The following is a 72,089-nucleotide window of genomic DNA, read 5'->3' as shown; positions in this document are numbered from 1 at the left end:
AGATGTAGGAATAAAGTAAGAATGTGAGAGAAAGTACAGGAGATTTGCAGAGAAGCAAGTAAACGTACAGTGGAGGAAAAGGTGTCTGCACAATTACCAAATGTTATTATTGAGTAGAGGAAAAGTGGAGATTTAAAGGGGAAGAAATTGAATATTAAAGTAAACTGTATTAGAAGACAGATGACAGGCTAGGCAAGAACTAAAATAGGAAAAAATTATTTATTAGAAATAATCTGAAATTGGCACAGAATACAATAAGCCAGTGTTTCCCAAACTCCCAAAGCGCCCTAGAGTATCAGCATTGTTTTCACGGCGCACCTAATGGGCCCTATACATCTGCAATGAATTGTCGCAATCCAGCAATGCTGCAACCCGGCATCACAGGATCACAAAAATCCAACATGTTGGATTTCAGTGATTTGACAATCGCGATAAAAAAATTATCATAATCTTCAAACCGGGGACATTTAACATGCGATCCGGCGACGAATCGCAGAACATCGATGGTGGGCGATCGGAAATTTCTGATCGCTCCCCTGCATCGTGGCGATCTGTCGCAGATGTATGGGCACCTTAAGCCAAAAGTTTATTGAGAAATTCAGAATTTTCATCTAGTAAAGTAGTAATATGAAGTAAATTGTGCTTAGCTGTCATCCTTAGGGTCAGTTATGTAGTGGGGGACAGGTTTGTGCTTCTTTTTGTGCACATATATTTTACATTACATTGACCATAAATAATTTTATTTGGTGCTGGACCACCAACCTGAGGCACCCCTGCTAGTGTCCCAATGTACTCTTGGGTGCCACGGTGCACAGTTTGGGAACCACTGCAGTAAGCTATGAGGTGTTTGTGAAACCAGAGAGCCAGCAAAAATAGTACTAAGTAAAGTGTTCAGTTTTTATAGTGAGTAAACAGAGGCCACGGTTGAATGTCCAGGTTATTTGCTTGTGATGAAGAGATTGTCAACTTACATTTCGTGATTATACTTTTTCCCAATGTTCTTGTTTTAGAATGATTTGAAGTTAGAGAGTTCTCCTTCTGTTTAACTTCGGTTCAATGCCGTTATAATGCTGAATTTGGTTAGAAATGTAAAGTACACTTTTAAAATGATGCACCTATAAATGTTATGCACCAGCAGCCAAAGGCTTGTAGCCTAAAATGTAACTTAAATAGTGATTGCTGGCATGTGTATGCAATGATTACAATCAACCCCCAATACCCTCCCACTAATATGGCTAGCAATACATTTTCTAACACAAACAAACAAGGAATACCACAAAAGCTAATAAGAATGTCTAGTTATCTATAAACTGTGCAAATAGTTAAAAATTAGATATTCTGCAGCAATGATGGAGTTTAGATTACCTAATATATAATACACTGTGCGAATAGTTAAAAATTAGATATTCTGCAGCAATGAAGGAGTTTAGATTACCTGCTGATGAAGAAGAAGAAAAAAGGTGTCAATTCACAGTCAATATCATCTCAAGATACCATCTAATTATGCCGGTATAACGCCGAATTTGGTTAGAAATGTAAAGTGCACTTTTAAAATTATGCACTTATAAATGTTATGCACCAGCAGCCAAAGGCTTGCAGCCTAAAAGGACTGTAGCGTCATGTTAACAAATTATTGGCAAATAAAAACCATGGTAATTAATAAAATATGGTAAAATTATGTGACAATTAAAAATCACACATATAAAATGAGCAATGCTGATTTTTATTTCTTTATATAGCAAGGCAAATATCGCTTATGCGTATTTTTGATTGTCATACTTCTTAGCTGTTCTTTTACAAATCATTATCTCTAGTTCAAAATCTCCCTGGAAGAAAAACAAGTATGGCTGCCAGACACATGGGACTTTATTTAGGAAGCAGTGGCTTTTGTAAGCCATTGTTTCCAGGCGAGTTGCAGATCAAAATTTAAAATGGCACCCACAGTCAATGTAAAGGACGCAGGTGCCGTTTAAAATTTTCACCTGCAACCCGTTAGGAAGCAGCAGCTTACAAAGCGTGGAATGAGAAGCACATATGTGTTGGCACTGTGGGAACAGTGCGTAGCATGCAATAAGAAGCATGGATGTGTTGGCTTGGCATGCAACGAGGGGAACGGATGTGTTTGCGCTGTTGGAACAGCGCGTAGCGTACAATGAGGGGCACGGATGTGTTGGCGCTGTGGGAATAGCGCATAGCCTGCAATGTGAGGCACGGATGTGTTGGCACTGTGGGAACAGCGCATAGCCTGCAATGTGAGGCACGGGTGTGTTGGCACTGTGGGAACAGTGCATAGCCTGCAATGTGAGGCACGGATGTGTTGGCACTGTGGGAACAGCGCATAGCCTGCAATGCGAGGCATGGATGTGTTGGCGCTGTGGAAACAGTGGAGCACATACACTACAATAACCCTGGTGCTGGAAACAGACAGCAGTGTAGCAGAGTACACACACAGCAGATACATTAAAACAGGTCGATCTGCGTACTCCGTTGCAGTTGCGATCCGTAATGAGTCAGGCCCTCTGTCTGGAAACACCGCGGATAGAAATGCGGTTAAAGACGTACTGCTGTCGAGGAAACCGAACACCGAAGATTAAACAACACTGGAAAAAACTATACTGGAGCAGGAGCACCTTTGCAGAACACAATTGACACTCAGGCACTGGAAGATTGCACTGAGCAGGTTCTTAGGGGTTTTTAAAAATGCTGTTGTTGCCCATAGCAACCAATCATATTCTAGCTATTATCTTCTAGAAGGTGCTAGATAAATGATAAGTAGTTGGTGGGCTTGCCGGGGGCGTGGCTGCCAGACGGAGGCGTTCCCATGGGAACGCCTACCGTCTGGGTCCGGCCCCACTGACATCACTAGTGATGTCAGTGGGAGTGATTTTGGCTCTGATAGAGCCGAAATCACTCCAGGGCTTGCGGTCACCGAGACCCTACCGCAGGGTCTCATTGGTCTCATTGCAAGCCCGATGGTCGCGATGGTCTTGACCATCACGACCATCATCATGGACGCTCGCATAAGCTGTGGGTGGTAACCCACAGCTATGCGAGCATCCAAGAGGCCGCTCCAATGTTAGGTATGAGGGCCCCGATTCAGAGCGAGCGTTCTGGTCAGAGCGTCCGGCTCTGAATCAGGGGCACTATGGGCCTGATTCAGACCCACTCGCGAGCGGCTGTCCGCTCGCAAGTGGGTCGATGGTCTGCACTGAGCATGCGCACGACGGAGGGAGCTCCGTCGTGCGCATGCGCCAGACACGACGAGCGAAGGACTTTCCTTCGCTCGTTGTGTCCGATCAAAGGGGGCGTGCTGTCAATGTTGATTGACAGCACGCCCCCCTTTGGTGGGCGTGCCGGGGGCGTGCCTCCCTGACGGGGGCGTTCCCACGGGAACGCCTCCCGTCAGAAGCCGGCCCACTGACATCACTAGTGATGTCAGTGGGAGTGATTTTGGCTCTGATAGAGCCAAAATCACTCCGGAGCTTGCGGTTGAAAACCTCAACCGCAGGCTCCGGCTCGCAAATTCGATGGTCGCGATGGTCACGACCATCGCGGCCATCAAAATGCACGCTCGTATAGCCTGTGGGTGGTGACCCACAGCTATACGAGCGTCCAGGAGGACGCTCCATGAAAATGGAGCCCGGCCCTCATTCAGAGCGTGCGCTCTGCTCAGAGCGTACGGCTCTGAATGAGGGCCTATGTGCGGTGTAATGTGAATAAGATTGTGCACTGTGACTCCTTGGGCCGTAGCCCACTTTGTAAACAAGTATTGTGACTCTGCTGCCCGTACCCCACTGGGTGGGTGCACTACATTTCATTTCTGCCACTGCTGTGTGGCAATGTGTCATAGATGTACTTTATACTGTGGTGTCTGTGTCGTTGTGCCGCTGCTTTGTCGCTTAGTAACCAGTCAGCTCACTGCAGCCTTTGGCCAATAATGTTGAAAACAATATTATAAGCTGTGAGGTGGTCTAAATTGACTGGAAATGAATGTTATTTAGGTTAATAATACTCTAGGAAGACAAAAAAGACCAATTTATGTGATTTTAGCTTTTTTTGTCAATTTTTGTAAAAAAATCCAAATCCAAATCCAAAGCCAGTCACCGCAGTTTGGCAAATCCAAATCCAAATCCAGACGACGAATTAGAACCAAATCCAAATCCGGGAAAAATGTTCCGGCGCACATCCATAGTACAAATATGCAGCTGCTGTCGCAGATCATTTGATAATTGGCCATCTAAGTAGCCCTATATTCATGCAGAATAGCCACCTGAACATAGGCGCCAGATCCACTCTATCTGCATACGGGATGGCAGGCGCAGTCTACGACACGCCCCGAAAACAGCCAGGACACACCTGCAATTTTTGCTGCCACTCCCCGTTACCTCCCCCATATGGACCCTAACTGTCAATCACTTTGCGAAGTAATGATCCTGCGAGCGGCATCGCAAAGGTACCTTGCCGCGTTAATTGCTCAACTACATACATGTCGGCCTATCGTACATCTCTGTATCAGGTCCATGGGTGTGGCCTAAAAGATAGAGAGTTAAAAGGTCGACAATGTTTAGATAGACACCAGATGTTAAACAGGCAATAGGTCGACAGGGACAAAATGACGACACACTAAAGGTCGACATAAAAGAATGTAGACAAGTACAAATGGTTGATAGGGTCAAATGGTCGCCACAAAAAAATGTTCGACGCACAAATGGTCATCACATTTTGTTTTCCAACCCTAATCTTCACCCTAACCCTCTGCCCTGGGCCTAACCCTAACCCTCCATTAAGTGCCTAACCCTCCCTCCTGGTGCCTAACCCTAACCGTCGGGGTGAGAGCCTAATCCTAACCCTCCAGTAAGTGCATAATCCTAACTCTAATCCTAAATAAATAAATAAAAGTGTGTCGACCTTTTGACCTTGTCAACCATTTGGACCTGTCGAACTTCTTCAATGTCGACCTTTTGACTGTCTAACATCTGGGGGTATATTTACTAAAGTGAGAGTTTTTAGAAGTGGAGCTGTTGCCCACAGCAAACTATCATAATCTACTTAACATTAGCACCGTCTAGAAGATAATAGCTAGAATCTGATTGGTTGCTATGGGCAACATCTCCACTTCTAAAAACTCTGCATATCTATAGTCCGGATACCCAGGCCCACAGTTAAGGTGCATACACAAGGTCAGATTTGTCAAATGTGTCAGATGAAAGATTGAACGATTTGATGAACGATTTGATGAACGATTTGAACGATTTGAACTACGAACTATTTTTGACTGCATTAAAATGAATGGAATCGTCCAAATCTGACGGCAAACACATTAGATGTCAGATATCGTTATCTGACCATCGGAAACATGCATCGTTCATTGGGCCTGATTCAGACCCACTCGCAAGCGGCTGTCCGCTCGCAAGTGGGTCGATGTTGTGCACTGCGCATGCGCACGACGGCGGGAGCTCCGTTGTGCACATGCGCCAGACGCGACGAGCGAAGGACTTTCCTTCGCTCGTTGTGTCTGATTAAAGGGGGCGTGCTGTCGATGTTGATTGACAGTACGCCCCCTTTGGTGGGCGTACCGGGGGCGTGCCTCCCTGACGGGGGCGTTCCCAAGGGAACGCCTACCGTCAGAAGCCGGCCCACTGACATCACTAGTGATGTCAGTGGGAGTGATTTTGGCTCTGATAGAGCCAAAATCACTCCGGGCCTTGCGGTTCAAAAACTCAACCGCAGGCTCCGGCTCGCAGTCGCGATGGTCGCGATGGTCAAGACCATCGCGGCCATCAAACTGCACGCTCATATAGGCTGTGGGAGGTGACCCACAGCTATACGAGCGTCCAGGAGGACGCTCCATAATTATGGAGGGCGGCCCTCATTCAGAGCGTGCGCTCTGCTCAGAGCGTACGGCTCTGAATGAGGGCCATTGTTCAAACATGTCAGATATGTCAGATTTTCCTTGAGATATGAACGATTGAACAATTTTTTAAATAGTTATCGTTCAGATCTGAAGGAAAATCTGACCGTCTGTATGCACCATTACTCGCTGTCTTTACTTCCAACTCAGAAACAAGACCAATAAATACAGATAAATACAATTTAACATATCAATGATACATTTAGAAAATGTATATAGATTTTAGTAGACTGTAATACAGTGGATCTGCCAGAGGATGCTCTGTATAAATGCAAGACAATACAAATATGGAAGAGTGGATGGATGGCCTGATTCGGGGTTGTACATGGTTAGCAGGACGCCGCAGCAACGCTACATACTCTAATGCAGCAGGAGGCATCTGGTGTAAATAGACACCTCCAGTATGCTTGTGTGATCCGCAGCTGCGTCCGAGGATTCAGCCATCGGATCACTTGCGAGACCAATTGCAGACCCTGGCCTCGGTACTCCCAGAAAACAGGGGCGACATGCCTCCATTTTCAGGAATGCTGGCGACACCCGCCCCCAAACGGCCACAGCCTGTCAATGAGTCTGCAGCTTAGGAGGAACTGTGAGAGATTTTAAGCCCTGAATACATTGGCGGATTGGGAATTTAAAGTGGCCCTGGAAAATTCCCCTAAAGTGGCCCTATGAAGGCGCGCGCTGAAAAAGGGGGCGTAGTTTTGCGATAAGGGGTGTGGCTTTGTGTTTGCGAGCCATTCTTCCCCTATTTTGTCATTCTGGGGGCATGCCCACTGCACTGGGAGCTGATGGGCATGCCCCCAGTCCCTCTCTCCAGTGAAAAAACAGAGCGAGCATGTGATTGTATGATGATTGCTCTGCAATGGGGAACCTCTGAAGAAACTGATCCTTTCTGGACAGGCAGCACCTTAAGTCGGTATTCACTACTAGGGGGGCTAAAGGTGCACGTGCACCGGAATGCAAGGGGTGAAAAAGGGCTGACCCACGGTGGCTGCAGATTCAGAAAACGGCCATCCAAAAATGGCAGGCGCCAAGGAGGAGACAGATGCTAGAGGTCCTTACTGGACCTCTAGTGTCTGTCTCCTCCTTGGCGGCGGCCATTTTTGGATTGCCATTTCATACCTCCCAACATGATCTTCTCCAGGAGGGACACAATGCTCTGGTCCTGGACTTCCTTGGTAATTTATGATTGGTGGAGGCTCCAGAGGTGGGGCTGCAGTACAGCCCAAAATTCAAATAGGGGGGTCACACCAACTGCCAGTGAGTCCCAGCCAGTGATGTTTGGCAGCGTGTGAAATGACAGTTGGTGTGATTCCCCTATTTGATTTTTGAACTGTGCTGCAGCCCCGCCTCTTACCAGGGAAGACCAGGACCAGAGCATTGTGGACCTCATTCAGAGTGGGTCGTTGCGGCCGCACGGTCGTAGGGGAAAGGGGCCGGATATGCAAATTAAGTGATCACAAGTTGCGGTCCTAAGATGAGATCGTTAGCTGAACGACCGAGGGTAAGAAGCGGCCGTAAGACTAAATCACGCCCCCTTCTCGTTCACCACACACGTCAACTCCTGGGATATAAGGATTAATCGCGAGCATCGGGAACCATCGGAACTGGTCGTAGAGCTTAAGGTTGACCATACCCTCTCTTAAGCACTACGATCAGGTCAGTGTACAAACCACCCATGTCACGTGTGCCATGACACTACTTTGTTAATTATGCACTCCCATTAAACGCCGTTTGCATAATTAGGCACGCCTGCGTTCGGATCTCCACTCCCCCGTTTTCAAGCACCTTCCCCTGTTACCACCCACAAACGCCTCATTCTGTCACTCAAACTACCGACCTGGCTGTGTTCAAGGAGAGAAATTTCTGATCATAGCAGCTAGTTTGCGCACGCGCATTGCGAACTTCATGCATGCGCAGTTTAGCGAACATCGGTGGCGTACGACCGTGCGGCCGCAACGACCGACTCTGTATGAGGTCCTGTGTCCCTCGTGGAGAGGGTCATGTTGGGAGGTATGCCAGTTTCAGCAGATTCCATGCGGACTAGCCGTCCGCATGGACTCTGCTGAAAACGGCCATCCAAAAATGTCCGCCGCCAAGGAGGAGACAGACACTAGAGGTCCTACTGGATCTCTATTGTCTGTTAGGCAAGCGCAAGTGCCAGGAGAAGATGCTGAAAGCTGCATCTTCTCCCGTGAAACCCCCTAGCAATGAGCATGAAACCCCCTGGCAACGAGCATAAACCCCATGGCAACGAGCATGTAACCCCCTGGCAACAAGCATGTAACCCCATGGCAACAAGCATGTAACCCCCTGGCAACAAGCATAAACCCCATAGCAACAAGCATGAAACCCTCCTGGCAATGAGCATGAGATGCCCTGGCAACGAGCATGTAACCCCCTGGCAACGAGCATAAACCTATCATTCCCGCTAGGCTGTTTTAGCGGGGCGCGGCACCCTGCCCTCCTTCTGGAGGGCAAAAAGCACCCTGCCCTCCAGAAGGAGGGCAAAAAGCGCCCTGCCCTCACAGCCTGCGGGTGCCGTCTTCACCCGCGGGACCCAGTGTCCCACGGGTGGAGAAATGTGCGGTGACCGGTCACCGCCGGAGAATAGACGCCGGGACGCATGCGCCCGGCATCTATTCTCCCTCTCTGCAGCGCTTGGGGGCTGCCCGGCGTGTCCGTAAGTGCCGGGCATGCCCCCAAGTATGACGAAAAGGGGACGCGTCTTATAGACATGCCCCCTTTTCATGACCACGTCCCCTTTTCGGACGCGCGCGCCTATGGCGCACGCGCTAGGTTGCCCTCTCTAGCCCGGCGCCCTGCCTACCGCCGGAGCTAGAGTGAACACTATAAACCCCATAGCAACGAGCATGAAACCCCCTGGCAATTAGCATGAAACCCCTTAGCAACGAGCATGTAACCCCCTGGCAACAAGCATAAACCCCATAGCAACAAGCATGAAACCCTCCTGGGTCCTGGCAATGAGCATGAAAACCCCTGGCAACGAGCATAAACCCCATAGCAACGAGCATGAAACCCCCTTGCAACGAGCATAAACCCCATGGCAATGAGCATAAACCCCATAGCAACGAGCATGAAACCCCTGGCAATTAGCATGAAACCCCCTGGCAACGAGCATGTAACCCCCTGGCAACAAGCATAAACCCCATAGCAACAAGAATGAAACCCTCCTGGCAATGAGCATGAAACCCCTTGGCAATGAGCATGTAACCCCCTGGCAACGAGCATAAACCCCATGGCAACGAGCATGTAACCCCATGGCAACGAGCATGTAACCCCATGGCAACGAGCATAAACCCCCTGACAATGAGCAGGTAGTTTTAAAGTAATTAGAGGCCTTAATTTGGGGCATAAAATGGTGTCGGGCAAATATGTAAGTGGCACTTTGGTAATAGGCATTACAGTGTGTGGCATAATGTAAGTCACTATACCAGGGACTTTTGACTAGTGCACCGTTATGGAGGAGCAAGGACAAAATCCAGGTACGGGAAGGGAGGGGTGCAAAATTGCTGCCTTGCACCGGGTGACAGATATCCTAGTTTCGGCCCTGACTACTCATGCAGGAGATCACATGGTCTGGAAGCCGCCTGTTTATGTTGCAATAAAGCCAATGTCATCAATATGTAGTGGCTATAAAGTCAGTGTTCAGTTAAGTGTAACCCTCCCTTTATGGGTTAAATAAAAGTGCCTCCACCCAAGCTAAATTGTAATGTAATACTCTCGAGTAGGCTAGCTTGGGTAAGCCTAGACAGGCCAAAGATCAATAATATGTTTCTAAATTTGTGGTGTAATACTGTGGTGAATGGTATAACACAACATATTACAGTTCTTACATATACCCAAGTTAAACACCTTCCTTTTCTGCTCTCCTCAGGCTCAGATGGTGCCGGATTTCTTCTTAATACCTTCAGGTAAGTAAACTCACATATAGATTGAAATAATTTTCTTTAGTTTTATATTAGATAGTTTGCATTCGTTTACATAGCATTACACATAAAGGCTCAGGGCCTGATTCAGAGCCGGACGCTCTGACCAGAGCGCTCGCTCTGAATCAGGGCCCTCCTACCTAATATTGGAGCGGCCTCTTGGACGCTCGCATAGCTGTGGGTTACCACCCACAGCTTATGCGAGCGTCCATGATGATGGTCACGATGGTCAAGACCATCGCGACCATCGGGCTTGCGACGAGACCCTGCGTTAGGGTCTCGGTGACCGCAAGCCCAGGAGTGATTTTGGCTCTATCAGAGTCAAAATCACTCCCACTGACATCACTAGTGATGTCAGTGGGGCCGGACCCAGACGGTAGGCGTTCCCATGGGAACGCCTCCGTCTGGGCAGCCATGCCCCCGGCACACCCACCAAAGGGGGCGTGCTGTCACTCATCATCGACAGCACCCCCCCTTTGGTGCGAGACCCTGAGCGACGGCTTCCCCGTCGCTCGCCGGGTCTCGCGCATGCGCACGACGGAGCAGCCTCCATCGTGCGCATGCGCATTTGGGTACCATCGACCCGCTTGCGAGCATCCTTCGCTCGCGAGCGGGTCTGAATGAGACCCTCAGTTCACAATAAACAATTCTTTACATGCATATACTATACACTCAATATTAACGGAACTTAGTAATTGATATCACAATCCTAACTATCTATTATATTTGTAGCTTCTCCGAAGGTATTGCAGTATGTCTTAAAAATCCAAGTCCTTTGTAACTTAAAATGTTTTTATTTTCTATGGTATCTGGAGTCCCGTAACATGAATTAACCTTCTTGTTGTACGCGGTAAAAAGGAATTATCTCTTTAGATCTGCTTATTTTCCTATTGTCCCTTTATAATAATGTTACTCTTGTGGCTCCTTTGGTAATAATTATAGGGATTATCCTTGTTGATTGTAACTGTATTCCTCTATTAAACAAGTACTCAGATGTCATGGATATCCTCTAGGCCAGTGCTCCTCACTCAAAGTCTAAGCTCATACACTCATTACTTTTAATATTCCTTTTGAGTTATACTTTTTAGTATAATAATGAAGATCACAAAACAGAAGCCAGAGAAAAGACTTGTGTGTTCTAATATATTTACTAAAATTCCCCAGGTACTAGCTATTGCTACATTAGATACTTTCGATACTTTGTGTCATCTGCATTTAACACAAAGGCCCGTATTCAATTTGAGGCGAAAAGTGCCGATGCTTTTTCGCCGTTGACATCATTTTCGCCTGTTTTGCTTTTACCCTGTATTCAATTTGAAAGACTTTTCGCCTAGGCGGAAAGTCAATGCAATGTACTAGGCGAAAAAGTTTCGCCTATGAATAGCAGGCGGAAAAAAGTGCAGAATTGGGGTTTTGGGGTGCAACGCTGCGGGAACCCCCCGTGCAGCCTTCAGACAGTCCCCAAAAGGTAAACTGTGTCAAAAAATATAAAAAAAACACTTAAGGACACCCCAAAAAACGACTTTGAAAAAGGGGGCGAAAAAAAAAATGTTGGGGTACAAAGTTAAACACTAGCGAACTTGACTCTGGGGGGGGTCCCTAAGTATGCCCCATGTGGTTTTTTCATTGTAGGGGCTTGCTGCAGGTGGATTTTTCATGATTTTTTTCAACTTCACTTTAGCAACTTTTAAATATGCTGACCCCCATTTTCAAGTACCCCAAATTTGCTGGGATAAGTTATTTTCTGGAAAAAAATACTCCTGAATACTATTCTGCACCACATATAAAAAAACGCTATTTAGCAGCTATTGAGCCCATTTAAAAACACCAAATCCCTTCAGCAAGCCAAATCGGGGGTAACCATAGCTAACCCCCATGTCAGAGCATCATTTGGGGGGTGTCAGGCTGATTTCCCCAAATCTGACAGGACTTTCCGACTGTTCAAGTTTCGCCGAGTCCCATTTTCACCTACTTTCAAATTGAATACGGGGTAAAGCGGGCACGCGCGCGATACTTCTCCGCCTACAAAGCAGGCGAAAAGTCCGGGCCGCGGAGAAGTATCGTGGCTCGGCTCAAATTGAATACGTCTCAAAGTATCTTCTCCACTTGAACACGGCTGTTACAGTAATATAATTTCCACTTCCCCAAACAATTACTGTGCTGCAGATTCCTTTTAAAGAGTTTTATAGAATACGGCTGCATTTCATATCAGCAACTTATGTAAACAGCTTTCAGTCAGCCTGCTAACGCTGCCGTCCTCTTTTTTCTTTCTTTTGAAGAATTCCTCTTGTGCACTCCCCCAACTCCTAACTATGTTTATCTCTTTTAGGGGGTCTATTTACTAAGCAGTGTTAGGAGACAGAGTGAAAAGTGATAAGGTGCCAGCCAATCAGCTCCCAACTGTCATCTCACAGGATGTGTTTGAAAAATGACAGTTGGGAGCTGATTGGCTGGTACCTTATCACTTTCTTATCACTTTTCACTCTGTCTCCTAACACTGCTTAGTAAATAGACCCCTTAAAGTGAATTACTGAACGGATAGTTAACTATTCCTATGTGCCTCCGCTTTCTTATACGTGTGGCTATAATAGCAAAGCGGGTAATGTGTCCTTGGATATTACTAGCTGTGGAGGCGTTTATGGGGAGTGTGATGATTTAACTTCATTTACTCACAGCTGGACAACACGTCCCAGTGATTCTGCTGCCGCTGCTGCCTTCACCCTGGCTGTTGGAAGGAGAGCTGTTCAGCGCAGCCCCCTCCTAATCAGGAACAGCAGGTTGCACTCTGACGTCAGCTGCTCGGGCTGACAGCTCGGACTCTGCCGGCACAGCCGTTCTCCCTGCTGCTCACTGCCTCCGTCCAGCCGGGTACCGCCTATTGCCGCTTAGGCTGACACAGACTGGCTGCATACCTCCCAACATGACCCTCTCCAGGAGGGACACAATGCTCTGGTCCTGGACTTCCCTGGTAATTTATGATTGGTGGCGGCTCCAGAGGTGGGGTTACAGTACAGTCCAAAATTCAAATAGGGGAGTCGCACCAACTGCCAGTGAGTCCCAGCCAGTGATGTTTGGCAGGGTGTGAAATGACAGTTGGTGTGACTCCCCTATTTGACTTTTGGAATGTGCTGCAGCCCCACCTCTTACCAGGGAAGTCCAGGACCAGAGGATTGTGTCCCTCCAGGAGAGGGTCATGTTGGGAGGTATGTGGCTGCCCAGACTGCCGCTCAGCTCGGATCCCGAACCATCTCACACGGGCTCCGCCTCCAGAGAATCCCGGCTGCCGATCACACTCTGCTAAGCAGGGGTGTATCTAGGGTTCTGAGAGCCCCTGGCAAAGTAAGCGACTGGTGCCCCCCCCCATATATATAACACACATATACACTGTACACACACATATATATGTATATATGTATATATTACACATATATATATAACACACATATATATATATATATATATATATATATATATATATATGCTCTATTTATAAGTTGGTTACTGTATTGTAATGTAATGTTCTGTGGGGGTCATTTAGACCCGCTCGCGAGCGAAGGACGCTCGCAAGCGGGTCGATGTTGGGCGAATGCGCATGCGCACGGCGGAGGGAGCTTCGTCGTGCGCATTCGCGAGACCCGGCGAGCGACGAGGAATACGTCACTCGGGGGCTCGAACCAAAGGGGGCGTGCTGTCGATGGTGACTGACAGCACGCCCCCTTTGGTGGGCGTGGCTGCCAGACGGAGGCGTTCCATGGGAACGCCTACCGTCTGAGTCTGGCCCCACTGACATCAGTAATGATAGAGCCAAAATCACTCCTGGCCTTGCGGCAGCGAGACCCTACCGCAGGGTCTCGTCGCAAGCCCGATGGTCACGATGGTAGCACCACACTCGCTCGCATAAGCTGTGGGTGGTAACCCACAGCTATGCGAGCGTCCAAAAGGCCGCTCCACATTTAAATAGGACGGCCCTGATTCAGAGCGAGCGCTCTGGTCAGAGCGTTCAGCTCTGAATCAGGCCCAGTGTACCCTTTACTGTATGTACGGCGCTGCGGACCTCTTGTGGCGTCCTATAAATAAAATGTCAAAGCCCCGACATCAAGCAGAGAGGAGGAGGTAAGAGGATGAGGAAAGAGTGGGAGGGTGAGGGAGGGAGTGGCGGAACTAGAGAGTGGTGGGCCCAGGTGCAAGAATATGCTTTGGGTCCCCCTATGCAGTGCCCCCAGTTGTAATCCCAACTATGCAGTGCCCCCAGTAGTAGTCCCCCCTATACAGTGACCCCAGGAGTGGCCAGCCCCCCCATACAGTCCCCCCAGTAGCGGCCACCCTATACAGTGGCCATAGTAGTGCCCCCAGTAGCTCATATGCTGTGCCAGTGCCCCCATAGTAGCGCCCCCCATACGCTGTGCCAGTGCCCCCATAGTAGCGCCCCCCCATACGCTGTGCCAGTGACCCCATAGTAGCGCCCCCCATATGCTGTGTCAGTGCCCCCAGTAGCTCATATGCTGTGCCAGTGCCCTCATAGTAGCGCCCCCATGCTGTGCCAGTGCCCCCTTACACAAACAAACAAAAAAACACACAACTTACCTGATCCCCGCTCCTGCCGACGACCGCCGCTGTGCGGCCGCACCTCCTGGCCCACTCTCGCTCTGCACTATGGGATGGGAGAAACGTCATGATGTGACGTCTCTCCCATCACCCGCTGCAGAGGGAGCCGGAAGACGGAGCTCATCAGTGAGCTCCAGCCGGCTCCCTCCGGCTGGATGACGCAGCAGCCAATGAGAGTCTGTCTGACTCTCATTGGCTGCTATAACAAACACACAGCCGCCTCTGGCAGCTGTGTGTTTCTAAACTGTGTAGGGCAGACTGCTCTCACTGCGGTCTGCCCTACACTTGTGGGGCCTGGGAGACTGGCAGCAGGTGCAGGGGTGGCTATGGGCCCCTGCACCACAGCAGGCCCCGGTTGCACCGCCGTTAGATCCGCCCCTGGGAGGGAGGATGGGCGTGCAGGAGCCACCCTCACCCTCCTCCTGTACTTTGGCCGGACCGCCTCCCCCTGCTCTATTATGGCCCGCCCCGCAGCCACCGCTGTACCCGGAAGTGCCAACTCAGGGCCGGTGAAAATGTTATATATATAAAAAAACAAAATGTGCAGCCAGCAGCCCCCTGAGCGGTCGGCCCACCGGGAAAGTTCCCGTTGAAGTCTATGGCCAATCCGCCTTTGCCTGTATATCCTAACCCAATGCTCCAGGCTGACTGTTTCTCCCCTCTGTCACTCCTGTGTCTACCGCTCCCCTTTAGACTGTAAGCTCTCATGAGCAGGGCCCTCATTATGTGCTTTTCCTTCCCTTACTTATACCATTGTCTCCTCCACACTGTCTGCAACGAACCAAACCTTTGGGATTGACCGCCCCGCTGCTTATTTGGGTATTATGACTCCTGATGTAGCAATGTTTATAAACATTGTCCATGTTAAAGTCACCTTGTTCTTGTTGTGTTCGTTTTGTTCATGTACTTTGTAATGTGCTGCAGAGCCCTTATGTTGCCATAAAAAGGATAACATCAAGAAATCAATTAACAGAACAAGGTCAACTGTCAGTGTATAAATAAGCATAAATGTTTAGATATTTGATTCTCTAGACAGCAAGAGAAAATCTCTAACTAGTATTGTAACTTGAGAATGTTCTTTGAGCTATTGGGAAATGCTCTACAAATACTGAGTGGCATTTGTGCATATATAGGGGATTACCAATATGATATATTCAAAGGTGGGACAGTGTTATTGTTCATCTCACTTGTGAATTGTCCACTTTTTATTGAATGTACGTTTTTATATGATCAATAAGGGCTCTATTTACTACAATCCGCATTTGTAATGCAGATTGTAGTGTGATACTATCGACTGAATTCGCATTGCTAATTCAGGCAATATCACAGGGAGTTACTACAAATCCCTTGCAGGGACAGAGCTTGCGATAAGTGGAAATCGCCGTGTACGCCGATCCGTGCGACCCCCTGCCCGCTTCATGCAGAGCGAGGAGGTCTCCGCTGCGGCCGCGCCAGTTGTTGCTGCTGGAACAGTGGTGGCTGGGGAGCTGAGTCAGCGCCGGTTCCCGGCCGTCGCTGCTGCTTCCCCCCGCTGTCAGTCGCGTGCAGGCGCACGCCACGTCAGTCACACGCGGGTGTGCTCTCCCACACCCTTCATTGCCCAGGGCCGCAGGAAAGCGGTGGAGGTCCCGCCGAGGCTATAGGGCACTGTCCAGGGTGCCTAGGACCTGTAGCTTCACAGGGGGCCTTCCTGTTCCTCGCTCACTGTCATGTTGGACGCGCATCTGCTTCCGGAAATAGTAGGGGCAGTTCAAGGGGTGGCATTTACTGCGTACGAGCCGGTTCTGTTTCAAGTGGCGTTTTCAGTGGCATTTCACAGGGCTTTGCGAGTATCAGAGCTGGTGGCATCTGCCAAATGGGTTGATGCCACCATGCTCCACTCGGATGTCCTTGTGGGTGAGAGGTCTGTTCTTTGTAGGTTACGCCGGTTGAAGACCGACCAAGCTGGTAAAGGTGGGTGGATCTCATTGGGTCTGTCTAGGGACGAACGGACCTGCCCTGTGGCGCTAGCTACGCATTGCGCTTTATTGCGGCCAGATGTTCCTGGTTCATGGCTCATGCATATGGACAGGGCTCCGCTTACAAAGTACCAGTTTGGTCAGTTTTTTGAAGCAGTATATGTCAGGTTTAGGCCTCTCGCCTCAGGACTTTGGAATGCACTCTTTTAAGATCGGTGCTGCAACTTCAGCGGCAGCTGCGGGTTTCTCTGCGTCGGAAATTAAGGCCCTGGGACGATGGAAATTGGATAACTATAAAAGTTATATTAGGCCAAGTCGTTAAAGGGCACTTGTTTAAAGTCATGTTGCAGTATGTAATTGTTATGTTTATGGTCATGTTCATAGTCCACTGTGCGCAGGGGTGTATCTTGGGGTCCGAGCGCCCCTGGCAAACTAAGGGACTGGCGTCCCCCTCCAATGACTGCTTCTACTTGAAAAAATAAAATAACACACACTGGGGGTAGTTTAATTCAGACACCTGTAGAAATAGGGGAATATTTTTTTTTATTTCTCTTTTTAATATATATATATCTTTTACAGAACTTACTCTATTACAAAACACTATCAAGTTATCTGCCAAATCTACATCTCAGTGTCTTTATTTATTTTAGTAGGGGCAAGTGGTTTGCACACATGACACACCTCATCCGATAGAAGGTTGTCGAAGCTGGTTTAGTGGCTGAGACAGAATCAGTGTAAAATTAGCTTGGAGCGATGCCATCTTGCGAATGGCAACCAGACTCCATCTTAAAAATAAGAATCTGCAAGACGCCATATTGCGACCAGCGCCATTTTAAGTTACAACTCACGAGCTAAGTACAGATGGCAATGTTTTCGATTATCTTTTTTAGAAGCCATGACAGGCTCATTCTGGGGACAACCTTGCATAGAGAAATACCAAAACAAGTAGAAAAACAGCCTCCTGAGAAAAGTAAATAGAATAGACAATACACCAGGAACTGTGGGTGTTTTTCATGTAAAGGGAGAGACCCCACATGTGGACAGGTGTAGCTGTGGCAATTGTAATATGGCCCAGACACTTGAATTTGACTGAATGAACAATGGTAAGAAATCTGCTCTTTTAAACTCACTATCAGACAGTTTGGCACCAGCACACAGCTGGGGCTCTCCACCCTGTTTGAGAGTGAATCTCATTACTAATAAAACATTGCATTGCAATTTAAAAATGATTGATATGTATGTGTGTATATATATATATATATATATATATATATCAAATCCATCATAAAAAGAATCACATGCATAAACACCGCACATCACGCACCGTTGCGCTGTTAACATGACGCACATTAGCGAATGCACAATATCCTGCATGCGAACACGGTTTATTAGCTGCATGCGTGCACATATGCCCCAAATCAGATAAACCTAACTAGCGTCTTTTCCCAAACCCCTACTACTTACATAATTCACACTCACATAAAAGGTTCCATAGCTTTAAAGTATAAGATCCAAGTTTTATTCATTATTACAAATGCTGTGAAATAAAAGTTATTTTGGTATCTAAGGTTTTATACGTGATAAGTAAGCCGTGTTTGGTATTATACTGATCTACACTTTCTCAACAGCTTTCCGGTATCATCGGTGTGAAGATCGCAACATGCATTCTCAACTTATGGACCGTAGAGATATAAAGCACCAAAATGTATTTTGTGAAGCTAACAGCTTAGATTTGCATGCAGGGGGAATAGAGGAGACAATAGGCTGTCGGAGGCTGACCTGTGTCCATTTGAATCAACCTGTTAAATATCCTGTAACAGATGCACCCGCACTGGGAACCAATGGGATCAGCAACAAACCTCTCTATTGTGTTGTCTGTTTCTGTAAGGGAATAAATGTGTGTGTTGTGACCCCAGTCTGGAGTCTTCTTGCTGATTGCTGATTGACGGAGGTTTCTTGCTGATGCCGGTATCTGGCCCAGAGCGCGTGCGTATGTATAACTGTATCTTGGGTCTGTGTAATTTCGTTGCGCTAAATTGTACTTAGATCACAGCGTGTAACTGACTGTACTTTACTTGAATAATACTTTGTGCTTTGGAAACACATGTTCAAGGTCTAAAGTTTTTATTTTACTGTATGACTGCGTACGCAAATAGCGTCAATTGTAGAGGTTTATAGGCAGGTTTTAGAAGGTTTAGGTAGGAGCGTATAGAGGTTCAAATTCAGTATCCTTAAGGTTTAAAGGGATGACCATCAGTGGATGAAACCATTGATGGTTCACAGCCTATAATTTCATACCATCGATTGCTACCATCAATGGTTAACCTAACGATGGCCATCCCTACACTTGAGTGACTAGTTGGAGAGCCTTGGAAAGCAATGAGGATAATGTGCCTGTGAAGGATCTGACAGGAACAAGGGTCTATCTGAAGTGTGGTGTAGGGGTGGCCTTTGACCATCGTTGTTTAGAAACCATTAATGGTGTGATAGGGATCCTCAATGATGACACCAGCCTACTATGTTTATGGTCAAGCCATCAATGACTTACCATTGATAGTTTTACACCATCAGAGGGAGAAACCATCTGTGGAAACTTAGGAGCTCATTCAGAGCCACTCGCGAGCGGACAGCACTTGCAAGCGGCCTGATGTTTGTCCACTGCGCATGCGCCGCGTCTGGCGTGCGCATGCATGAGCCATGCTGAGCGACTGATGTCCAGTCGCTACGGGGCTCTCAACAAGACTGGGCGGCTATCGATGGTGAGTGGACAGCTCGCCCCGTTTTGTGGGCAGGTAGGGGGGGTGGCTGGACAAACGCAGTTGTTCCCTTAGGAACACCTGGCATTTGTTGGGAGGCCTTACTCACATCATTACTGATGTCAGTAGTGGACTTCCTGCTCTATTAGAGCAGGAAGTCCACTCGGCCTTACGGCAGCTAGACCCTACCCCAGGGTTCCGTCTCAAGACCGATGGTCGCGATTATCGCTATGGTCTCCTGGCCACTCGCAAGCTTTGCGAGCGGCTGGAGAAAAAAAAAACGCCCACAGACCCAGTGAGCTGCCAGCGGCAGTGAGCGGGTCTGAATCAGGGCCTTAGGTTTAATTTGTGAAGATACACGCTGTCTGTTTTTTTTAATCAGTCAACAAATGGAGCATTTTTTCAGCAAATTGAAAGCTCCAATATCTGTGCTACACATTATGCTAATTTTTATTAGAAGTTACCGATTTATGGCCACACCACACAGATTATGCATATGTCCGCCAACAAGGAAGATGACGTAGTCACAGTAAATTTGGAATATGGGCAGATTATCGGGAATAGAAACATAATGCTTGATAGTGGGAGACTGAGGCTGAGATTTCCTCAGGGTTGCTGACATTTGGCTCCTTCCTTCCGGGAGGAAGCTGTCGGGCAACCACACGGGGGCGTGTCGCAGCAAAATGGGGTCATGGCCGGGAGAGCAATACGTCATTGGGGACGGGGCATAGGGCGTAACAGCGCGATCCCCTCATCGTGGCCCCGCCCCTTCTTCACAATGCCGTGATTAATGGCATTGTGAGGCAGGGGGTGGGGCTACAATGATGAGATTCAGCGCGAATCACATCAAAGCCTTCCCCCCTCTTCCGCTGCCGGGGTTTATACATCTGGCTTGCTGGGGCCAGCTGGCTTGCCTGCCTTTCCGGGGGGCTGGGAGCGGCACCCGATTTTCGGGAGGCTCCCGGCCGAATCGGGAGGGTAGGCAAGTATGGATTTCCTGTCTTGGCCGACCAATTGGATAATCAAATGCGTTTGTGTATTTTTTTTTTTAACCGTTTTATCAGTGAAACTCTCGTATGGTATGTACCCAGCTTAAGAAACATCAGTATAACGTCCCTCGGGGGTTTTGTATGTCCTGCTCTGAGATGTCATACTCTGTGCAATATTTCAACTTCTGATTCTTGATCCGTCGTTGTAGGGACGATGGAAATTGGATAACTATAAAAGTTACATTAGGCCAAGTCGTTAAAGGGCACTTGTTTAAAGTCATGTTGCAGTATGTAATTGTTATGTTTATGGTCATGTTCATAGTCCACTGTGCGCAGGGGTGTATCTTGGGGTCCGAGCGCCCCTGGCAAACTAAGGGACTGGCGTCCCCCTCCAATGACTGCTTCTACTTGAAAAAATAAAATAACACACACTGGGGGTAGTTTAATTCAGACACCTGTAGAAATAGGGGAATATTTTTTTTTATTTCTCTTTTTAATATATATATATATCTTTTACAGAACTTACTCTATTGCAAAACACTATTTACTAATGCCAAAAAACACAGGAAAAGCTTGAAAACACAGCATCAAAAACAAACATGCATTATGGGTAAAATAATGTACATATATTCAAATTGGACTGTCAACACTGCAATATGCTTTTTTAACTCTGCCATATAATTCACAGGTAAAACAGCCCACATGGGTCCATTGCAATCTCACACACAATAATAAAAACAGTCCATAAGGACCATGTCTTAATTCTGACACCTAAGTATCCACAACCTATAAAGATCATGGTCAACTCCCCATACTGATGAAAACAAATTTATTAGTACTTAAGCTGGCCACACATCTAAAGATTATCTGTCCAACCAGCCAACTTGTTGATTGGTTGGAATAAAAATGTGGTAAGGATGAAAGCAAATGACAATCAGCAATTTGCTCCAAAAGGCCAGAAAATGGACAAAAACTGGTGTTTGAACAAATTGTTTAGATCAAACATTTAACAAACTTGTCTGACGACCATTTTCATTTGTTTTCTGGCATTTAGGAGCAAATTGCTGATCAACAGTTACTCCCATCCGTTACTAGATTTTCATTCCAACAAGTTGGATGTAAGTTGGTCTAGTGTGTGGCCAGCTTTACACTGGGGGTAGTTCAACTTACACGCCTGTAGAAATAGGGAGACAATATTTATATATATATATATATATATATATATATATATAAATATATATATATACTTTTTTTATATATATATATATATATATATATATATTTATATTTTTTCAGTTATAACACTTACTACATGCAAGCACTGTTTATTAATTTCTATAAAAAAGAAAAGAGGGCATCAATAACAAACAAGGTGCATTGTGGGCAAGATAATTTGCATATATGTAAATTACCTTGCGAATAGAGCATTGTGGTTGATGTGGTGCTTGCACTCTTTTCCTGCAAGGTTGACATATGGGAATTAGTGAGTGGTGATTGGTATGTGGTGGGTATTGTGGGAGAAGAGATATATTAGAAAAAATGTTTTAAAAACAAATTAGTCTCTCTAATTTTAAATGTTTCTGATATAAAGGGACATATAAGAAGCCTGATACACATTAGCAATCAATAGAGGACACTGATAAGAGCAGAGGAGACAGAAGGAGCCCAATGATCATTTACTAATGATAGCTGTCTGCAAGACACTACGCAGAACAAACAGGAGACCAGTAATCATTTGCTAATGATGTTGGGTGACAACAGCACCCTTTGTCGGCTGGCGCCCCTGGCAAGGGCCATCCAGGCCAATAGGAAGATACGCCCCTGACTGTGTGATTTTGTTATGTCTTGTCTGTTACCCTTGTCCATGATACTTGGGATTAGCTACTCGCCATTGCTGGCAATGGGAGTCTTGAGGGATTTTACAGTTTTTGCCTGAACTGACGGACTAATTTGGCTATTTTCAATCAATTAATTCGGTCATAGTTTATCCCTCAGCAGGTTTTTATTTTACCTCTTGCCGAGTTCGCCTGTTTTGTTCCCAATTACCCCCAACCTATTCTTTCCCTTTGTGTATTTTTGTATGTCTTAGCCACTTCAATTAGTGAAGTTGGCAACCAATAGTACATTTTTCTTTTTGGCAGATACTCACTAATTTAATATCAGATCCTCACTAATTCACCATAAATTTTATTGTTTTTGTGACATTCATAGCCTATTTAGGAGGCATTGCGAGTCAATATAATCAATGATTTGCGAGGGTGCTGTCGGCCTGGCCCTCGTGTAAACTCATTTGGTCTTTCATTGTACCTCGCCAAGTTTGGCGTGGGGTTAGGAATTTTCCTACTATAGACGAGGCTTGGTAAAAACTTAATTTTGCAGTAGCTAAATTTGTGGTGGCCTATGATGGCCATGTCATTCCCCATAAGGGTATTCAATTTCTTTTCAGTTAGCTGTATAGGGCTGACGGGGTCCATTTAACAGAGGAGGGTTTGTCATTGTTTGTTGAGGATCTATTTAGGGAGTTGGTGGTTATTGGGGTAGTCCTTTGTATGGTGGTGGTGCGGCGGTTCTATAAGCAGAACCTTGCTGTGGCGAGTAAGAATGGCAGGTCACCAGTCCGGGTGCAATTATTTAGTTGAGGTGTGCTCCCCTCGTTGACTGGTAGTTGAATGTACCAACCTAATGGGGGGCAGTATCATCACCCAAACGGGTGGGTAGTCAAGTTGGAGGGCGAGCGTTACCTTTTGTTGAGTATATGGTTTATATTGTTATGTTTATGCACTCTGGGTGATCTACGCCTGCCATGCTTGTTGTTGTTTGTGTGTGGGCATTGCAGATTTGGCTGATTTCTGACCGTCCTTTTTTTGCTACCATACATCCTTAAATAGATAATAAATAATTATTGCTCCAATAAATCACCATCAAGTTATCTGCCAAATCTACATTTCAGTGTCTTTATTTATTTTAGTAGGGGCAAGTGGTTTGCACACATGACACACCTCATCCGATAGAAGGTTGTCGAAGCTGGTTTAGTGGCTGAGACAGAATCAGTGTAAAATTAGCTTGGAGCGATGCCATCTTGCGAATGGCAACCAGACTCCATCTTAAAAATAAGAATCTGCAAGATGCCATATTGCGACCAGCGCCATTTTAAGTTACAACTCACGAGCTAAGTACAGATGGCAATGTTTTCGATTATCTTTTTTAGAAGCCATGACAGGCTCATTCTGGGGACAACCTTGCATAGAGAAATACCAAAACAAGTAGAAAAACAGCCTCCTGAGAAAAGTAAATAGAATAGACAATACACCAGGAACTGTGGGTGTTTTTCATGTAAAGGGAGAGACCCCACATGTGGACAGGTGTAGCTGTGGCAATTGTAATATGGCCCAGACACTTGAATTTGACTGAATGAACAATGGTAAGAAATCTGCTCTTTTAAACTCACTATCAGACAGTTTGGCACCAGCACACAGCTGGGGCTCTCCACCCTGTTTGAGAGTGAATCTCATTACTAATAAAACATTGCATTGCAATTTAAAAATGATTGATATGTATGTGTGTGTATATATATATATATATATATATATATATATCAAATCCATCATAAAAAGAATCACATGCATAAACACCGCACATCACGCACCGTTGCGCTGTTAACATGACGCACATTAGCGAATGCACAATATCCTGCATGCGAACACGGTTTATTAGCTGCATGCGTGCACATATGCCCCAAATCAGATAAACCTAACTAGCGTCTTTTCCCAAACCCCTACTACTTACATAATTCACACTCACATAAAAGGTTCCATAGCTTTAAAGTATAAGATCCAAGTTTTATTCATTATTACAAATGCTGTGAAATAAAAGTTATTTTGGTATCTAAGGTTTTATACGTGATAAGTAAGCCGTGTTTGGTATTATACTGATCTACACTTTCTCAACAGCTTTCCGGTATCATCGGTGTGAAGATCGCAACATGCATTCTCAACTTATGGACCGTAGAGATATAAAGCACCAAAATGTATTTTGTGAAGCTAACAGCTTAGATTTGCATGCAGGGGGAATAGAGGAGACAATAGGCTGTCGGAGGCTGACCTGTGTCCATTTGAATCAACCTGTTAAATATCCTGTAACAGATGCACCCGCACTGGGAACCAATGGGATCAGCAACAAACCTCTCTATTGTGTTGTCTGTTTCTGTAAGGGAATAAATGTGTGTATTGTGACCCCAGTCTGGAGTCTTCTTGCTGATTGCTGATTGACGGAGGTTTCTTGCTGATGCCGGTATCTGGCCCAGAGCGCGTGCGTATGTATAACTGTATCTTGGGTCTGTGTAATTTCGTTGCGCTAAATTGTACTTAGATCACAGCGTGTAACTGACTGTACTTTACTTGAATAATACTTTGTGCTTTGGAAACACATGTTCAAGGTCTAAAGTCTTTATTTTACTGTATGACTGCGTACGCAAATAGCGTCAATTGTAGAGGTTTATAGGCAGGTTTTAGAAGGTTTAGGTAGGAGCGTATAGAGGTTCAAATTCAGTATCCTTAAGGTTTAAAGGGATGACCATCAGTGGATGAAACCATTGATGGTTCACAGCCTATAATTTCATACCATCGATTGCTACCATCAATGGTTAACCTAACGATGGCCATCCCTACACTTGAGTGACTAGTTGGAGAGCCTTGGAAAGCATTGAGGAGAATGTGCCTGTGAAGGATCTGACAGGAACAAGGGTCTATCTGAAGTGTGGTGTAGGGGTGGCCTTTGACCATCGTTGTTTAGAAACCATTAATGGTGTGATAGGGATCCTCAATGATGACACCAGCCTACTATGTTTATGGTCAAGCCATCAATGACTTACCATTGATAGTTTTACACCATCAGAGGGAGAAACCATCTGTGGAAACTTAGGAGCTCATTCAGAGCCACTCGCGAGCGGACAGCACTTGCAAGCGGCCTGATGTTTGTCCACTGCGCATGCGCCGCGTCTGGCGTGCGCATGCACGAGCCATGCTGAGCGACTGATGTCCAGTCGCTACGGGGCTCTCAACAAGACTGGGCGGCTATCGATGGTGAGTGGACAGCTCGCCCCGTTTTGTGGGCAGGTAGGGGGGGTGGCTGGACAAACGCAGTTGTTCCCTTAGGAACACCTGGCATTTGTTGGGAGGCCTTACTCACATCATTACTGATGTCAGTAGTGGACTTCCTGCTCTATTAGAGCAGGAAGTCCACTCGGCCTTACGGCAGCTAGACCCTACCCCAGGGTTCCGTCTCAAGACCGATGGTCGCGATTATCGCTATGGTCTCCTGGCCACTCGCAAGCTTTGCGAGCGGCTGGAGAAAAAAAAAACGCCCACAGACCCAGTGAGCTGCCAGCGGCAGTGAGTGGGTCTGAATCAGGGCCTTAGGTTTAATTTGTGAAGATACACGCTGTCTGTTTTTTTTAATCAGTCAACAAATGGAGCATTTTTTCAGCAAATTGAAAGCTCCAATATCTGTGCTACACATTATGCTAATTTTTATTAGAAGTTACCGATTCATGGCCACACCACACAGATTATGCATATGTCCGCCAACAAGGAAGATGACGTAGTCACAGTAAATTTGGAATATGGGCAGATTATCGGGAATACAAACATAATGCTTGATAGTGGGAGACTGAGGCTGAGATTTCCTCAGGGTTGCTGACATTTGGCTCCTTCCTTCCGGGAGGAAGCTGTCGGGCAACCACACGGGGGCGTGTCGCAGCAAAATGGGGTCATGGCCGGGAGAGCAATACGTCATTGGGGACGGGGCATAGGGCGTAACAGCGTGATCCCCTCATCGTGGCCCCGCCCCTTCTTCACAATGCCGTGATTAATGGCATTGTGAGGCAGGGGGTGGGGCTACAATGATGCGATTCAGCGCGAATCACATCAAAGCCTTCCCCCCTCTTCCGCTGCCGGGGTTTATACATCTGGCTTGCTGGGGCCAGCTGGCTTGCCTGCCTTTCCGGGGGGCTGGGAGCGGCACCCGATTTTCGGGAGGCTCCCGGCCGAATCGGGAGGGTAGGCAAGTATGGATTTCCTGTCTTGGCCGACCAATTGGATAATCAAATGCGTTTGTGTATTTTTTTTTTTAACCGTTTTATCAGTGAAACTCTCGTATGGTATGTACCCAGCTTAAGAAACATCAGTATAACGTCCCTCGGGGGTTTTGTATGTCCTGCTCTGAGATGTCATACTCTGTGCAATATTTCAACTTCTGATTCTTGATCCGTCGTTGTAGGGACTATGGTTTGGAAAAGTCTGGTCCGATACCATTCCAGGTTACTAGGTTTTACAGACTCTGGTACATTACGTATCACGGGGTTATTTCTGCTCTCGTGGTTCTCTAGATCCCGTTTTGACCTTTAAAACCCACAATTTTTTTTTGCACAGATCTTCTAGCTCGTGTGATGTTTCTTTCTGGATTTTGAGGCAAGGGTCCGGTTTAGTCTCAGAGTCTGAGGTGCTTTTGAATAAGTCAAATCTTAAGTCGGCAAATTCTTTTTGGATTTCTGCTGTAACGTTTTTTTTAACTTCTGCCGTGAAAGCTCATAGGGTCGCTTTGTGTAGAAGGAGAATTGGTTGCTCTAACCTCTGGTTTAGGGGTGACTTGTGGGTGATGATGCTACAGAAGCATCTTGTTGATCTTGGAGCATAAAGTATCAGGTAACTTCTGAGGCTCCTTTAAATTTCAATGTTCTTTTCTGCATGATGAGTTATTTAGGGTTCACAATTGCTGAACATCGGTTAAAGATCTAAGTGGGCAGAATTAAGACGGAGTGCATTTTATATGCAAGAAGTAAAATCAAACAACCGAGCCAGTATGTCGGACTACGGGCTATAGAGGGTTAAGGTTTTGTTACTAGGCAGTTATGGAGGATGGGGAGAGTTGGGTCAGCCTATGGGAAGGATGCTGGGGGGTGGGGTTTCAGGGACATGTTGAATCGTGCAACTGAACATTTAGTACATTCCTGCCTATAACCTCTAAGATTCACCTGCCTAGAACCTCTAAGACAAAACCTGCCTATACCTCCTAAAACCATAAGGTGTCGCTAATTAGCGCTGTGTTTTAAATATACCATTAATAAGACTCTAAGACAGTGAAATAGCGGTCCAACGCGCTAAAGATTATTATTCAGGTAAAAGTACAGATGTTACCACGCTATGATCTAACAATGAGCGCAAACTAAATTGTACAAACATTTAAAGACTCAAACCAGCCTCTAACAGCCTGATTGTGTCCACTTTCCCGCTGCATAATAAATCTAGTCTAAACTATGGCATACAACATTTCAAGAAGTTATTCTCTCTATCATTCATATTTCATAGCCGCATGTTCTGATCTCCTCACCGATGCCACCGGAACGCTGTGGGAAAAGAGTAGATCAGTACGGCACCAATCACGGTCCATTTGCCATTTACTAAACCATAGTTACAGAAAACATTCATTTCTTCATATGCTGACATTGCGATTAAACCAAATAATAATCATTCCTTTCGTGCTGCGGGACCATTGCTTTTAAATGTGTATGCGGGGAGAAATGACATTAAATTGTGTTGTGCGTTTGAGGGTCTGTGGGGCACTTAGCGACCAGCACTAAGTTGGAAAGGCTTCTGTGTATGTGTGTGAGCATGCCAGTATGGGTTTGGGAAAGATCACTAAAAAGCTGGCTGTGCGTCTAAATAGCTATTTTGCGTTGTCCTATGTTTAACATGAAGTGCAGGGAAAACACCACTAATTTGCTACTTTTTGCTACATCGCGTATGTGTTAATGTGAATGCAGGGGAAAACACCACTACTTTGCTACTGCTCAAATATGTTTGTGGTGATTTTAATGTGTTGCAAAGTTATTTTATGTCTGTTAAACACCGTCGGTAGGTGTTTGGGGAAGATTGTGAAAAAGCTGTTCGTGCTACTTTTTAGCAACTTTGCGTTGTGAGTAGCAAAATTGCTACTTTTAGCAACTTTGCACTGTGGATTGTGTACTATGTATTTTTGACAAAATGGTGCTTGTGTAAGCTTTCTTTTCTAAAATGGAGTCTTGCTGCCATTCACAAGATGGTGTCTTGAGGCCAGTCGCAAAATGGCGTCGTCGCGATTAAATTTTAAACTGAACTTGTCTCAGCCAATTATTCAGCCTCGACAGTCCACCCTTTGATAGCAAACAACATGCTATCACAATCTGCTATTAGGATTTAATTTAGGCTTACATTTATATATTATTTAGTGTTACTATGGGATGGCACAAGGTGATTCTTAATCCATCAATAATGTGTCTCTGGGTGGGGACATAAAACTACTATTATACGCACACCGCGGATCTTGGGAGATCATGTGACAGGTGTGGGAATGCACCAGTCTTATAACAGCAGTCTTGAAGGGGAATTTGAGACTTTACATTTTCTGGGTGTTCTATAAATAACATTTCAATAATATCCTCTATGCATGTCTAAATATTACACATTTAAATTATGGTACTTCCTAGCTCAGGGTTGTAATGCAGTTCTGTATCTACCTCGGTATACATATTATCATTTCTAACCACCATCACAGTTTCATTCCTTCATTTCACTCTGTTTTACATTTTCCACACTTCAACACAATAGGAACACACCGGACGCATATGCCAATTACTATGATGACAATCAGTATAAGGATCAAGAATTTGCCTATGCTGGCGATCACTTCCTGGACCCATTCCCCTAGACCCGAGAACCATTTCACTGGGTTCAGCCATGACACCCATCCTTCTATCTTTTCCCCTACTTCAGCCACTGAAGCGTTATGGTTCTTGCGAAATTCCCACTTTAGCTGCAGAATTTCATCCATCTTCCGGTCTATCACCTCCTTAGGGTCGCTGGTATCATTGGTGACATAGGTGCAACATTTTACTCCAAATTGAGTGGCCAATGTAATGCAATACCCTCCAGTAACAGCTGTTAAATAATTCAACACTAGCCTGTGTTGCACCAGTTCTTTCTTGTACGCTTGCAATTCTCTCCCTGTGTACCTGAATGTGTCATCGTACATCTCGGTGATATTATCTATTAATTTAGCAAGTTCTTGGATATATCTAAAATTTAATGTACCCCTCGCAATTCTGGTGGGAAACTTGGAAGCCAGTTGTCTCACTGATTAACTGAGCGGCTTTATGCATATCACCAGGTATCATATTTCTCTTGCCTCTGTGTTCATATTGAGTGTGAAGATATGGTGACGGTGTGTTTTTATGTATACTCAGCATTTCAACATGTGTGAGGGTCATAACTTCTGGGACTACTCTTCCCAGGTAACACAAACCATCGGAACTCGGGGAGAGCCATTTATACGCTTTTCTTCCACATATAAAATATACATTATCAGGGAGAACATAAGGAATGGTATGCATCATTATCATTAAACACATTTCTCTTGCAAACAATCCTATCTCAGGCTCTTCCATCTGGTATATGCAAGTTTCTGGTTGTATTATTTTAGCACAATAACCATCTGGTACTTTACCAATCATTTCTTTGGTGGAACTCAATGTATACCGGTACCTAAAATATTTCCCACTTGATTTAATTGAGTGTAGCAGATCATAGTTTATGGACTCATTATCAGCTCTTTGTGAGAAGGTCATCGTCTGATTATTCCCCGTCACTTCCCAACCTCCGGGTTTATTGGGGTTGGTTATGTTCAAACACAAAAGTGATCTATCTACTTGATATTGATAGAGTTTGAAATGAGGTGGTTTGGATGAGAGGAATTTTCCATCCAATGTTTTCCCTTTTTGCAATTCTAAAATTTCCGTGATATTCAGCGGAAATGGCACCAACCCTACATTATTCTGTCCCTGTGGCACATGTGAACACACCCAGCAATCGGTTTGATTTAACACTTTGCCTACCATGCTGTGATAATCCTCTAAAGGATACCCTTCCCAGTATGGATTATATTTTGGTTGGCACCGTTGGATACAGTTCTCATCAACTAGGGACCCACAAAGCTCACAAATACAGGAATCCTCAGACGATAACCCTCCACACCTTCCCCGAGTATCCGGAATGATAGCTCTTTTAACAATAACAGTACTAAGATTGGAAAGACACTCCCCTGATTGGCATTGCACTCCTCCTGTCTGTTTACAGTTAAAGCATGTTCGTGTTTCGGGTGAAGACATGTGGTGTTGTGAGGTTTGCGCAGAGGGTAAAGGTGGTGGATATGGGTAAGGATAGGGAGGGTAAGGGTATTGTGGGGGATAAGAAGTTGGTGGATAGCCTGGGACCTGTGGTTGCATCGGGTTAGTGGGATAGAGTTGCGTTTGTTGTTGAGTGTGGTTAGTGAGAGTGGGTGTGTGTGCAAGTGCAAGCGTGTCTGTTGGCTGTGATGTTACCGTCATTCCCTCCAGAGCTTGTATACTGACAGCCATCAGTTTCTCGCTCTGGGCTTCTCTCTTTTTGGAGATGTTCTTATCATGTTCAATGGCGGTTTCTATGAGGGTATCTATTGTAAGTCCCCGCCAGCCAGGCTGTGAGGTCTGTACCCGAGTTTTCAAACTCTCTTTCAGACCATCCACAAGTACTGTGACTATCATTCCCCGGTGGTGAGTGCTATCTTTAATATCCTCTATCCCAGTGTACTGGGTGATAGCCTGCAGAGCCCGATCGCAGTAATCTTCTGCAGTCTCTCTCTTTCTGTTTAATTGTGAAAATTTTGTTCCAGTTAACTACTACTGGAAAATATATACCCAATTGAGTTACTATGCGGGAAATGTTACCTTGGTTTACTTGATCTGTTAAGGGGACGTCACCATCCAATACACAATCCGTGATAAATTTTGTCATGTTGGTATTGCGTGGCAGACAGACCCTTAACACCACATGCCAATCTTTATTAGTGGGCTCATGTGAACTACCCAAATTTCTCAAAAATCTTTGACATTTGGCTAATTCCTTTTTGGGATCGGGGAAATCATTTATGATGGAATTTAGTTCTGCTCTTGTCCAAGGACAATGCATTACTACTTCCCTCATGGGCACTATACCGTTTGCGTCTGCATTTCCATTTGGAACAGTTATTGTCCGAATGGGATGCAGACCGGTAGCGCTGCTACCTTTGACCTGGTTACCTGGCTGGGGGTTTAATCTGCTGCTGCTACGTATGGTATTAACAACTTCCTCTATGGGTGCAGAGTGTGTTATCACTTCCCTTGCTGTTACCGATGGAGATGGCGGCACAACCCGTGATTGTGGTGATGCAGCATCTATCATTTGCACAGCATGGGAAATGGCAGACATTACAATAGGCTCATCATCCACATCATAAACATTTTCTTTAAGGTTGCTTAAGAGAGGGTACAATTTGTTTGTTACATTTTTATGGGGTTTTTTTTCATTGACTGCACCTACACCCCCATCCGCATAGGGTGGTGGTGGTGCGCGTGAACCATCTGTACTACCTTCTGCGACGCTACCTTGCAGTGCGTGCGCGCTATCAAGCAATGCGTCTGTGGGCTATTGCAAGCAGGTGTCGCGGGTACCTCCTTCAGCCACATTTCCCCCTCGTGCTGCCACAGTTTTAAACATTCAAAATATTAAATCTTTTTCTCTCGGGATCGCATCAAACTGATGTGATCCCGGACATTATCTAACACATTTTTATCAAAACTACCAATTCTGGGAAACGGTCTGACACTCTTCCTCGTCATATTAAACCATAGATCACAATACCTTATTGCATAAGTACCATATTTGGTGTGCATGATACGACGGGCAGATCCGATCCGCGCCTCCATTAGCAGCACATCATTGCCTAACATTTCTACTGTTTGCATGGCTCCCATTCTGGGACAACTCGTACGCTTTCCAATAAAAATTTAAACCGGTGAAAGACAATCAAGATACTTTCACTTACCTGCGGAAGATTTAAGTCGGCGGCGCCCACACACCTGGATAAGATTTAGTAAGGCAACTTCCACACCTGGATAAGATTTGAAAAAGGCAACTTCCACACCCGGATAAGATTTAGTAAGGCAACTTCCAAGCCTATGAGAGTTTATATGTCGGCCACTCTCACGCACCTCTATACAACAAAAGACAACATGTACACCTGCTACTGTGTATAGAACGGTAAAGCTGCTTACCGAGCGACTAGGCTAACCCTTGCACCTAGCCCTTAAGGCTCATACGATACCCTTAACTTTGTTCAACAAATATTCACTGTTACACACTTTTTTCCTGCGCAGAAAAATACACGTTTAACCCAGATATTGGTAATAGAAAAAAAAATGTAAACCTCAATGGATTTGTTCAAACACGTGGCAGCACAACCGGAAGTACGTGTACACAATTGTGCGACTAGTCGCATACACAGTGATGCGACTAGACCCACGTGTTATTACCTTAACGCTATTATGCTACTCCCTCTAAACTTTTATCAATGAGAGAAAATAACTTTTCTCTCCTTGTCCCTGGATTCTGATCAGCGCTTCCTCTACACAATAACCGGCAGTATGCTGTCAGCAACACTGTGGTAATGAAAGACTAATGCGTCTCTCAAAAGGCGCCTCCACCCTTTTGCTGAGAGGGAACTGACCGAGTGTTACCGTGTATCAGATAACGTGATAAACCTACGAGCCCCCAACTGTTGAATCGTGCAACTGAACCTTTAGTACATTCCTGCCTATAAACCTCTAAGATTCACCTGCCTAGAACCTCTAAGACAAAACCTGCCTATACCTCCTAAAACCATAAGGTGTCGCTAATTAGCGCTGTGTTTTAAATATACCATTAATAAGACTCTAAGACAGTGGAATAGCGGTCCAACGCGCTAAAGATTATTATTCAGGTAAAAGTACAGATGTTACCACGCTATGATCTAACAATGAGCGCAAACTAAATTGTACAAACATTTAGGTCATAAGGTACAGTCAATACATACGCGTGCGCTCTGGGACCAGATACCGGCATCAGTAATGAAACCTTCGTCGAAACAGCATAACAGGACCACCGCAGACTGGCATCTCATTTCAGAGCACTCGCATATATACCCGTACTGGGATAAGCAATACAATAGAATACGTTGGCAGGTTCTCATTGGTTCCTCTTCTTGCTTCTTCCGTTACGGTACAATTCATAGGTCAGTGCAAAGACTCAAACCAGCCTCTAACAGCCTGATTGTGTCCACTTTCCCGCTGCATAATAAATCTAGTCTAAACCATGGCATACAACATTTCAAGAAGTTATTCTCTCTATCATTCATATTTCATAGCCGCATGTTCTGATCTCCTCACCGATGCCACCGGAATGCTGTGGGAAAAGAGTAGATCAGTACGGCACCAATCATGGTCCATTTGCCATTTACTAAACCATAGTTACAGAAAACATTCATTTCTTCATATGCTGACATTGCGATTAAACCAAATAATAATCATTCCTTTCGTGCTGTGGGACCATTGCTTTTAAATGTGTATGCGGGGAGAAATGACATTAAATTGTGTTGTGCGTTTGAGGGTCTGTGGGGCACTTAGCGACCAGCACTAAGTTGGAAAGGCTTCTGTGTATGTGTGTGAGCATGCCAGTATGGGTTTGGGAAAGATCACTAAAAAGCTGGCTGTGCGTCTAAATAGCTATTTTGCATTGTCCTATGTTTAACATGAAGTGCAGGGAAAACACCACTAATTTGCTACTTTTTGCTACATCGCGTATGTGTTAATGTGAATGCAGGGGAAAACACCACTACTTTGCTACTGCTCAAATATGTTTGTGGTGATTTTAATGTGTTGCAAAGTTATTTTATGTCTGTTAAACACCGTCAGTAGGTGTTTGGGGAAGATTGTGAAAAAGCTGTTCGTGCTACTTTTTAGCAACTTTGCGTTGTGAGTAGCAAAATTGTTACTTTTAGCAACTTTGCACTGTGGATTGTGTACTATGTATTTTTGACAAAATGGTGCTTGTGTAAGCTTTCTTTTCTAAAATGGAGTCTTGCTGCCATTCACAAGATGGTGTCTTGAGGCCAGTCGCAAAATGGCGTCGTCGCGATTAAATTTTAAACTGAACTTGTCTCAGCCAATTATTCAGCTTCGACAGACATTTCATGGAGAATGTTCTAGCAGCCATTTTAGATCATCTTTGGTTTGTTCAGCTGAAAGGAAAGGCCTTGGAGTAGAAGCAATATAAGTATTGTTTTCATTCTTAATTTACTCAATATTCTTTCTCTTCACCTTCATCTCCTTCAGTTCCCTTTCTCTGTTCCCTTCTGTATCTGTCTCTTCTGTGCTGTATTATTCCCCAATTTATTTTTTTTGACCGTCTCTCCTTCATTCCCTTGTCGCCTCTACTCCTGCATCTGCCGCTATGCCTTGCCCCGCCGCTCTGCCCCAGTCCCCGTTCACCCCCGTCGCTCTTCACCAGTCCCCGCTCGCTATGCGGAGGCCGAGGGCTATGTGACTCAGGTGCAGGCCCCGGCCACAGCTTCCGTCTGGGCCTCGCGCTCTGCGCGGAGGCACCCGGCGGTGACGCTGGTCAGCGGGGGAGATGTTCGGCCAGGGACTCCCCGGCCGCATTGTCTAGTGCTGCATCCCACGAGGGAGCTCGCGGGCGCCAAAGGGGGGGTGAGGGCATGGCGCCCTCCTCTTCACACTCCCCACTAGTATCTGCATGGGGCTCGGGTTCAGATTCCTGGGTGGACTCTGGGGACTCTGGACCAGGGCCTGAGCTACCGCGGGGGGGTAGAACTAGTCAGCGCCGGCAGTGCCCAGCGCCACCTACTGCTGCCGGGGGTTCACAGGGCAGAAGGCCCCTGTGCCTCCTTTAGTTCAACCACCTGGGAGGCCTGGCGGCTCCACTACGCAAGCAGTCTTGACATATTACAAAAAAGCCTGGATATAGAATATTCAAGTTATATACCTTAGTAGGCCAATAAGATTATTAAATTCAACCAGACAAAAGAGCGCTTCACATAAAATTAACAATTTATTGTAAGACAAAATAATTATAAGCAATAAATGAACTATAAAAGACACACATATACATACAGTTATACATAAAATACAAGCTGGTGTTGTATATCAATAATGGCTCATATCTTTAGAAGGGAGAATAACCTCTGCAGAAGGTATCTCCTATATTGAAACAAAAAAAAATATGTATAAAAATTAGGCGCAACCAATAAAATACAATAACCAATTGTTAGCTATATAGCAGCTCCCAATAGTAGTGTTGTAAACTACTCAATTAAGATCAACAAAAACCAAATGAGAACATATATGTATATACACCCAAAGGAGCGCTGAATTAATTGATAATAAATTTAATACATATACAGGTTGAGTCTCCGATATCCAAATATTCCGAAATATGGAATATTCCGAAATACGGAATTATTTTGGCATGACTGAGATAATGAAACCTTTGATTTTTGATGGTTCAATGTACACAAACTTTGTCTAAGGCGCAAATTATTAAAAATATTGTATAAAAGTACCTTCAGGCTGTGTGTATAAGGTGTATATGAAACATAACTGAATTTTATGTATGTACATAAATTTTGTTTGAGCCACAAAATTATTGAAAATATTGTATAAAATTACCTGCAGGCTGTGTGTATAAGGTGTATATAACAATCAAATGCATTCTGTGTGTATATTGGGGTCCTATTCCCAAGATATTTCATTATGATATGCAAATATTCCAAAATATGGAATATTCCGTTATCCAAAATACCCCTGGTCCCAAGCATTTTCGATATCGGAGACTCAACCTGTATAACATTGCAAATGAATACATCAATAAAATTGAGTTAAAAGATACAATATAACCACTGATGACTGGCAAATATTAGTCGCTTGAAAAAGGTCGTTCGAAGGATCCACTAATGGTATAGAAGCTTGATTAGCAGAGGCAGTATGTTAGTATGATTTGCATCAATATAGTCTCACCACTCTTAGGGAAATCCTGAGCAAAGGCAAAGTCCCCAGATAGTACCGGTGGTAGGGCAATCTTCTGTGAATCACGTTCCCCGTCTGATAATCAGAATTGCCGCTTGCCAAAGTGATGACGTCAGCAGCAGTGGGAGCAACACATCAGTGCCCAGATATGAGAAGAAGTCACGGCTCTTGCATAAAAAAACGGAGGTTTTGCATCCGTAACACCACAATGTTCAGACAGATCCACTTGTCAAGCAGCCAGTATTAAGTCCACAAACTTAACATGTTTCTCCGTTATTAGACCATACAACGGTTTCCTCAGAAGACAAAAATTGTGGCTCAGTCAGACCAGATATTTAAACAGTCAGTGTCCCAATCACAGTAGGCTCATTTTGCATAACAATTAATCCCAGGTGATTATAATAGTTCAAATCACCAGCACAGCTAACACTGATGTGTTGCTCCCACTGCTGCTGACGTCATCACTTTGGCGCTCACGTCACCCTCTGACGAAACCGCCATCACCTGTAGCGGAGAAACTAGTAAGGGTCTCCCTTACATGCTACAAGCTGGTCTTCACCTCTAAACACGTTCCTGTCTGACACCGGAGAGCCGCACATGGTAGTGTAACTGCAAGGAGAAAGTACGCTCCATGAGCGCTACACGTTGAGCCCTGTCCAATTTCCATTGACGGGCAGTGACATCCTTTTATAGCCGGCCGGCGGTAAGCAGTCACACTATTGACTATTTTCATGAAAGTCAGTTCCAATTTCTGTGCCTGAATGGCATCATTAAACATCGCGGTGAAAGCGATTATCACTGATTCAGTGTTATGGAACATTTACAACAGGCTACCAATAACCGATTGCTGTCTATCTGAGGAGAACCTGATGTATGGCTATTTAATTATAAACACCATACCAGAAACATCTGAGGTGTATATATTATAATCCGTTTAAATAAACGGCGATACCATCAATTTTTTTATCCGGAGGACAGAGACTACAGTGGCAAACGCAGGATTTCTAGAGGGGGGTTTCCAAATACTCAATTTTAGAGTGAGTGTGGCCAGTCCACGAAGAGGGCATAATTACCAGTTATCCAGCTTTACTATGCGTCATACAAAGTGTATTGTGTGTCATAATTCCAGCAGATACAGGACCAGCGATCACAGTAAGCCATTAGGTGTGGAAGTAGTTCCATCCTGACTGAGCTGACTGTTTTTATTTTAGATGTGGGCAACAATCCAAGAACATGCAGCACTAGTAAAATTCTATTATATTACTATTTCTATTATGGTAATGGTGTGGACTGGGGAGGGGGGTTTCCAGGCAGACGGAAACCCCCTCTGCGTTTGCCTATGGACTATCACTTGGAACCACAGTACTGATGGTTACTTATTGCATACCAATATAGGAGATACCTGCTGCAGAGGTTATTCTCCCTTCTATAGGTATGAGCCATTATTGATATACAATACCAGCTTGTATTTTATGTATAACTGTATGTATATGTGTGTCTTGATTTTTATAGTTAATTTATTGCTTATAATTATTTTGTCTTACAATAAATTGTTAATTTTATGTCAAGCGCTCTTTTGTCTGGTTGAATTTAATAATCTTATTGGCCTACTAAGGCATATAAGTTGAATATTCTATATCCAGGCTATTTTGTACTTTGATACACTAGTGTTTATTGCAGATTATCACGGTTAGGAGCAGCTTAATTATATTTAGATAGAATTATTATTTATATGTGCGCCTGAATTATATATGCAAATTGTATATATATTTTGAGTCTTGACATATGCGCAGGTGGTGGCCGGGGTACACCCTACGGCCACCGCTGGCCCATTGCCTTCCGCCGTCTTCCCCCAGGTTGCGGCCTCAATACCTGCGCCCCCGGCCCAGCAGGTTGTCGCTGCGGCTGATGGTTTGTCATCCCCGCTAGCGTCATTAATGTCTGTGGTGGCTGCTGCTGTGGCCCCGTTGCTGCCAGTATCGCAGGGTGCTTTAGCGATGGGGGTGCCGGCGCCGCGTATGGATCTGCAGCGGCTCGGTGCGCAATTAGTTCCGCTGGCCATTCAGGTCCCCCCCCCTCCTTGGGTCCAGTAGCGAGCGCGCATGGAGCGGTGTCAAATAATATTGTGAACGTTTCTGTTTCCGCTGTGGCGGAAGTTTCTGGGGCAGGGGGCTCTGGGGCTGTTGGTGTGATACCTCCTCCTGCTTCTTTATCTGTTTCTTTCCCTGATGCTGCTGCTTTGAGTTCGGAGACTGGCGTTCCCGCCAGGGACGGAGTGGGAGCTGTCGTGTCTGGTACGGGAGATCAGGCGATCGGCTCAGGTGACTCAGGTACTACTTCTGATGCCTATGGGAAGGATGATGGGGGGTGGGGTTTCAGGGACATTTCATGGAGAATTTTCTAGCAGCCATTTTAGATCATCTTCCTTTGGTTTGTTCCCCGCTCACCCTCCCTGTTTTTTCGGTTTATGAGTGGTGTCAGCTTTGGCATTTGGCGGGAAAGAACGATTGCAGTCGCCATCTGTCTATGGAGCTTCAGCTGCTCTCCCTCACCTATACATGGCTTAGGCTGATTCTTCCCTACTGGGGTCAGCGGTACCATCGCTCCAGGTGAGCTCATGTTGTGTCATTGGGGCGGGAGGTGGATACCTTGGGCGTGGTAATGGGCTGGTTGGTCGCCTCCCATTTTGGTACGGGGCAAGTATGGAGTGGCAGTTGGTGGATCTTGCATTGTGGGGCCGTTCTTTCGGTGCCACCATTCATTATCTGTCCTTTCCTCCTCTTAGTTATTTAGTAGTGTTAACATTTCTAGTATCTGCTAGTTTAAATAGCCATTTATAGTTTTAAATAGGAAAATTAATAAAAGCTGACCTTCCTTTCCCCTTAAGCAAGTCTCAGTGTCGTTATTTCAATATTGTTATGGTGATTGGTTTGCACTACACTGGGAGTGGGAGGACATACATCTGGTGATGGGGAGTTTATGAGTTATTACACCTGGAGCATACAGGATATCACTTCGGCATTTGGGAGGAATAATACTGGACCACAGGATTGATTTTGCGGTATGCCGATAACCAAGTTTCGGACATATTATATTGTATGGTAAATAGAGCATCGTTCGGGCGTGATCTGTACATGATGGCAATGAAGCCCGATGCCTGGCAGTCAGAGGGACTCCCCGGAGCAGGTAATACCTGTCGTTTATTATATGTAGGGAGCTACGCTGGAGACGATAAGCCTTACATACACCGCGTTGGTTGATGATAGGTCTTGGGCCGCAGACTCTTCTGTCCAGTGTATTCGGGAGGTGTGGCTGTTACTGCCACATTGAACGTGGTTATTTCGCCAATCTTGTAGCAGACGTCAACTCGCATGCCACGCGGCACCTGCACTCCTGGGGGTGGGTGTGAGGGGGGGCAGGTGGAAAATATAATAAACGGGCTCTGATGTAACTGATAATATGAGGAATAACCTTTATCTGATGATTTGCACCTAGATGCACACAGAAAGAATGGGATAAATACTGATTGTGTATATATTACCATGGCAGCTGCACCATGCCTGCCATATTAGGCCTCCAAGCCATGCCCCCTACACCCGTATACACAGCGCTGGTGTCTCATTATACAGGGTGGGACGTTGTCACCATAGTTGCCAAGTCCGCTTATAACAAGCGGAATTGGGCTTGATTTTTTTCAGAGTTGCATGTTTTTTCCTGAGTTGCTCGTTGCTTGTTTTTGGGCTTGTTTTTACCAAGGTTGCTTGTTTTTGGGCTTGCTTTCGTTTACAAGGTATGTTTTTTTTAAAGGTTGCTTGTCTGTGTGCCTGACCAGCAGAGTTAATTAGTATTCATCCAGCCAGCACTAGAGACAATGATCTAATAATTGTTATCTTCTGCTGCTGCCTGGGAGGGGTATTGGGGGTTGAACAATAGAGCATACACCCTGCAGTGAAGTGTCAGGTCGGAGTTGTGACAAGGTCACAGAAGTGTGCATAGTGTCTACAGCGAGACAGCAGCACCTGAGATTACACTGAGCAGTTAGATACCACTAAGTAAAGTACATGTTACATGTCTGTTTCATCCCCCCCCCCCCGATTTATTGTTATCTATCTCTCTGTATATCTCCCTGTATATGTCTCCCTGTATATGTCTCTGTACATCTCTCTGTATTATCTGTCTCTATGTATTTCTTTCTGTATATCTCTCTGTACTATCTATTTTTCTATATATGTAGTTATATAGTTTTAGACGATCATACGGCGGGATGTACTAAACTGAGAAATGCAGTAAAACCCCTGAAAATGCAGTTTTCTGTGGTTTTACAGCATTTCCCATATTTACTAAGGACCGGCGTTACCCAATAGAAGCGTATATGCTTCTTATCGGGACGCCCTCTGAGAGGGATCCAATCGGATCCCTCCCATCTCCCCCCGCGGCGCGTGCATCCTTTTGCGCATACACAAAGAGACGCCAGAGAGACTTCTGGGTGTTAAACCCGGAAGTCCCTCTAGCCGAGGTGCAAAGGACAGATCTTATCGGAGAGCTGTCCTTTGCGATTTAAATCGCATTTCTAAGTACATACTGAGATAAATAACCCCAGTATGTACCCAATAAGAGGCGGGATGTACTGCATCACGGATGTGAAGCATAGTACATCCCACCCATAGAAATGGCAAATATCATACTGACATATATTGTTTTGAGGTGTTTGTTTAAATAGCCCTTTTGTCTCCTGTACTTTAAAGAAATTGATATTTTTGTTACATTGATTTGGCCTCTTTATTTAATAGATTTTGTGCTGATAAATATCAATTGAAAGAAATTAAAGGCAGATTGTATAAATCTTTATATTTATTTTAATAAAATAAACAAAAAAAGAAAGTTTGTGGTTTCATGAAGTTGAGCTTTTCTGGATTGGTTTGGGCTTGTTTTTCATTCTTCAGTTGCTTGTTTTCCATTTCAGAGTTGGCAACAGTCTGGGCCCCTCACTCTCCAGTAATGAGGATGATGGAGGCTGCTGTGTGTTGCTGATACAGGTCTGTGCCCGGGACATGAGGCCGCTGCTGCGGGCACAGAGATAACGGCCCTAAGCTGCTCCTAGCGCCCTGAAGAATACAGACGGCTGCGGGATCTTCCGTCTTACGGTGTCCTTCACGAATCCACTGAGCAGCGATCCAGAATTCATCACCACTCCCCAGCCAGATGTTTCCTCAGCCCCTGGACCAGCTGCCCAAGGGCTTTCCCATGGGTTCAGAGACCCTGAGGCGAATCCCCTCTTACCTGCTGCCGCACCCCAGGGGCTACAGCGCCCTTCTGCCCTCCATGCTGATATTTGGGGTGATCGTGGCGTCCAGCGGGCTGCTCCTGATGATAGAGAGGGGCATCCTAGCCGAGGTAAAGACGCCTCCTCCCCTTGGGGACCTGGCGTGGCACTCGCAGAACCGGGCAGCAGCAGCCTTGGTGGCCGGGGAGGGGGAGCTGGAGGTGCAGGTCCTGTGGGAGATCAGGAACAGGACCATGAGCAGCGTGTGCAGCCAGGAGAGCATGCCGCATAGCGTGTGGGAGCTGCCGAGGAGCCAGCGGCGGACCCTGCTCCAGCACATTCTGGTCAGCGACAAATACCAGTTCCTTTACTGCTACGTGCCCAAGGTGGCTTGTTCAAACTGGAAGTGGGTGCTGAAGGTGCTGGCCGGCCACCTGCAGAGCGTGGACAAGCGCCATAAGATGGACCACCATAGTGACCTGGTCTTCCTGGCCGATCTCCCAGCCGAGCAGGTCAGACACCGCCTGCAAAACTACTACAAGTTCCTCTTTGTCAGGGATCCCATGGAGCGGCTGCTCTCTGCCTACAGGAACAAGTTCGGGGAGATCCGGGAGTTCCAGCAGAAGTACGGTCTGGAGATCGTCCGGAGGTACCGAAAAAGCCCTGGGCTGTCCAAGGGGGACGATGTCACCTTCCCGGAATTCCTGCGCTACCTGCTGGACGAGGACGTGGAGCGGATGAACGAGCACTGGATGCCCATCTACCACCTCTGCCAGCCCTGTGCCGTGCGCTACGACTTCATAGGAACCTACGAGAGGCTGAGCCAGGATGCAAGCCATGTACTACGCAACATCGCCGCCCCTGAGCACATCCAGTTCCCGGAGAGGCAGGCCTGGTATAAGCCCGTCACAAAAGAAACCTTAAACAACTACTTGTGCAACATTCCAAAGGGGCTGATCAGAGAACTCTTACCGAAGTACATCCTGGACTTCTCCCTGTTTGCCTATCCATTGCCCAACACCACTAGTGAATACTGTAGGCAGTGAAGGGTTCAGGCAACTCATGCGTCAATTTACAACAAGATATGCTGCAGATTTTGGGGACAATTTATTAAAGCTAAAGAGAGAAGTTGCCCATAGCAACTAATCAGCTAGCATTTATCTAGTACAGTCTATAAAATGATAGCTAGAAGCTGATTGGTTGCTGTGGAGAACTTCTACACTCTTTAGAATAGTGATGGGCAACAGTCCGTGGTGCCACATGCAGTCCTCTTGCAGACCCCAACTCATTCCTGCTAAGTTGTCATATTTGTCTATTTAAAAGGCCTACTGATATGGCATTACACATAGGTGTCTCTCATTGATTAGATGTATTTAATTTATTTTAGTCACTGGGATTAAGAGTAACTTGTGGCCCTTTGGGGTGTTAGTGAGCTGCCTCTTGTGGCCCCAGAAGTGTTTTAAATTGCCAGTCACTGCTTTAGATGGTTTGTTGCAATCCTAGATCAGATTCAGATGTATTTAAATTTTTATACTTTGTAGCAATATTATGCATAACAAATATATGTGTGGCAGTGTATATTTCAGTAGCGCTTATCACATCCTACTGCAGTAATCATTTTCTTAGGGGGTCATTCAGACCCGCTTGTGAGCGGCAGTACGCTCGCAAGCGGGTGGATGTCCCCCACTGCGCATGCGCACGACGGAGGGAGCTCCATCGTGCGCATGCGCGAGATCCGGAGAGCGACGGGCACTCCATCGCTCCGGGTCTCGCACCAAAGGGGGCGTGCTGTCGATGTTGATTGACAGCACGCCCCCTTTGGTGGGCGTGCCGGGGGCGTGGCGGCCAGACGGAGGCGTTCCCATGGGAACGCCTACCATCTGAAGCCGGCCCCACTGACATCACTAGTGATGTCAGTGGGAGTGATTTTGGCTCTGATAGAGCCCAAATCACTCCAGGGCTTGTGGCAGGGAGACGCTACCGCAGGGTCTCCGTCGAAAGTCCGATGGTCGCGATGGTCAAGACCATCGCGACCATCTTTTTGGCCGCTCGCATATGCTGTGGGTGGTCACCCACAGCTATGCGAGCGGCCAGGAGGCCGCTCCATTTTCATGGAGGAGGGCCCTGATTCAGAGCGAGCGCTCTGGTCAGAACGTCCGGCTCTGAATCAGGCCCAGAGTCTGTTAAACTAACATGCATACTTCCTAATCACTTTCCTAATCTATGCAAATAGCCCTCTTTATATACGTTGTTTACATAATAAACAATTTATACCGTTCCGTCAACTGGAATATATATGCCTTTTGTATTTGCTGACTTTTTTAACCAAAGATTTTATGTTAACTGAAAAAAAGATTAAAAAAGCATATTTTGCAAAGTGAATATATTTTCCTATATGAACAGCAGTTTCTGCCTTTTACGTAGCCTTTGGAGGTTATTCCAGGCAGGTCTGTGCTTGTTTATGTCTGAAGTATTACTTTAAACCTTTGTTAACCCATTCAGCGTTAGATTAGACTTCATGATAAAGTACCCTTATTTTAGGCATACCAAGAAGACAAGCTTTTTAAAAAAAATCCAAACAACATTAAACTATGAATTGAATGGAGATTACACCCATGTACGTTTTTAAGTAAAAGCAGTGCTCTATTTTGTTTGAGTTTTCTGTGTGTTAAGGTGCCCGCCCACTAGAAGACAGGCAAAAGACTGCACGATTACGACATTGTAATCGTGCAGTTGTTTGTCAGTCTGTGATGAGCCTGCACTGTACGAGCAGTTATTCAGTGTAGGCACAATCAATCATCTGCAAACATGTTGAACATGACGTTATCGTCAGGTTGACCAGCATGTTTGCACTATGATAGATGTCTATAAGACCAATTACACTATACAACAAATTAATACTTTTAATTTGTTTCCTTTCTAAAAATAGTCATACATTACTAATAGTCATACATTACTAATAGTCATACATTACTAATAGTCAGACATTACTAATAGTCAGACATTACTAATAGTCAGACATCACTAATAGTCATACATCACTAATAGTCATACATCACTAATAGTCATACATTACTAATAGTCATACATTACTAATAGTCAGACATTACTAATAGTCAGACATCACTAATAGTCAGACATTACTAATAGTCATACATTACTAATAGTCATACATTACTAATAGTCATACATTACTAATAGTCATACATTACTAATAGTCATACATTACTAATAGTCATACATCACTAATAGTCATACATTACTAATAGTCATACATCACTAATAGTCATACATCACTAATAGTCATACATCACTAATAGTCATACATCACTAATAGTCATACATTACTAATAGTCATACATTACTAATAGTCAGACATCACTAATAGTCATACATTACTAATAGTCATACATCACTAATAGTCATACATCACTAATAGTCATACATCACTAATAGTCATACATCACTAATAGTCATACATCACTAATAGTCATACATCACTAATAGTCAGACATCACTAATAGTCATACATCACTAATAGTCATACATCACTAATAGTCATACATTACTAATAGTCATACATTACTAATAGTCATACATTACTAATAGTCATACATTACTAATAGTCAGACATCACTAATAGTCATACATTACTAATAGTCATACATTACTAATAGTCATACATTACTAATAGTCATACATCACTAATAGTCATAGTCAGACATTACTAATAGTCAGACATTACTAATAGTCATACATTACTAATAGTCATACATTACTAATAGTCATACATCACTAATAGTCATACATTACTAATAGTCATACATTACTAATAGTCATACATTACTAATAGTCATACATTACTAATAGTCATACATTACTAATAGTCATACATTACTAATTTGAGATCAAGAAAAACTAAAATGATTTCAGAATGTTTTTACTAGCTCTATTTGTTAGCAAATAGCTCATCTACTTTAACGGAGGGCATTATAATTGTTATTAGGTTTGAATATATTCCATCCCAATAGGAGGTCAATACTTTGGTAATAACTGGATGCATGTTCCCATGTAACAGAATTTTATAGCCATAGATACTTCATTCCTATTAGGGGTGCTAGTGTTACTACAATATATGGGAATCAACACCATATATACAGACAGCCTACTTCCAAAAGGTTGTCATGCATTGCATTTTATATGACCTAATATTACAACACTTTCCCTATAGAGGGCGCAGCTGAGAATTATAGTGTATGAGAATCTATTTATCAGAGACTTTTCTATCTATATATGGTGCTTTTCCGTCAGTATTATTTGAAAATTAGTGCTCAATTCTATCAAGGATGCTGTGAAAGACAGCTCCCTTAACGCAGGATGATGTTTATTACAATATATATGACTATGATTATAGATATGTTATTCCAATAGGGGGCGCTGTGAACCCTATAATTTATGGGACCCAATATATATTGTGGCAACAGATATTCTTATTCATAGGGGAAGCTGTGCTCATTATTGGATCCTTTCAATAAAGGGTGCAATGCTTATCACTAAATTCACAAGACGCATAATGGATATAATCTGAGTACTATGTACACGTGAAATATGTCAATATGATAAGATAAATAGACCAGTGTGGACTTAACAGTTTATTGTGAGTTACTGTTAATTTTTTGAGACAACCAGTGATATATTATTGATATTTGGCATCATCAATTAATTAAATACACAACTGATAAAGAACATAAGAAACATATATATTATTTTTTATTAATTTAATATTAATTGTCAAGCATTTGCATAATACTTCATCAACAAGGCATTTTGGAAATCTTTTTAATAATTATTGAATAAAAGTTATATTTTATTTCATTTGTGCACCAGCAAAGAGACAGTACTTTCTTCTTTCCTTCCATATATCTGTATTTACTGTCCATGGTAGCACCCCCACTTAGTGATAATATATTTATTAAATCTATACAATTTGGGGCCACTGTATACAACAATTTCTTTAGAATTAAGCCTTGTGCAGAGGTGTCTCCCAACCCCTTTTTCCTTAATTTAATAGCTGATGTACAATTTATCAGAGATTATTGAGAGATATACAAACTGTTGCTCAATGGCACTGTGCAATGATACTGTATTTAGTAATCACAGTTATTGCTACACATTTATAGAAATTGTTGCACAATGGCATATAAATAAGTCCCAGATATCAGATTAGTTGGCTTCACAAGGCATATTTGGCAGTAAAAAAAAAGGGATAGCAATGGTACAGGGACAAAAAAATTCTATTTTGTTTATTTTCTGAATATTCGGCGGCAGCAGCGCATATGCTGCTAAGTGCGGCCAACTTGTAAGTTCAGAATCGCATCAGACAGACATGCTGGACGACTGGGCATGTCCAGCCGATCAATGTTTTCAGATCGGTAGCGTGCATACACAGTACCATTATCTGGGCAATCCGCCAATGTTAGCTGGATCGCCAAGATAATTGCATAGAAGCTTTAGTTGGGTGGCATGTACACCACTTTTATGCCATTAAAGAACAGTGGGCCTGATTCAGACCCGGTCGCAAGTGCTGAGCGCTCACAACCGGGTCGATGGTGGTCCAGAGCGCATGCGCACGACGGAGCCGGGTCCGGGTCTCGCAACAAACGGGGCGTGCTGTCGATGTTGAGTGACAGCACGCCCCCTTTGGTGGGCGGGCCGGGGGGGTGGCTTCCCAAACGGAGGCATTCCCATGTGAACGCCTACCGTTTGGTGCCGGCCCCACTGACATCACAAGTGATGTCAGTGGAGAGATTCCGGCTCTGTTAGAGCCGAAATCTCTCTGGGGCTTGTGGCAATGAGACCCTACCACAAAGGTTTTGTCGCAAGCCGATTGTCGCGATTATCTTGACCATCGCGACCATCTTCCTGGCCGCTCGCTATAGCTGTGAGTGGTCACCCACAGCTATGCGAGCAGCCAGGAGGCCGTTCTAAAAAAAAAAAAAAGACCGGCCCTGATTCAGAGCGAGCGCCCTGTCAGAGCGATCGGCTCTGAATCAGGGCCAGTATTACATACTCCAGATTTAGGGGGTCTATTTAGTAAACTTAATAATTGCAAATCACCAGCATATTCGCAATACTTAAGCCATCTCCATATTTAAGTGCAGCGAAAAGTCCTGAGAAATCACTGATTTACTTTTCAGCTGTCACTGTAGATCATGCAGCCCCCAGGGCTTTATACATACTTTCCCCTACCCTACATGCTGTCGGTGGCTGGGACTCAGGCACTCGCAACGTCATCTCCACCATCTAGGTCCCGTAATGCATAAAAAAATTTGAATTCAAAATGAATTATTGTTCATTTTTAATTAATTAAAAAACACAATATTTGCTTACAGGGACTGCATTGGGAATAGCATTCGCCCTCTACAAATCAGGTGCGGAATTAGAAAAGGATTTAGCTTATTTAAAAAAAAAAAAAAATTCTACATCAACACAGTATGCGCACTATATACAATATAAATACAGTATGCGTACTATATACAATATCAACAGTATGCACACTGTAGACGATAAACAGGAACATTCCTGCTTCTTCAGGTCTCCGTATGACGTCATTTGCCGTCTAACCCCTCCTCCGCGTAACGTCACTGACGCCCTCTCCCTGCTACTTGCAGTGGGCTGGGCCCTGGGCGTGATGAGTAACGTCTTCCCCGACCAATAGCTGGCCGTGGGTGCCTGTCTCGGCAATAGACGAGTGAGGGGACGGGACCGGGACGCTCTCCGTGTGACATGGCGGCGGCTCTGAGTACTAGGTGAAAGACACTGCGCCCGCCATGACGTCATCTCACCCTGCACTGCTGGGGAGCTGAGCATGCCAGGAGTGGGCTGTCCCTGATACTGTACATGCCCTCTGCTGTGCCGTGTGTGCTGTAGGGTATACTCTGTGCTATCTGTGCTATGGGGTATGTATACTGTATGGTGTCTGCTATAGGGTATATATACACTATGCGGTGTGTGTGTGCTATAGCATATGTATACTGTACGGTGTTTGCCATAGGGTATATATACAATGTGCCGTGTGTGCTATAGGATATATATACACTGTACTGTGTGTGTTATAGGGTATATATACACTGTACTGTGTGTGCTGTAGGGTATATATTCCCAAATTACGCAACAACATTGACTTCTTTCTTCGAACTGTGTCAAAATTATGACTTTGCAAGGACCCTGCTGTACTATGAGCTGACAAAATATTACACATGGAATGCTTCTCGAAAAGTTTTTATGCGCAGAAAACAGGGAGTCGCTGTAGATGGTCATCTTGGTATCAGAGCAACAGAAGCTCTTGGCCGTGTTTACACTGTACATCCGAAAAATTTTGAATGCTTCTATCTCCGAAGTTTGCTTTACACCGTTACAGGTCCTACTTCTTTCGAAGACCTTAGGACTGTTGATGGGGAAGTTTGTCACACTTTTCGTAAAGCCTGCCTAAGAAGAGGTTGGTTGAAGGATGATGTGTAAACAAACATTCTTAAATTCCTGGGCAACGCCAGGTACTCCAGCTAGTTTCATATAAATATAGAGAAATCGTATTTGCAGCGATTTTTATGTACATAGGTGTAGGTTTTACTAAATAGACCCCTTACTCTTGGGTAAAGCGTTAGGTTTATCCCAGAAGATTTGGCTTCACAGTGTTCGTAGTAAACACTAAATTTAAAGTCAACAGTTCATACTGTCATTATCATATTCATATAGCAAGGTAGTCTGTGTCTGGTGGACAGTGTTATTAATAAATATTTAAAACATATAAAATACAATTAAATCTGGATGCAATTACAAAACGAAAGTACTAATTAAGTTTAAATACAGACATTTCTTGTAATTTCCTTTAGAAAATCAAACATTGCTTGCGTGCCATCACCTGATTTCAAATCTATAAAATATCTAGGGTGACAAAAATTACACCACCCCATGGGTCGTGCACAAGTGCACATGTCGCTATTGTTTGCACGCAACCACGTTCAGAGTCTCCACTTCGGAAAAAAAAAAATCACACTACAATCACAAAAACCTACACTGGGGCTGCTTTTAATGCATGGGTCACATTTGCACCATCACTTCCTTAGGGATGCAGTCAGAAAGCCGACGGTCGAAAATGCCGACCGCCAGGCTTCCCGACTGTGAAATCCCGGCAGGGTACAAATGACAGGCATCAAAATCCCGACGCCTGTCCTTATACCTACGCCGGGAACCCGACGCCCGGCATACCGAAAGAAGGTAAGCCGGGCGGCAGGCACGGACAGCTGCGGGTGGGGAGGGTTAGGTTAGGGGCTCCCGGGAGGAACTTAGGGTTAGGCAGCAACCCCCCTGGGGAGGGTTAAGCTAGGGGAAGGGGGGGTTAGGGTTAGGCACCCCCTCGGGAAACTTAGGTTTAGGCTGCGGGGACGGGGGGGTTAGGTTTAGGCACGTGGGGGGGGTTAGGGTTAGGCACTAGGGGGAGAGGTTAGGGTTAGGCACCCCTAAAGGAGGGTTAGGGGGGAGTAGGGTTAGTAATACGTACCTTTTCAGCTGTCGTGATCTTCGCTGCTGCCGGTCTTCCGGCATCCGGATTTGAACCGCTAGACATAGGTCCGGCGGTATTTCATACCGACCCCCTTCCTTACTGTACTCGGCTAACAGTTGGACCCCTTCCCCCCTCTCCTTACTCTGTTCCGCATCACTTAGCACAAGGAGTAGTAAGTGAAAAATACAATAATATGTTTGGGCGCATACGCAGTACAATTTTATTTAAAAAAAAATCCAAGTCTACATCAGGCACTAATTGTCCTCTATGAAGCGCTACATAGTAAGGTGACACAATATATGAATAAAGGTGTTTAAAAAACATTTCTCATTTTTATAGTATTTTTATTGCATCTGGAAATATATAAAGTGTTGCACACTTGCTCTGACACTCAGGGGTATATTTACTAATGAGAGAGTTTTTAGAAGTGGAGATGTTGCCCATATCAACCAATCAGATTCTACTTAACATTTAACTAGCACCTTCTAGAAGATAATAGCTAGCATCTGAATGGTTGCTATGGGCAACATCCCCACTTCTAAAAACTTTCACTTTAGTAAATATACCCCCCGGAGTCCTTCCAGTTGAAAGAACATAGAAATCAATATTTTTTATTGCAAAGCATTATTAAACAACATCGTATTTAAGAAGGGACACATTTTCAAGGATTTTCTTCTAGAAATGTATCTCATTGTGTTTTTCACTCTGCAAAATGAATATAATATAACATTTATTTACAGCTGTAATTCCCACTATGGAGTATACACTATTAAACATCCTTCTGTTGTTTGGTCTATTTCAGTATGGTTACCCTGCCAAATAGTTACTATCTGCTCTATTTATTAACATTATTTTTACTAAAATAAAAGTGAAAAAGGGTGTTTTCACATTATTTTAGTATCACCTATAGTTATTAAAGGGCAATTGGAGTAGAATTCGTAAAATTCTACTCCAACCCCTAATTATCACATATTTTTAGTAATCAGATCGCATTTCCCATAATTGTAATTATGTAATTGTAATTGCCAAAGTTACTAAAAATAAATTGTGAAAAAAATACTGGGGAAAGCCCTGGGATAATAACGCCACCTGGAGGTGGCGTTATCCAGGGTCTCCCCCGGTTACCGGACTTTTACTCTGCTCTAACGGGGAGAGCAGAGCCGGGAGTCGGTCCCTGTAATCAGCTGTGTGGTCTAAACAGACCGCAAGCTGATACAGTGTAAAAAAAAAATCCAAAAAAATTTCACATACCTGACTCCATGGACCTGTGATCGGGGCTCCGGGTGATGTCCTCCCTCCGGTCAGCTGATCTCCCATACTGCATCAGGTGATCGGGTCCCAGTGAGAGTATGGGATATCACCTGACCGGAGGACATCACCGGAGCCCGGATCATGCAGGTAAGTGTAATTAAGGGAGGGGGGATCACGTGGGGTGGGGCTTAGTGCCAGGGGTGGGGCTTAGCACCGGGAGGGGGGGTAGCAGCGGCCGGTCGGCACATGCACGGGCACTTTGTCACTGTATTTTTTTGCGAAAATACCGTGGCTAGTGTGCGGGGGGGAATTCGCAGGGACAGAGCTTTCTCGCAAGCTGTGTCCCTGCAAAGGATTTGTAGTAAATCCCTGTGATATTGCCTGAATTCGCATTGCGACAATATCACACTACAATCTGCATTCAATATGCGGATTATAGTAAATAGAGCCCTGTGTGACCTGTAGACTGGCGTCACATGGCAAATTTTGTATGTCTTCATTTTTTTAGCAAGAAAATACATATTGGTTTTAATAATGTTGCATGTACAGCCACGGCCAAAAGTTTTGAGAATGACCCAAGTATTGGTTTTCATAAAGTTTGGTGCTTCAGTGTGTTTAGACCTTTTTGTCAGATGTTACTATGGTATATTGATGTAAAATTACAGGCATTTCATAAGTGTCAAAGGGCTCTATTTATTAACATTATTTTTACTAAAATAAAGTGAAAAAGGGTGTTTTCACACCCTTTTCACATTATTTTAGTTTCACCTGTAGTTATTACAGGGCAATTGGAGTAGAATTAGTAAAATTCTACTCCAACCCCCAGTATCACTTATTTTTAGTAAAGCAGATCGCATTTCCCATAATTGTAATGGGAAATGTGATCCGACCACAGTTACTAAAAATAAATTGTAAAAAAATACCGGGGGAAGCCCTGTGATAATAACGTTATCCAGGGTCTCCCCCGGTTACCGGGCTCCCACTCTGCTCTAATGGGGAGAGCAGAGCCGGGAGCCGGTACCAGTAATCAGCTGTGTGGTCTAAGCAGACCGCAAGCTGATTGCTGTAAAAAAAAATTAAACATTTTTTTTTTTACTTACCTGACTCCAGGGACCGGTGATCGGGCCTCCGGTGATGGCTCCTCTCCGGTCAGCTGGTCTCCCACAGTGCACTGGGGCCCGGTCATCAGGTGATCGGGCCCCAGTGCAGTATGGGAGATCACCTGATCGGGAAGCCCGGAGAAGATCACCGGAGGCCAGGAGGATGCAGGTAAGTGTAATGAAGGGAGGGGGGGTCGCGGGGGGCCGCGATCATGGGGGAGGGGCTTAGCGTCGGTGGGGGGGTAGTAGGGGTGGTCGGTCGGCGCATGCGCGGGCTCTTAGTCGCGGTATTTTTTCCAAAAATACCGCGACTAGAGTGCGGATGGGATCCGCAGGGACAGAGCTTTATCGCAAGCTCTGTACCTGCAAGGGATTTATAGTAAATCCCTGTGATATTGCCTGAATTCGCAATGTGAATTCACTCGGTAATATCACACTACAATCCGCATTCAATATGCGGATTGTAGTAAATAGAGCCCAAAGGCTTTTATTGACCATCACATTAAGGGGCATATTCAATAGGCTGCGTGAAAAGCAAAAACCCCGCACCTGCGAGGTTTTCCTGCAGGTGCGGGTTTTTTGCTATTCTATTAGGTGCGTGTTTTGTTTTAAAACACGCGCCGGAAGGGTTTTTTTTGCGCACCTCCTGAGAAAGCGTGATTTTTCCTGAAATCGATGATTTCAGGAGAAATCACCGGGACTTGCTCTGACACCCCCGCGGTGCCCCCCCCGAGGACTCATTAAGCAATTGGATGTATCCAATTAGCTTAATTATTCCTTAATTACTCACCTTCCGTAGCGCTGTCTTCTCATCTTCTTCTGCATCCAGCGTTGGGAGCCGGCTCTTCTGCTGCAGCGGTAAGTATGTCAGTGTGTGTGCTGTATGTAAGTGTGCATGAGTGACTGTGTGGTGTGTGTGTATGAGTGCATGAGTGTGTGTGTGACCCCCCGTGCGGTGTGTGTGGGGCCCCCTCCCGGAATGGGCGCTGGGAGAACTACATCTCCCAGCAGCCCTTGCTCCTCCCATCAGCCCCCAGGACTCCCAGCAGCCCCCTCTCCAGTAAGAAGAGAGAGGGGTGGCCGCCGGGAGCCGCGGAAACCCGGACAGGTAAGTGACTTTTTTTTTTTTTAATTTACGCGCCCACTGTTTTTTTAATTGAATCCCGCGGGTATCGGGAGCACGCATACCCGCGGGATTTCGAAATTGGCCACGAGGGGCGCGAGGTTTTTTCCTCGCAAAACCTCGCGGCCAATTGAATATACCCCTAAGTTTATGCAAAGAGTCAATATTTGCAGTGTTGACCCTTCTTTTTCAAAACCTCTGCAATTCGCCCTGGCATGCTGTCAATCAACTTCTGGGGCACATACTGACTGATGGCCGCCCATTCTTGCCTAATCAATGCTTGGAGTTTGTCAGAATTTGTGTAGAAAAACGCTTGTCCGGAGAAGGAAAGGTGAGCGCTATCATCAGTCCTGTGTCGTGCCAACAGTAAAGCATCCTGAGACCATTCATGAGTGGGGTTGCTTTTGCTGGACATACCTGTCCAGCAAAATTATATAAATATAGGCTGAGTGACAAATATAAAGGTTATTAATTTTTTCACTAACTTAATAGATATAAGAAGATGATTCAATAAGTAAGATAAGACCTCTCACGTGTCGTGTTCTATATTTCATTTGAATTTTCCACCAGGCCAGAGCATGTAGACCACTGCTTCCCCTCCCACCCATTAGACAGTGCCTCACATCAGTCATACTGTTCCAACATCAGTTGTAATTTGGCGGGGCTGGCAGAAACATGGTCAAACATTGAGGTGTGTAGTCTGCTTAGATTTCTGCGTGGCACAAGGGCACATTCAAGGCATCAGCAGCTGAAATTCAGTACCAACTTGTTGAGGTATATGGTAAAAACATCATGTCACGGAAACAGGTTTGGTGCACTGCCTTTGATAATAACGGCGAGACACATCTTCAAGATGAGCAGCGAACTGGCCAGCCAATCACGTCCACCACAGATGACAATTTGTGCCGCATTGAAGGTCTGATTCAGGAGGACTGACGCATTCAAGTTCATGAGCAACTGGAGTACAGGAAAAAGTAATCACGCTGGGAACCGAAGCAGCTCACAGGAGTTCACAAAGCCAATAGGATGGGGATTGTCTCTCGTGCACTTGACACTGTACCATGGGGAGGGAGTACAGTTCCTGCAGTATATTCTTACAGGTGATGAAATGTGGGTGCATCAGGACAGAACACACTATACAAATGTCATCCCCTTATCTCCACCTATCAGACGGAGATCATGGTATATGTAAACAAATTGTCAATCTTGCGAGATTCCACAATATATTAGGTTTACAGGGAAATCAGGGAAAAGCTGGGAGACCTGAGCACAGGTGGGTTGGAAGAACTGATCCGAAATATATATCAATTTATATGTAATAATGCTATAGTTATCCACAATTGCAGAGGAAATTACTATTATGAATAAACAATAATCACTCATGTGGAGGTGCTACTCTGAGAGTACATGTGTTAATGTAATGGAGCATACACACGGTCAGATTTGTCAGACTTGTCAGATTTGTCAGATGAACGACCTAACGATTGAACGATTTGAACGATTTTACCAAAGTTTTGAACGATTTGAACAATTGAACGATTTTTGACTGCATTAAAATGAATGGAATCGCTGCTTGTGCATCCTATTCACATCGCTGTACGAATAAGATGCATATGAAGGGAAAATTTGCACGAAAAGATGCTTGGCGCTACCGAGTCACTCAAAGATAAGATAGTGACCTGTATGATTCAATTAGCTCAGAGTCCTCCTGGCGAATGCCACCTGAAGTGGGGTGGGGAGCCCTCCTGATACCCCTGAGGGAGGGGAAAAGCACCTGATTTGGTGGTTTTGAGGACTGAGTTTAAGTCAAGATACTGTACTGTAAGACTGCCACTGTGGTGGGACTACAAATCCCAAAATGACCAGTTTACTGCCGACTGCATCACAGGCCGGGAAGTTACCATACTCCACCAAAGATCTGCCCCCAGACTCAGTCACTGGTGCCCCAGGCCCTGCCTTCCATGCCCTCTTACCTGCAGCTCCATCCGGTGCATACTTGTTGACACCCAGCTCCAGGAAGAAGATCTGAAGCCGCTCTTATGCTCGGGCCCGCCACTCAGGACTCTGCTCGTGGTTAGAGCTGCCGCCTGGGAAGAGTGGGATGGGGAGTTGTTGGTGAGGGGGGGGGGGCACCGGGACTGCTTCACAGGTCTGCGGCTAGGGTTGCCATCAGGGAAGAGTGGAACGGGGAGTTTTTGGTGAGGAAGTGCACTGGGACTGCTGCATGGGTCTGAGGCTAGGGAGAAGTGAGACAGAGAGTTGTGGGTGCGGGGGGTGTCACACTGACATAAGCAGCGACACCAATGAGTAGGGACAGGCTGTAGATAGATGGAGGCAGCAGCTGATAGTCTGCCATGGAGCTCTCCACTAGTGTATGGTGGCTTCTCAGGTGTCAGGAAGAGGTGGTATGTATTGGGCGGCCATGACAGTTCATTCCGGGTACATAGTTACAGCCCTAAGTGGGGTGAATATATTGTGGGCAATGGAGGTGCCCCTTCAGTGCTGGCGGCAGGCGCCTCCATTATCTCCCATAGTTCTGTCCCTGTCGACAAGTGTGTACCCAGTGTGATAGGATCATTGGTAAAGTGGTCTGTGGCAGGTACATTTGTCCCAGATTCCTGTCTTATGTGTTATGAGCCGCGGAAACCCGGACAGGTAAGTGACTTTTTTTTTTTTAATTTACGCGCCCACTGTTTTTTTAATTGAATCCCGCGGGTATCGGGAGCACGCATACCCGCGGGATTTCGAAATTGGCCACGAGGGGCGCGAGGTTTTTTCCTCGCAAAACCTCGCGGCCAATTGAATATACCCCTAAGTTTATGCAAAGAGTCAATATTTGCAGTGTTGACCCTTCTTTTTCAAAACCTCTGCAATTCGCCCTGGCATGCTGTCAATCAACTTCTGGGGCACATACTGACTGATGGCCGCCCATTCTTGCCTAATCAATGCTTGGAGTTTGTCAGAATTTGTGTAGAAAAACGCTTGTCCGGAGAAGGAAAGGTGAGCGCTATCATCAGTCCTGTGTCGTGCCAACAGTAAAGCATCCTGAGACCATTCATGAGTGGGGTTGCTTTTGCTGGACATACCTGTCCAGCAAAATTATATAAATATAGGCTGAGTGACAAATATAAAGGTTATTAATTTTTTCACTAACTTAATAGATATAAGAAGATGATTCAATAAGTAAGATAAGACCTCTCACGTGTCGTGTTCTATATTTCATTTGAATTTTCCACCAGGCCAGAGCATGTAGACCACTGCTTCCCCACCCACCCATTAGACAGTGCCTCACATCAGTCATACTGTTCCAACATCAGTTGTAATTTGGCGGGGCTGGCAGAAACATGGTCAAACATTGAGGTGTGTAGTCTGCTTAGATTTCTGCGTGGCACAAGGGCACATTCAAGGCATCAGCAGCTGAAATTCAGTACCAACTTGTTGAGGTATATGGTAAAAACATCATGTCACGGAAACAGGTTTGGTGCACTGCCTTTGATAATAACGGCGAGACACATCTTTAAGATGAGCAGCGAACTGGCCAGCCAATCACGTCCACCACAGATGACAATTTGTGCCGCATTGAAGGTCTGATTCAGGAGGACTGACGCATTCAAGTTCATGAGCAACTGGAGTACAGGAAAAAGTAATCACGCTGGGAACCGAAGCAGCTCACAGGAGTTCACAAAGCCAATAGGATGGGGATTGTCTCTCGTGCACTTGACACTGTACCATGGGGAGGGAGTACAGTTCCTGCAGTATATTCTTACAGGTGATGAAATGTGGGTGCATCAGGACAGAACACACTATACAAATGTCATCCCCTTATCTCCACCTATCAGACGGAGATCATGGTATATGTAAACAAATTGTCAATCTTGCGAGATTCCACAATATATTAGGTTTACAGGGAAATCAGGGAAAAGCTGGGAGACCTGAGCACAGGTGGGTTGGAAGAACTGATCCGAAATATATATCAATTTATATGTAATAATGCTATAGTTATCCACAATTGCAGAGGAAATTACTATTATGAATAAACAATAATCACTCATGTGGAGGTGCTACTCTGAGAGTACATGTGTTAATGTAATGGAGCATACACACGGTCAGATTTGTCAGACTTGTCAGATTTGTCAGATGAACGACCTAACGATTGAACGATTTGAACGATTTTACCAAAGTTTTGAACGATTTGAACAATTGAACGATTTTTGACTGCATTAAAATGAATGGAATCGCTGCTTGTGCATCCTATTCACATCGCTGTACGAATAAGATGCATATGAAGGGAAAATTTGCACGAAAAGATGCTTGGCGCTACCGAGTCACTCAAAGATAAGATAGTGACCTGTATGATTCAATTAGCTCAGAGTCCTCCTGGCGAATGCCACCTGAAGTGGGGTGGGGAGCCCTCCTGATACCCCTGAGGGAGGGGAAAAGCACCTGATTTGGTGGTTTTGAGGACTGAGTTTAAGTCAAGATACTGTACTGTAAGACTGCCACTGTGGTGGGACTACAAATCCCAAAATGACCAGTTTACTGCCGACTGCATCACAGGCCGGGAAGTTACCATACTCCACCAAAGATCTGCCCCCAGACTCAGTCACTGGTGCCCCAGGCCCTGCCTTCCATGCCCTCTTACCTGCAGCTCCATCCGGTGCATACTTGTTGACACCCAGCTCCAGGAAGAAGATCTGAAGCCGCTCTTATGCTTGGGCCCGCCACTCAGGACTCTGCTCGTGGTTAGAGCTGCCGCCTGGGAAGAGTGGGATGGGGAGTTGTTGGTGAGGGGGGGGGGCACCGGGACTGCTTCACAGGTCTGCGGCTAGGGTTGCCATCAGGGAAGAGTGGAACGGGGAGTTTTTGGTGAGGAAGTGCACTGGGACTGCTGCATGGGTCTGAGGCTAGGGAGAAGTGAGACAGAGAGTTGTGGGTGCGGGGGGTGTCACACTGACATAAGCAGCGACACCAATGAGTAGGGACAGGCTGTAGATAGATGGAGGCAGCAGCTGATAGTCTGCCATGGAGCTCTCCACTAGTGTATGGTGGCTTCTCAGGTGTCAGGAAGAGGTGGTATGTATTGGGCGGCCATGACAGTTCATTCCGGGTACATTGTTACAGCCCTAAGTGGGGTGAATATATTGTGGGCAATGGAGGTGCCCCTTCAGTGCTGGCGGCAGGCGCCTCCATTATCTCCCATAGTTCTGTCCCTGTCGACAAGTGTGTACCCAGTGTGATAGGATCATTGGTAAAGTGGTCTGTGGCAGGTACATTTGTCCCAGATTCCTGTCTTATGTGTTATGAGCCGCGGAAACCCGGACAGGTAAGTGACTTTTTTTTTTTTAATTTACGCGCCCACTGTTTTTTTAATTGAATCCCGCGGGTATCGGGAGCACGCATACCCGCGGGATTTCGAAATTGGCCACGAGGGGCGCGAGGTTTTTTCCTCGCAAAACCTCGCGGCCAATTGAATATACCCCTAAGTTTATGCAAAGAGTCAATATTTGCAGTGTTGACCCTTCTTTTTCAAAACCTCTGCAATTCGCCCTGGCATGCTGTCAATCAACTTCTGGGGCACATACTGACTGATGGCCGCCCATTCTTGCCTAATCAATGCTTGGAGTTTGTCAGAATTTGTGTAGAAAAACGCTTGTCCGGAGAAGGAAAGGTGAGCGCTATCATCAGTCCTGTGTCGTGCCAACAGTAAAGCATCCTGAGACCATTCATGAGTGGGGTTGCTTTTGCTGGACATACCTGTCCAGCAAAATTATATAAATATAGGCTGAGTGACAAATATAAAGGTTATTAATTTTTTCACTAACTTAATAGATATAAGAAGATGATTCAATAAGTAAGATAAGACCTCTCACGTGTCGTGTTCTATATTTCATTTGAATTTTCCACCAGGCCAGAGCATGTAGACCACTGCTTCCCCACCCACCCATTAGACAGTGCCTCACATCAGTCATACTGTTCCAACATCAGTTGTAATTTGGCGGGGCTGGCAGAAACATGGTCAAACATTGAGGTGTGTAGTCTGCTTAGATTTCTGCGTGGCACAAGGGCACATTCAAGGCATCAGCAGCTGAAATTCAGTACCAACTTGTTGAGGTATATGGTAAAAACATCATGTCACGGAAACAGGTTTGGTGCACTGCCTTTGATAATAACGGCGAGACACATCTTTAAGATGAGCAGCGAACTGGCCAGCCAATCACGTCCACCACAGATGACAATTTGTGCCGCATTGAAGGTCTGATTCAGGAGGACTGACGCATTCAAGTTCATGAGCAACTGGAGTACAGGAAAAAGTAATCACGCTGGGAACCGAAGCAGCTCACAGGAGTTCACAAAGCCAATAGGATGGGGATTGTCTCTCGTGCACTTGACACTGTACCATGGGGAGGGAGTACAGTTCCTGCAGTATATTCTTACAGGTGATGAAATGTGGGTGCATCAGGACAGAACACACTATACAAATGTCATCCCCTTATCTCCACCTATCAGACGGAGATCATGGTATATGTAAACAAATTGTCAATCTTGCGAGATTCCACAATATATTAGGTTTACAGGGAAATCAGGGAAAAGCTGGGAGACCTGAGCACAGGTGGGTTGGAAGAACTGATCCGAAATATATATCAATTTATATGTAATAATGCTATAGTTATCCACAATTGCAGAGGAAATTACTATTATGAATAAACAATAATCACTCATGTGGAGGTGCTACTCTGAGAGTACATGTGTTAATGTAATGGAGCATACACACGGTCAGATTTGTCAGACTTGTCAGATTTGTCAGATGAACGACCTAACGATTGAACGATTTGAACGATTTTACCAAAGTTTTGAACGATTTGAACAATTGAACGATTTTTGACTGCATTAAAATGAATGGAATCGCTGCTTGTGCATCCTATTCACATCGCTGTACGAATAAGATGCATATGAAGGGAAAATTTGCACGAAAAGATGCTTGGCGCTACCGAGTCACTCAAAGATAAGATAGTGACCTGTATGATTCAATTAGCTCAGAGTCCTCCTGGCGAATGCCACCTGAAGTGGGGTGGGGAGCCCTCCTGATACCCCTGAGGGAGGGGAAAAGCACCTGATTTGGTGGTTTTGAGGACTGAGTTTAAGTCAAGATACTGTACTGTAAGACTGCCACTGTGGTGGGACTACAAATCCCAAAATGACCAGTTTACTGCCGACTGCATCACAGGCCGGGAAGTTACCATACTCCACCAAAGATCTGCCCCCAGACTCAGTCACTGGTGCCCCAGGCCCTGCCTTCCATGCCCTCTTACCTGCAGCTCCATCCGGTGCATACTTGTTGACACCCAGCTCCAGGAAGAAGATCTGAAGCCGCTCTTATGCTTGGGCCCGCCACTCAGGACTCTGCTCGTGGTTAGAGCTGCCGCCTGGGAAGAGTGGGATGGGGAGTTGTTGGTGAGGGGGGGGGGCACCGGGACTGCTTCACAGGTCTGCGGCTAGGGTTGCCATCAGGGAAGAGTGGAACGGGGAGTTTTTGGTGAGGAAGTGCACTGGGACTGCTGCATGGGTCTGAGGCTAGGGAGAAGTGAGACAGAGAGTTGTGGGTGCGGGGGGTGTCACACTGACATAAGCAGCGACACCAATGAGTAGGGACAGGCTGTAGATAGATGGAGGCAGCAGCTGATAGTCTGCCATGGAGCTCTCCACTAGTGTATGGTGGCTTCTCAGGTGTCAGGAAGAGGTGGTATGTATTGGGCGGCCATGACAGTTCATTCCGGGTACATTGTTACAGCCCTAAGTGGGGTGAATATATTGTGGGCAATGGAGGTGCCCCTTCAGTGCTGGCGGCAGGCGCCTCCATTATCTCCCATAGTTCTGTCCCTGTCGACAAGTGTGTACCCAGTGTGATAGGATCATTGGTAAAGTGGTCTGTGGCAGGTACATTTGTCCCAGATTCCTGTCTTATGTGTTATGAGCCGCGGAAACCCGGACAGGTAAGTGACTTTTTTTTTTTTAATTTACGCGCCCACTGTTTTTTTAATTGAATCCCGCGGGTATCGGGAGCACGCATACCCGCGGGATTTCGAAATTGGCCACGAGGGGCGCGAGGTTTTTTCCTCGCAAAACCTCGCGGCCAATTGAATATACCCCTAAGTTTATGCAAAGAGTCAATATTTGCAGTGTTGACCCTTCTTTTTCAAAACCTCTGCAATTCGCCCTGGCATGCTGTCAATCAACTTCTGGGGCACATACTGACTGATGGCCGCCCATTCTTGCCTAATCAATGCTTGGAGTTTGTCAGAATTTGTGTAGAAAAACGCTTGTCCGGAGAAGGAAAGGTGAGCGCTATCATCAGTCCTGTGTCGTGCCAACAGTAAAGCATCCTGAGACCATTCATGAGTGGGGTTGCTTTTGCTGGACATACCTGTCCAGCAAAATTATATAAATATAGGCTGAGTGACAAATATAAAGGTTATTAATTTTTTCACTAACTTAATAGATATAAGAAGATGATTCAATAAGTAAGATAAGACCTCTCACGTGTCGTGTTCTATATTTCATTTGAATTTTCCACCAGGCCAGAGCATGTAGACCACTGCTTCCCCTCCCACCCATTAGACAGTGCCTCACATCAGTCATACTGTTCCAACATCAGTTGTAATTTGGCGGGGCTGGCAGAAACATGGTCAAACATTGAGGTGTGTAGTCTGCTTAGATTTCTGCGTGGCACAAGGGCACATTCAAGGCATCAGCAGCTGAAATTCAGTACCAACTTGTTGAGGTATATGGTAAAAACATCATGTCACGGAAACAGGTTTGGTGCACTGCCTTTGATAATAACGGCGAGACACATCTTCAAGATGAGCAGCGAACTGGCCAGCCAATCACGTCCACCACAGATGACAATTTGTGCCGCATTGAAGGTCTGATTCAGGAGGACTGACGCATTCAAGTTCATGAGCAACTGGAGTACAGGAAAAAGTAATCACGCTGGGAACCGAAGCAGCTCACAGGAGTTCACAAAGCCAATAGGATGGGGATTGTCTCTCGTGCACTTGACACTGTACCATGGGGAGGGAGTACAGTTCCTGCAGTATATTCTTACAGGTGATGAAATGTGGGTGCATCAGGACAGAACACACTATACAAATGTCATCCCCTTATCTCCACCTATCAGACGGAGATCATGGTATATGTAAACAAATTGTCAATCTTGCGAGATTCCACAATATATTAGGTTTACAGGGAAATCAGGGAAAAGCTGGGAGACCTGAGCACAGGTGGGTTGGAAGAACTGATCCGAAATATATATCAATTTATATGTAATAATGCTATAGTTATCCACAATTGCAGAGGAAATTACTATTATGAATAAACAATAATCACTCATGTGGAGGTGCTACTCTGAGAGTACATGTGTTAATGTAATGGAGCATACACACGGTCAGATTTGTCAGACTTGTCAGATTTGTCAGATGAACGACCTAACGATTGAACGATTTGAACGATTTTACCAAAGTTTTGAACGATTTGAACAATTGAACGATTTTTGACTGCATTAAAATGAATGGAATCGCTGCTTGTGCATCCTATTCACATCGCTGTACGAATAAGATGCATATGAAGGGAAAATTTGCACGAAAAGATGCTTGGCGCTACCGAGTCACTCAAAGATAAGATAGTGACCTGTATGATTCAATTAGCTCAGAGTCCTCCTGGCGAATGCCACCTGAAGTGGGGTGGGGAGCCCTCCTGATACCCCTGAGGGAGGGGAAAAGCACCTGATTTGGTGGTTTTGAGGACTGAGTTTAAGTCAAGATACTGTACTGTAAGACTGCCACTGTGGTGGGACTACAAATCCCAAAATGACCAGTTTACTGCCGACTGCATCACAGGCCGGGAAGTTACCGTACTCCACCAAAGATCTGCCCCCAGACTCAGTCACTGGTGCCCCAGGCCCTGCCTTCCATGCCCTCTTACCTGCAGCTCCATCCGGTGCATACTTGTTGACACCCAGCTCCAGGAAGAAGATCTGAAGCCGCTCTTATGCTCGGGCCCGCCACTCAGGACTCTGCTCGTGGTTAGAGCTGCCGCCTGGGAAGAGTGGGATGGGGAGTTGTTGGTGAGGGGGGGGGGCACCGGGACTGCTTCACAGGTCTGCGGCTAGGGTTGCCATCAGGGAAGAGTGGAACGAGGAGTTTTTGGTGAGGAAGTGCACTGGGACTGCTGCATGGGTCTGAGGCTAGGGAGAAGTGAGACAGAGAGTTGTGGGTGCGGGGGGTGTCACACTGACATAAGCAGCGACACCAATGAGTAGGGACAGGCTGTAGATAGATGGAGGCGGCAGCTGATAGTCTGCCATGGAGCTCTCCACTAGTGTATGGTGGCTTCTCAGGTGTCAGGAAGAGGTGGTATGTATTGGGCGGCCATGACAGTTCATTCCGGGTACATAGTTACAGCCCTAAGTGGGGTGAATATATTGTGGGCAATGGAGGTGCCCCTTCAGTGCTGGCGGCAGGCGCCTCCATTATCTCCCATAGTTCTGTCCCTGTCGACAAGTGTGTACCCAGTGTGATAGGATCATTGGTAAAGTGGTCTGTGGCAGGTACATTTGTCCCAGATTCCTGTCTTATGTGTTTTAAACCCCCAGGAGAAAGTCTGCAGTGTAGCAGGCTTGAGTTTCGGCTTTTTGAAAAGCCGGTTTGGGACCTGCGGGTTGTGGGTGAGAGGAGAGGGAGGGCTCCACCCACGGCCACTCCAGGTTTTGGTTCTCGCAGCCTGGTAACAGGCTTGTTAGGGTTTCCACCTGAGAGTGGCCAATATAAGCCTAGTGTGTTTAGGGCTGAGTGTCTCACCTGGGAGAGCAGACAGGGAGTTTGCTCAGAGACACTTGAAAACCTATCCGTGAGTGTTGTGCTGTGCTTTTGTTGCTGGTGAGGGCATTAGGCCCTGCCAGGTTCTGGTAGTGAGGGAACCACCTGTGAAGTTAGTGCTAGGATTTATGTTTATGTTTTCTTTATATTATTTCTGACATTGTACAATAAAGACTGGCGCCGACCAGCTTGTACTCGAATCCAGTCTGGCGTACTGTTTCCCAGCTGCTGTGTGTGAAAGGAAGGAGTCCTCTACCCAGGAGAGGGACCCCCTAACCTGACTGTGTCACAATATGGTGGAGAATGCGGGCACCCACACACACTGAAGTTGCAGCAAGAGGAAAACTTTCCGTTTAAAAATTAAAGGGACAGACACCCAATTGGTGAGTGTGGAAATAATACTGTGTCCTTGGAGTCCCATAGAGGAGGCGTCAGCCAATGCTCAGAGAGGCAAGATTCAGCTTCCAACCTACACCCCAGGAAAAAATGGAGGACATTATTAAGGCCTTGCTCCAAGCTACAGCAGCTCAGCAGGAATCTACCAGAGCTCAGCAGGAGACTAACAGACTTCAACAGGTCGCTATTGAGGAAAACTCACCAGGCCTTAGCGGAAAACAGCCAGGCCATAAGAGAGGTGGTACAGCACCTGGTCGCCCGGCCCAGAGAGGTTACTGCTGGTCCTCCCACCCCCACTCACTCCGTACGAGCCAGTCACTTCCTCCAAAAGATGACTTCGGGCGATGATGTGGAGGCCTATCTCGCCGCATTTGAAAGAACGGCCGAAAGGGAGAGTTGGCCCAAGGAGCAGTGGGCAAGTCTGGTGGCACCTAACTAGCTTGGGAGTCACCACCTTTGTTCGTGCCCAACGGATCCACCGCTGGGAGTTCCATAGGGACAAGCCTCCACGTTCACAGATGCATGACCTCGTCCATCTGTCCTCAAAATGGTTACAGCCCGAGACACTGACGGGACCACAGATCGTGGAAAGGGTCGTGATGGACTGGTACCTGCGATCATTACCTGTGACTCTGCGCAAGTGGGTGAGCCATGCAGACCCTAAGTCCGCGGACCAGTTGGTCGAGCTGGTGGAGAGGTACGTGGCGGCTGAGGAGCTGATGAGCATGCCCCACCGAGCCCCGATGGCGCACCGGCGAACTCCCACAGACACTGGTAAGACTGTTCCAGGGGAGAAGGGTGCTGGGCGGTGGAATGTACCTAAGACTGAGGGTGTAGAACCTGGAGACAGGCCTGCCAGGCCAGGAAGGTTCTTGCCCCGTAAACGACTAGACATTAATATGACTCAGTGTTTCCGATGTGGTGGCTTCGGCCATATTGCCGCTAATTGTTCACTTACAACTGAACCTATGCAATGTGATACTGCTCATGTCTACCGCAGGGGGTCTTTCTTTGCACAGACAGCCTGTACGGCTGACCGGCAGGCTGAGACCGATAAGCACATGTGTGTACTCACTGTAGATGGCAACCAAGTAGAGGCACTGTTAGACTCTGGTAGCTTGGTGACACTTATAAAAGCTGAGCTGGTGAACCCCTTGAGGCATACAGGGGAAACTGTTGGTGTGACCTGCATACATGGGGATACTCGATATTATGTTACGGCCGAGGTGAACATCGAGACACCATGTGGCTCTGCTATAGTTTCTGTGGGTTTGGTGCATGGTCTGGTGTACGATGCAATATTGGGGAGAGACTTTGCTCACTTCTGGAAGTTGTGGTAAAGCCGTTTTGTTCCAGAGGTGAACAACCCCGATCCATTTGAGAAGGTTGTCGATGTAGTGGAGGAGGGAGTTTCTTCTGAGTCAGAGTTATTCCCTTTTTCTACTATGGTTGGCGAACTAGAGAATGCGGAACGTGACGGTGGCTCGCCAACTGATGTGCCTCCCATTGAGGTGGGAAGTGTTGTTGGGCCAGGTGATCGTCTGCCTGATTTAGAGGTCAGAAGAGAGGTCTTTGCCGTGAAGCAGTTGAATGACCCTACTTTGGTAAAAGCCAGGGAGAATGTAAAAGTAGTTGATGGTAAACCCGTAGACCCTGATAGTCCTTTGTCCTATCCCCACATGGCAATGTGTCAGGATTTGTTATATCAGGTGACTAAGAAGGGGGAAGATATTGTGGAACAACTAATAGTTCCTAAAGCCTACAGAAGAACAGTGTTGGATCTGGCACATGGTCATATAACGGCAGGCCATCTAGGGGTAGAGAAAACCACTGAGCGAATAATGCAGAGGTTTTTCTGGCCCGGGCTTCATAAAGAGGTGTCTGACTTTTGCGCATCCTGCCCTGAGTGTCAGTATCATGCTCTCAGGCCACATTTTAAGGGTCCACTAGTTCGATTGCTTATTATAGAGGTGCCGTTTGAAAGAATAGCGATGGATTTGGTTGGACCCTTAATGAAGTCTGCCAGGGGACACCAGTATATTCTGGTCATAATGGATTACGCTACCAGGTACCCGGAAGCGATCCCGTTGCGCAATACGTCAACCAAGACCATTGCCAGAGAGCTAGTTCATGTCTTTAGCAGGCTGGGTATACCCAAGGAGATACTAACTGACCAGGGTACACCGTTTATGTCAAAAGTCATGAAATAGTTATGCCGCCTGTTCAAAATTGAACAGTTAAGAACTTCGGTTTATCACCCCCCAAACCGATGGGCTGGTCGAGAGGTTTAACAAGACGTTAAAACACATGCTTAGGAAAGTGGTCGACAAGGGTGGTAAGGATTGGGATTACTTATTGCCGTATTTATTGTTGGCCATAAGAGAGGTTCCCCAGTCCTCCACCGGGTTTTCACCCTTCGACTTGTTGTATGGGAGACACCCAAGGGGGTTACTAGACATTGCCAAAGAGACATGGGAGGGGCAGTCTAGTCCTTACAAAACGGTGATTGAGTATGTTTCTCAAATGCAGGAGAGAATTGCTGCGGTAGTGCCGATAGTGAGAGAGCACCTGGAACAGGCTCAACAGGCACAGCAGAGGGTATACAACCGCAATGCCCGGTTACGCAGCTTTGCTCCTGGGGACAGAGTGTTAGTGTTGGTTCCCACTGTGCAAAAATAAACTTTTGGCTAAATGGCAAGGGCCCTTTGAAATCTTAGAAAGAGTGGGACAGGTCAATTACAAAGTTTACCAGCCGGGGAAAAGAAAGCCGGAACAGATATACCATATAAATCTGTTAAAGCCCTGGAAAGATAGAACGGTACTGTCGCCGTCCGAGCCCCTCCAGTAAATCCAGGGCCCTTAGTTCCCGAAGTGACAGTGGCAAAAACCCTGTCGGCAATCTAACAACAAGAGGTCAAGGAGTTTCTGATCAGAAATAGGGTGCTGTTCTCTGACGTACCTGGGAAAACCTCGGTCATTAAACATGACATAATCACTGACCCAGGGGTCAAAGTTAATCTAAAGCCCTATAGGTTACCAGAAGCACAAAGAGAATCGGTGTCAAAAGAAATTAAAAATATGCTAGAGTTAGGGGTTATTGAAGAATCACATAGTGAATGGTCAAGTCCCATTGTGTTGATTCCAAAGCCCGACGGGAGTGTGCGTTTCTGCAATGACTTCCGAAAGTTGAACAGTGTTTCAAAATTCGATGCCTACCCGATGCTAAGAGTGGATGAACTGATTGAGAGACTAGGGACGGCAAGGTATTTAACCACTCTTGACCTAACCAAAGGGTATTGGCAAGTACCGTTAACCGAGAGCGCCAAACAAAAGACAGCTTTTTCAGCGCCAGAGGGCTCGTTTCAGTACAAGATGTTGCCCTTCGGGCTACATGGGGCACCTGCTACCTTCCAAAGAATGATGGACAGGATTCTAAGGCCCCATAGACGGTATGCGGCTGCTTATCTGGATGACGTGGTCATTCATAGTCCTGATTGGCAGTCTCACTTACCCAGGGTACAAGCAGTGTTGGACTCCATCTATAAGGCAGGTTTGACAGCCAACCCAAAAAAGTGTTGTCTAGGCATGGAGGAAGTAAAATATCTGGGATACACCATTGGCAGAGGCCTGATAAAGCCTCAGCTCAATAAAGTTGATGCCGTACAAAACTGGCCACGGCCTCTGAATAAGAAGCAGGTGAGAGCCTTCTTGGGAATTACGGGGTACTACAGGAGGTTTATACCCAACTTTGCCACCATGGCAGTCCCACTGACTGACCTGACCAAAGGCAAACAAAAAGTCATGGTAGAATGGAGTCCTGAGGCAGAGAAAGCTTTTCAGGAGTTGAAAGTAGCGTTGTGTTCCCAACCAGTCCTGATGACTCCTAATTTGAAAGGGAATTCATAGTACAAACCGATGCATCAGAAGTAGGTATAGGAGCGGTCCTGTCCCAGAACAAGGAGGGTGAGGAACACCCTATTTTCTATCTTAGCAGAAAGTTGAATGTACATGAGAGAAACTATGCCACAGTGGAGAAGGAGGCGTTGACCATAAAATGGGCTTTAGAGGCTCTCAGGTACTACTTGGTTGGAAGAAAGTTCAAATTGATCACTGACCATGCCCCTTTGAAGTGAATGTCTGAAAATAAGGACAGTAATGCGAGAATTACGAGATGGTTCTTGGCGTTACAAACTTTTAAATTTTCAGTGGAACACAGGCCAGGAAGCCAGCTGGCCAATGCTGACGCGTTGTCACGCGTTCATTGTTTGGGGGCTTCAGTTGTTCCGCCCCACAGGTCGAAACAAAGGGGGGGGATATGTGATAGGATCATTGGTAAAGTGGTCTGTGGCAGGTACATTTGTCCCAGATTCCTGTCTTATGTGTTTTAAACCCCCAGGAGAAAGTCTGCAGTGTAGCAGGCTTGAGTTTCGGCTTTTTGAAAAGGCGGTTTGGGACCTGGGGGTTGTGGGTGAGAGGAGAGGGAGGGCTCCACTCCAGGTTTTGGTTCTCGCAGCCTGGTAACAGGCTTGTTAGGGTTTCCACCTGAGAGTGGCCAATATAAGCCTAGTGTGTTTAGGGCTGAGTGTCTCACCTGGGAGAGCAGACAGGGAGTTTGCTCAGAGACACTTGAAAACCTATCCGTGAGTGTTGTGCTGTGCTTTTTTTGCTGGTGAGGGCATTAGGCCCTGCCAGGTTCTGGTAGTGAGGGAACCACCTGTGAAGTTAGTGCCCCGACAGGGCTAGGATTTATGTTTATGTTTTCTTTATATTATTTCTGACATTGTACAATAAAGACTGGCGCCGACCAGCTTGTACTCGAATCCAGTCTGGCGTACTGTTTCCCAGCTGCTGTGTGTGAAAGAAAGGAGTCCTCTACCCAGGAGAGGGACCCCCTAACCTGACTGTGTCACACCAGTCTTACCCATTTTTGATGATTGAGGAACTTTCCGACATACTTTCAAATTATGGACTGTGGTGTTGTATTTCAATATCTTGAGTGCTTTTTTATTCTTACTCCCCATCACATATTTTGTCACATTTACCCTCGCAACTTCTCCATTTCCTAATACCTTGTTATGAAAGGACTTTGGGACTGATTCAGACCCGCTCGTGAGCACATAGCGCTTGCAAGCGGGTCAAGGTGGCCCAGTGCGCATGCGTGGCGCGTGCCACGTGCGTGCACAAGCCCCATAGCGAGTGAGACCTTCACTCGCTCCGGGGCTCGCAACAAAATGGGGCGGCTGTCGATGTTGCTCAACAGCTCGCCCCGTTTTGTAGGTGGGGAGGGGGGGTGGCTGCACAAACGGAGGTGTTACTGAAGGAACGCCTGCCGTTTGTGGGCGGCCCTACTGACATCACTCGTGATGTCAGTAGTGGACTTCCTGCTCTATTAGGTAGTGCTGAGACCCTACCTTAGGGTCTCCTCGCAATGCCGATGGTCGTGATAAAGGCGACCATCTCCAGCCCACTCGCACAATCTGTGGGTGGGCACCTACAGCTTAGCGAGCGGGCAGGAGAAAATAAAAAATCCCCGCCCAGATTCAGAGCGAGCGCTCGCAAACAGTGAGCGCCTCTGAATCAGGCCCTTTATCCTGTTTTCTTTTTTTAGTGCTACGTGTTATGTTGTGATTTATGTGTACTTCATTCTTTGTACTCCATTTATTTTTACTTCATTCTTTTAATATGTCACCCTATGTACTAAGGGCCTGATTCAGAGCCGGACGCTCTTTAAGAGCGCTCGCTCTGAATCAAGGCAATTTTTTTGTTGCGGCCTCCTGGCCACTCTCTAAGCTGTGGGTGACAACCCACAGCTTTTGCGGGCGGCCAGGTGATGGTCACAATATTCGCGACCATCTTGCCTTGCGACGAAACCCTTGTGGTAGGGTATCGTCCGTCACAAGCCCCAGAGAGCTTCCTGCTCTAACAGAGCAGGAAGCTCTCCACTGACATCACTGGTGATGTCAGTGGTGCCTCCCACAAACGGCAGGCGTTCCTTCGGGAACGCCTCTGTTTGTGTAGCCACCGCCCCGCGCTGCCTACAAAACGGGGCGAGCTGTTGATCAACATCGACAGCTGCCCCTTTTGTAGTGAGTCCCGGACCGAGAGAATTTCTCTCTCGCTCCGGGGCTTGCACATGCGCACGGTGTGCGCATTACCCCACCATCGACATGCTTGCGAACGCTATGCACTCATGAGCGGGTCTGAATCAGGCCCTAAGAACAGTAGCTATGGTGACACTGGGGAAGATGACAGAGAGGAGCTGCTGCACGTACATACAGCTACACCGGGAAGATACAGTAGATGTAGCTGGTCGTGTGTCACGTGACTGCGCGGTGACGTTGGTGCGGCAGCTGCCACTGGGCCCTTCGCTCTCCAGTAATGAGGATGATGGAGGCTGCTGTGTGTTGCTGATACAGGTCTGTGCCCGGGACAGGAGGCTGCTGCTGCTGGCACAGAGATGACGGCCCTAAGCTGCTCCTAGCGCCCTGAAGAATGCCGGATCCCCTCTTATCCATTGCCCCGCCCCAGGGGCCACAGCGCCCTTCAGCCCTCCATGCTGATGTTTGGGGTGATCGTGGCATCCAGCGGGCTGCTCCTCATGATAGAGAGGGGCAAACATAAAATGGAAGCTGCTCAAATAAATTTGGCAATACTCTTCAGGTGCATGAAAAGGAGGGGGTCATACTAAACAGAAAAACAGAAAGGGGAGTATCCCCTAGATATCCTTCAGCACACTAAATCATGCCTCCCAACCATTCAGCGGGACAGTCCTGTTTTTCTGGGACTGTCCCGCTGTCCCACAGTGTTCCGCGGTGGGTGGGAAGTTGGGGAGAGCACATACCGCTGCTATGCATAGCAGAGCAGCGGATGTGTAGAAGGTGAACAGATGCCGTGCGCATGTGCACGGCATCTGTTCTCTAGTATAGGGAGAGCCTGGGGGCTGCCCAGCATCTTGGAGAGTGCTGGGCACGCCCCCTATAATGACACAAACGGGGTTGCCGCGAGGCTCCGCCCCATTTATGAGAAGCCCCACCCCTTCAAGTGAAGCCCCGTCCCCTGTTCGGGCGCGCGCGCCGGAGGCACCCAAAGTGTCCCTCTTCGAGGAGTAGAAAAGTTGGGAGGTATTACTAAATTGCAGAGCCGTAACTAGACTTTTTGGTGCCCTGTGCCAGAAAGAGCATTGGCGCCCCCCTCATTTTTCAAAGGGACATAATGCACCCAAAAAAGGGGAATGGCCTCATGGGGAAGGGCCAGGGAAGAGATAGGGGAGGCCAGGAGATGCTGGGGATGAAATAAGAGGAAGCTACAAGTGAGAATGATAATAAACAGGAAAATTGACAGGCCCAAACAGCGCCCCCTGACCTGTGGTGCCCTGTGTGATGGCACCGG

General features: G+C 46.0%; 1 protein-coding gene across 1 annotated transcript; it reads left to right on the top strand.

The window, feature by feature from the left end:
• Positions 1-41,335: 41,335 nt before the first annotated feature.
• On the top strand, positions 41,336-42,442 carry LOC148512598 (carbohydrate sulfotransferase 14-like). Its single transcript, XM_088482019.1, has one exon. It carries the CDS (start codon positions 41,336-41,338, stop codon positions 42,440-42,442), a length of 1,107 nt encoding a protein of 368 aa, XP_088338145.1.
• The last annotated feature ends 29,647 nt before the right edge of the window (positions 42,443-72,089 follow it).

The sequence above is a fragment of the Taudactylus pleione genome, unplaced genomic scaffold (genome assembly GCF_031769625.1).
Source record: "Taudactylus pleione unplaced genomic scaffold, aTauple2 ptg000280l, whole genome shotgun sequence".
Classification (NCBI taxonomy): domain Eukaryota; kingdom Metazoa; phylum Chordata; class Amphibia; order Anura; family Myobatrachidae; genus Taudactylus; species Taudactylus pleione.
The sequence above is the reverse complement of the archived record's forward strand: the minus strand, read 5'-3'. Positions and strand labels throughout refer to the sequence as shown.

Bases quoted from the DNA above. Each gene is read 5' to 3' on its own strand.
- LOC148512598 (XM_088482019.1), top strand. From the start codon at position 41,336: ATGTTTCCTCAGCCCCTGGACCAGCTGCCCAAGGGCTTTCCCATGGGT.